Raw genomic sequence first — 71455 nt, forward strand, 5'->3', positions numbered from 1 at the left:
AAGGAAAAAATTAGAAGTGAAGTGAATTTGTGAGTACATAGGTGGAAGCACCAAGTCTAAGGTGCCCTACCCTAACATTGCCTAGGATGGAGTGGAATGGACAATAGAGCCTTGAGATAAGGCAAAGACTGAGTATGGACCTAAAGTCTGTGTATAAGTGAATGGACGAGTTGTAGTTTTGTCCAGTCATGTACAGAGATCCTAAATCCGATTAGACTAGACCTTAACACTATCTGGTTGGCGTTAGGTGGGGTGTAGGGGAGGCAGAGCCCCAGGGTTGAAGACACTGAGTAGAAGACAGCAAAGCACTGAAGGAGGTAGGAGAAAGATCTTCTTCCTCTTTCATAGATTTCATAGACATTAGGGCTGGAAGGGACCTTGGGAGATCATCGAGTCCAGTCCCCTACCCCAGGGACAGGAAGTCAGCTGGGGTCAAAGGATCCCAGCAAGATAAACATCCAAATGTCTCTTAAAGGAGTCAAGAGTAGGTGCTTGCACCACCTCTGGTGGCAGTCTGTTCCAGGCCTTGGGAGCTCGGACAGTAAAGAAGTTCCTCTTTATGTCCAGCCTGAAATGGTCTTGGAAGAGTTGGTGACCATTTGACCTTGTCATCCCATGGGACGCTTTGGTGATCAGGCATTCCTCCAGATCCTGATGTACACTTTAACTATTCATTCCAGCAAAGAAGGTCTATGCAGTGTGTCAAGGTGTCATCTCAGAAGGCAGCAGTAGCTCCAAGTCAGATTGAAAAGCCAAGGCGAGAGCGACATGGTAAATTACAGGCTGAGCTAGGCAGGAGCCACATGGCTACCAGAGGGGATCATGGCTGCCCCTGGAGCTCAAACCGGTCACATCTTTGTTTTCTTAAAACTTCAATTACTAATAAATAGTGTGAACAGAGAATATATTAATTAAGGATTTGGTGTTCTGTCCAACAGCTGAGCAGTGAAGCCCACAAAATACATATTTTGAGGCTTTAAAAGAAGTCTTCTAGGAAACCTAGGAGAGACCAAAGTGATATTTTTAAAGTTAAAAAGAACAAGAGAGGAGACTTTAAAACAAACAAACAAAAAAGCCCTTTAAAAAAATTTAACATTAGATGACAGGGATAAGAAAAGAACATGAGCAGCCTCAGGACAATGGAGTGAGCCCGATGAGATGAATTATTCTTATTTCAGATGAGTTACAACTCATTGAGTCAGGCTGTAGCATTTGAAAGAAACATATATGTCAAGGATTGAGACATTTGGTTAGGGCACCTTGAGGTTATTGAGGTTACTGCCTAAGGACTGACATACAAGAAAGCTCTGTAGATGGAGACACTAGGAGAGCCACTCTTGCAGGAGCTGAGGGAATAGTTCTCCTTCAGCGTGACAGGAAGTCAAGGGTTTCAATTGAAGGAGTCAGGTGCCTCTAAACTAATGCTAAGAGCATGGGAAACAAGCAGGAGGAGCTAGCCCTCCTACTCCCCAGCAGGTATTACAATCTAGTAGGGATCATGGAGACCTGGTGGAACTCCTGACATGATTGGAACGTAGCCATAGAGGGCTACGCCCTACACAGAAAGGCCCGAGTAGGGAAGAAAGGTGGAGGTGCATCTCTCTATGCGAAGGATCAGTACACCTCCTTGGAGGCCGACATCGGCTCCAAAGAAAAACAACTTGAAACCTTCTGGGTCAAACTGTGGGGAAGGCACAGCAAGAGACCTAACTGTAGGCACCAAATGGACCAGCACCACTACTGAAAGGGACCTAGGGGTAATAATAGACCACAGTATGAATATGAGCCGGGTGTGCGACTCTGTAGCCAGCAGGGCAAATAATTCTCTGGTATGAATTAATCAATGCATCTCAAGCAAAACCAAGGAAGATATTCTTCCATTTTACTCAGTATTAGTGGGACCACAGCTGGAGTACTGCATCCAGTTCTGGGCACCGCACTTCAGCAAGGCTGTGATAAACCTTGAGAGAGTACAGAGAAGGGCCACCTGTATGATCAGAGACTTGCACGGCAAGCCGTATGAGAAAAGGCTGAGGGACCTGGGACTCTTCAGCCTAAAAAAGAGAAGGCTGAGCGAGGATGTGGTAGCAGCTTACCACTACATCAGGGGCTTGGTGAACAACTGTTCACCAGGGCACCCTTGGGGAAAACCAGGAGTAATGGCCACAAACTACTTGAAGAGCGCTTCAGGCTTAACACTAGGAAAAACTTCTTTACAGTTAAGATGTTCAGACTGGAATAGGCTCCCTCCAGAAGTGGTGCAATTGCCTACCCTGGAAATCTTCAAGTGGAGACTGGACGGTCACCTTGCTGGGGTCAACTGACCCCCAGTTGTATTCCCTGCCTAGTGCAGGGGGCTGGGCCCGATGATCTTGCAAGGTCCTTTCCAGCCTTTACAATCTCTGAATCTATGAAATAGCAATCTGCGATATGTAGCCTGGAAAGGATAGTAAACTTGGTACTCCTGTGCTTATTTATGAGGAATAAAGATCTGAACAAAGGATAATTATTTATTTGTTTCCCAGTGGCATTTAGGAATTCCAGTCAGACACCAAGTCCTTATAATGCTAAGGACTGTATAAATGCCGAGCTTCCCTCCTATTCCGCCCCACAAAAAAACCCACCAGCTCTTGCCCCAAAGAGCTTTTAATTCAAGTAACACATCTTGCTTTCCCCCGCTAGAAACGTAAGGAAAATGGAGTCTGGATTTTTCTGTTTTGTGAGAGGTATCTTGTAGAGCTTAGATATGTAGACCATGGGCTCTCACAACCCATATCTGAATGGTAGAGGCATAGACTTCAATCAAGGGTCCTTTGTTCCCAAATATTTATTCAGGTGTTACTGAAATACATGTTAATAATAAATAAAGGGATATACAAAAACATAAAAAGCCCCAAAGAGCTTTAAACAGCCAAGAATAAAAAACAAACACTTCCTGTCTTAGTTAATGGGTTATTTGCATAATTTTTCAAATGTAAGAAATACACCTCCTAGTTCTCTGCCTGTCCATAGTACCTTCCAAGAAAAGCAAGATCTGAATTTCTAGTGTAAAACTCACTACAGGAAAAAACATCTCCCAACAGAACTTTTCACATACCACAAAGAAGATGAAAAGACCTTATTGCCTCAAGTTTGTTTTTCATTAGAGGTTGCCCTAAAGAACCCTTATGAAGTGTATTAAAAGTGGTTTTATTAAAGTTTCAGGGCTGCACCAGCATGATGGATGACAGGAAATCTTCTGAAAAAAACTAGGAAATAAAATGATGCTTCCTGAGGGATAGGGAGAATAAGCAGAGAAGGAAGAGTTCACAATAGTTTTGGCTTTCCTTGCATAATGTAAAACAGCAGAGAGAACAAATTTTAATGGAAGTCTTAAAGCATTCTGTGGTCAGGACACAGATCAGAAAGTTAGGAGACCAGGAATAAGGTCAGTGGGAGTTTTGTCACTGACTTCAACACAGTCTGGATTTCACTCTTCTGAAAAGATTTATGAAAGGTCAGGAAGCACTGAAGACTTGAATGTGTCATGCAAGAAGGAACAGGACACTGACCATGGTTTGTGGGCCTAGAGGTCCACATGCACTTATTATAAGAAGCTTTCTGGTTCCTTGTGGGCAGTGAAAGCAGCAAACCTCAAATCATTCATGACTGGCCTCCTGTCACAGGGGCATTGATCAGCCCTGAAGAAGAGGCTGAGGCAAGTGTAGAACCTCTAAAAACCTGGTCCTGTATGAAGTGCAGCAGCAGGATTTGGTCTTATAGACAGTAGCTAACAGTCAACCCCCATCATCAAGCCACTGTTATGTTCAACAATGTTTCCGAGACCCAGACCAGTGCATCAGAGAGGCTAGGACCCGTCTCAGAAGATAGCAGCAAGTGATGCCACAGGGGCAGTGCTGAAACACCTGTGCCAGTCCTTCAGCCCCCAAGAACTGGCACAAGAAGCAAAGGGGAGTTCCCACTTTTATACAGAAAATCATAGAGGTTAGGGTCACAAGTCAGTGGGCCAAAGGGAGGGAACAAGTAAAAGATTAAAAAATAACGACACTGATAACATATACTCAGTACCTAATTTCCACCCCACATCTCTGGAGGTGTCCCCAAACAAGCTTTTAATTCCTAGAGTACTCAAACAGCAACCTGTAGCTGCTCCCATGTCTGAGCCCAGCTGCTTCAGTTCCGAGTTCTGGCTGACCAAGCCTGGGAGATCTCCAGCTCCACTGTGCACTCCTCTGTGTAGGGCTGACCACATTCCACATGCACACTGCTCTTTCTCCCCCTTATTTCAGCCTCAAACTTCTTCCTTTTTTCCCTTGCTCCCCAGCCCCTGGGGTATTCTGGGAGTTGCAGTCAAATTTAAGTCAGCTCTGCAGACTGCCTGCTAGTTCTTCCTGCTGTTACACACATTCCATGCACATGACACAGGTGACTCTTGATTCTATGTAGAAAGAAATTTATACTGATTCTCCACTAGGAAATAATGTCAAGGACATAGTGTCACAGGTGCTCTTAGACCCCTCATCCTCATGGGAGCCCACAGATCAGTGCAGAAAAGCCTCTCTGAGCTTTGCAAAATGTCTTTGCAACCCCCAGGAGCTGTATAGACCCACTAACTTTTATTTTCCCCAGAACTTCCCAGAATGTCCTGGACATTGCTCGGCTGCACTGGCTTGTTATCCATTCCAGTCTGCTTGTCACCTTCCTACTGGCAGATCCCTAACATTGCCATAAGACATCTGGGAATGTGCAGCTCAGGAGTAGCATGGCAGACAGCATTGAGCTCCATCTTCCCTTCTGCAAACTGCACCTGTCTGGGCCAGATGGACCAGGGAGATGTTCTTCAGTGTGCAGACAGTCTTGGGAGTTGAGACAAGGCTAACTAGTGTCTGCTATCAGTCCGTTCTTGTACATATCACCATAGGAGTAATTGCTTTCAATGCAGTTAATAGCAGAAGAATCCACATTGACTCACCCCAATCCTCCCCAGTAAAGGTCTGCACATTGTGGCAAGCACCTGCCAGGATGGGTATAGGCTCTGGCAATGGCCAGATGGAAACACAGTCTAACAAAATCTGTGAGCTTGGGAGGCTGAAACAATGATCAGTGGTTTAACCCCCTAACAGACCAGATACCCATGCCAATCTAAGGATGGTCCCATGAGTTGAGTGACTCATCAGCCACCACAGGGAGAGGGAGAAGAAAGGCTACAGAAGAAGTGATGGGGGGCTGGTTGTTCTTCCCAGAAGGCAAGCCATGACAGCAAAAGAACTGTGCAATAATATAGATCAACACCAGCTGCCTGCCCCACTGACTGTCTCCATGACACATTGCTAACACAAGCCATACTGAGAATCATAGTTTCATAGAGCAAAAGCGGAGTTTGCTGATGAGGGTAGGGGAGAAATGACCCTGTTTTTTGCTACTTACTTCAGTCCTTCTTCCCTCCCTGCCCCTGGCATGGGCTTTGGTGGCAAAAAATGGGGCAAAAGTTTCCTGCCCAGCAGCAGTAAACTCTACTACTACTGTAGAAAACGACAACTCTGAACACTTTACACTCCATGAGATAGCCAGCTCTCTGCTTGCCACTGTCTCTGCACCTGCAAGTAAAAAGGTAGGTCGGGGAGGGAGAGAGATGGCTGCCCTGGGTGTATTTTTCCATGTTATACCTCTGTGACTCCCCCCTCACCCTTGCACATCAAGCACCCATCTATATTTCACTCAGGTAAACCACATTGCCCATTCCAGGGTCAGGGCTGCCACCCGCTGAACAAGGATTTCTAGAGCAGCTGCAAGCTCACAGCAGTACTGGCTGAGGCCAGGTATTTAAACGACTGGGGGAAATTAGTACTGACTGGGATCCCTCCTTCTTCCTCACTTCACATTGCCTACCAGTTTGCCTTTCACTGAATTGCACTATACCCATTAAGCCTGAGCTCAGAGGGTAGTGTCCCAGAAAGGAAGTAGTAGGCACTGGCAGTGCCTTCAACCCCACAGTTTAAGTTGCCGCTTTCTATTGCTTCCCCTATTCAGCATCCAGAGCCCCCCATGCCAGAACACTTAATTGTCCCTATTATCATCTTAATACAGTCTGTTGTTCGGGTAATAAAAACCTTGACTGTATGAACCACATAGGCTTGCAAGGCAAAATTGTCCCCCCTTGTACATGGCTGTCACTATGCCTATGCTTAGATCTGTCCACCCTGGCCCCCCATATACAATTCCCTAGTTGCTATGGTTCTTACATGAAGGTGTCTGATGCACCTTGCATCCCTTTGACTGCCACCCCACCATCAACATCCAACCTCCATCACAAAGCTCTGTGCTTCACAAGGCTTCCCTCCTCATCAAAGGCAGGGAGTTCTCCATGGCTGGAGGCCCAAGTCCTGCCACCTTCCCTCCAGTCTGCAAAAAGTGCATTTCACCATCAAGTGCTAATTACTGAGCTGGTGGTTCCCACCTGGAGTCCCAGGGTCCCTTGTAAGACTTCATCAGCTATGGGAGGCAAGGGTAGGCAGGGGTCATCCATAATCAGAGTGAGGATTCTGACTTCTTTTATTCTCATGGCAGTGGCACCACAGGCTGTAAAGCAATGCACATCAATGGGCAGATCTAGGTTTTTGAAAAGGGAGGTGCAGAAGGTGTGGTGCGTCTTTGCATATAACACATATTTTTCTCCAGGTAAGAAGAAACTAGAAACTTTACTAATCAGCTAGGGACCTAGAGCTATATTACTCAGTTTAAGATTGAAGCAAAATAAATATAAGCTTATTGGAATGTGCATTAATTTGCAAGATGTAATTTGCTATCTTATGTATTTAAAAACACAGTGAAGTAGGCAATAAATGCTCAAACGATGTTGCTTCATTAGTTCTGTAGTCATTAGAATGAAATGTACATCTTTCAGATTTATTCCTAAAACAAAACCAAGTGTCCTTGAACATCTTGGCAGTACATCCAATGCTTCACTAAAACTTATTTCTACACCTCAATTAATGTTCACCTGAGTTAATGTTTTTAGCTAGAGTTCAAAACAATCTGCACGGCTATGAACTAGGAGCTACATTACCAGGAGCAGCCAACAGCCAGCAGAAATGCAAAAGAAGTAATGTGTTATTTAATGCTATATTAAAACCATTAAAAAAGGAGAGAGGGTCATTTAGACCCAGGAAATGAAAAGTTTAGAAGGAATCAGACAGATTATAATGAGCCATGAAGCCAAGTGCCTCTCTCAGGTCTGCCTGAATAGAAATGCCGCTGCCATTGCCAGCAATTGATTTTAAACTTCAGGTGGAACGGGAATCAAAGGAGGTGCAACTGCACCACTGCATCTCCCCTGGATCTTCCCCTGTGCATACCTTCCAACAGCATTTGTCTGTTGCCTATATGAACCTCCCATAATGATTCAGGATATCCTGAAGGAAGTAGATAAACTGTCCTTCATGGTGATATATTTGGAAGTACGTGGGAATTGAAGGGTGAAAACTTGGCACATTTGTTCAGTTGACATAATCAGCCCACTTCAGAAGGTGGTATTAGCAACTTCTTTAGGGCTCTAGCTCTTGATTTACCCATGCCAAACTGGTTGGTAACAGGGTTTTCCAAGGTTCAGATGGCTATTGCCAGCTGCTTCTTCACAGCCAAAGGAATTTGCACGCCTATGCAGATTTCAAGGAAGGCCACCTTGCTCCACCTGATGTTCTCATTACTGCTAATCATCTCAGGTCTGCAGCACTATCCTCTCCCACCCATCCTTGCCACCCCGCTTTGATCAGTGGCAGCAGAGCACACACTCAATTGGGACCTAGATAATACCATCTGCACCATTTTCACCAATGGGCTTGTCTACCCCAAGCTCTGAATTATAAGGTCCTGGGAGGCCTGAGGCCTGCTTTAGGTCTTTGCATGAGTGAAGTTATCCTCTATATGAAAATCTTGTTTTCATTTGATAAGAGCAGAACTATTGTGCAAATTGTTTTTCATTTGATAAATGCATTGTGTTTTATTGCAGAAGTCAATGGGTCAACTAATTCCAAAATTATAAACAGCACTAACGATGATGCTATCACAAGCTGTTGCTATTTAAGAAAAATTGTATATTTTTTTCTGTCTGGAGCACCAGACATAACACCCCAGCCATGACACCATCAAGTCACAAATTTTAGAAAAGATAACGGCAGCCGTCTTTGCAGACCCTTTTTTTGCACCCACTTGTTTCTCCTTATGAGGCAAAAGGCCTCTTAGAAGCAACATTAAGCAATCACAAAGTAAATATCAAATTAGGAAGGACAAGGAGCCATATTATAAAAATGAAGTGCCTCGCTGGGCAGTTGGGGGTGGGTTGACTGTCATGGTCCAGAGTTGTTTACACCTTCTCTTCGCAGGTAGTGTATATTCTCCATTCTTATTCTTAGGCATTTCTCTGTACTCATGCCACCTTGATTGAATGCTGTCTAGCTCTCAAACTTTGCTTTCCAATAAAGAAATAATTTCCTTGGCTGAAAAGGCAGGTATGCCTTAGCCTTTACTGTGGAAAAGCTGACATAGAACAAAATAGCAGAAGTCTCATCCAAATCACTTTCCCAGCACCAGGTACTGCAAAGAGGAAACCTCACACTTCCAAGATGCACCTTTTGTGTAGCCCTATCACCTCCATCTCTGCTGGCCAAAGAAAACCACCTTACACAGAAGGCTGAGCATGTAGAGGAGATAGATCAGGTACCAGCAGAGTGACATCTTCTATGCTGGGACTACCTGGCACTCAGCAGCCTGGAAAAAGACTGATCTGGCTGTTCTCAATGCTACAGCTTCCTGATATGCAATTTGGCATAAGGCCTCTGGTCACTGTCTTCTTCCTGGAAATGACCAGTAGAAGTCAATGCCTTGGAGCACTACACAACTTGGTCTCAAACTCCCAGTTTGCACTGCAACATCTATTCCAGAAACTGTGAACTGTGGAAGGTGAGTCACAACCCTGGGATAGATAGTGGTAAGTAATGTTTCAGCCAACATTTAGCAGCAGAACATAAACAGTGTGTAGTCTACCCCAGTATACTTGGATATCATCTAATCATGTGTCCCTCCAACACCAGTGCAATTTTACATCAGAGTAAATTTCAGTGTAAATTGCACTAGTGGAAGAGTCGTATTACCTGGGTTGCAAAAAAAGTGAAGACTGACCCATTTTCATTCTCTCATGAAGAATGACATGTCAAAATAAATATATCAACATTAATAAAGAGTGCAATTAATTTTTAAAATGTAATTTTAATGCTCAGAGGAGTTTCTCAAAACAGTAAAGGTAAAAGACTGTATTTACATGCATTCCTTTCCATCTGTAATAATTGAGAATAAGACAGTAGACTAGCCTTCTGAAAAAAGTATTCCTGAAGAATATGCTGTGATGCCCAACGTCAGCTATGCTAGACATGGTCTGGTGCAATTAATAGCTTTAACGTTTATGATCTTTAGTAGAAGTTCCCTTTCCACATCATGCGTCTATCCTCAGAGAATCCCTGGATAGCCAATATGAAGAGCACACAGAAAAAAGCTTCTACTTTTAAAGAATTCTAATATAATAAAGGGCTTAATCTGTTTGTCTGTCTGTAATGCTTTTGCTGAACTGTGCATGCACGGACTTGTTGTGGGCCAGGTGGGCAGGGGTGGGATCAGCTGAGTTAAAGCAGGAGCTCTTGAGCTGGTGCCACCTCATCCTGCATCTTCCTGTGTGGGGGCTCCCCCCACCTCACCTCCACACATTAGAAATAAATAATTAGAAATAAATCAATTGGGAATCACTGAGGAAAAGCAGGGGCTCCTTGGCTGGTGCTGCTGCCTCCTCCAGCCTCCCCACTGCAGCTCCCGCTAAATGGTGCAGCTTTTACCACACATAGAAAATCAATAAATTGGTATTTGTAATTCATTAGTGGTGGGGCCAGCTGAGGAAAAGCAGAAGAGGGCAGTGGCAATTGGCTTCCCACCCTGGCTGCAGGGGCCCAAGTTTGCTCAGCTGCCAGGGAAGTTTGGTGGCGGGGAACGCACCCCGGACACCCAAGCAGTGGAGCTACCCCAAGCCTCCTTGCCTGAGAGCAAGGGGATGGATCAGGGTGGGGGTGCCTCCTCCTGCCCGGCCCACCTCCCACGACAGCTGGCAGGGAGGGAGGGAGGGGAGGGGAGGTGAAACAGGCAGACTAGGGCCAGGTGGATGCAGAGCTGTGGTGGGGGAGGGACATGGAGTGGGGCTGCACGTGTCTCTGTGGCTGCCCCTTCCCCGCTGGGTCATTCCCTGGTGTCAGCAGCTCCCACGAAACTGCTGACTCCCAGCCCTGCACTGGCACCAGCCCCAGCCTCAGCCCCGGCCCTGCACTGCCCATGGGGACCCAGAGCCACAGGCCAGAGCAGGGCCAGCCTCGACTGCACTGCCAGCACAGTGGGGACGGAGCCCCTGGCACCCCTGCACCCTCCCTGCCAACCCTGAATCATCCCGAGGAAGAACTCAGCACAGCCTGTTGGCTCCTCCAGTGGTAGCACCAGGGAGCCAAGGGGGGGCACACGGTCCCCAATGTTTTCACAGGGCAGGGCAGGTGCAGCTGGGGTCAGGCTCTGCCTGCTACCTGCCTGCATGCCTCACTCCCACCTTTGACAGAGGCCTGGCGTGATGTGCATCCTCACTGGGCTGCCTGGGCAGTGTGGCAAATAGGGCCATCCCATTTCTCTGTCAAAGGCGGGAGTGAGGCACACAGGCCAGAAGCAGGCAGAGCCCAGCCCCAGCTACACCCACCCTTCCCCTTGCACAGATCAGGGGCCGCATGGCTCCCTGGCACCCCCCTGGGTGGTGCAGGGCTGGGGCTGGGAGGCAGCGGTTTCGCGGGGGCCACCAGCGCTGCGCAACAACCCTGGGCACAGGGGAAGGGGCAGCCACACAGGCGCAGCAGGCCTGGCCCAGAGCCCAGCTCTGCTCCACTCCCTCCCGATCCCAGCCTGCTCCCAGCCCCACTCCGTCTACCCTTTACCCCCCCCACTGCAGACTTTCCCACCTGGGGGGGCACGGGGGCATATACACGCACTCTCAGCCTGTCCCCCCCAATTCTTTTTCTCCTTCTGTGTGTGTGCATGCGTATGTCTGTTCATGGCAGAAGGGAGAGTGTGTTTGTGTCTGTGTCCATGTGCAGAGTGAGTAGAGTGCACGCTTGTCTGCATGTATGCATGCGTGTGTGTCTGTGCGTGCGTTCATCGGTACGTGTATCTGCGTTCAGAAGGTGGGTGGTGGCAGCTGCTGCTGTGTGCAAGCTTCTCCCCCCCTTTCCTGGGAAGCAGCAGTGGCGCAGAGTGGTGGGTGGCAGTGCTCCATCCCCGCCTGCCCTCCCCTGTCATTTTGATGGGCAATTGGCTAGTTCCCAAGATAATTCTATAAGCAAATGAGGAGTCTGCACCCTACAAGACAGTTTTTGGGTCAATCCTGGTGAATTTTAGTTGTGTGTATATGTGTGTGTGTGTGTGTTTCTATTTTTTTTACATACAGTTCTTAATGATCAGAACCTCTAAACAGATACAGTTTCAGACTGCTGTTAAAAAAAATGGTAACATCTTTAACTTCCAATATGCTTGCCATTTCTGAAATGTGCTGTGTATTTCCTTGCTTTGCTCTCAAACATTGCACGAATACCTGACATTCGTTTACACAGTACAATATAACAAAAAAGAACAGGAGCAAAATTCCATTATCAGGTTCACAAAATGAATCTAAAGCCAGTAATGAGAGAACAGCAATGGTTTGATGGTCAGAGGGACACTGAAACTCAGATGCTTACCCTGACCCAATGAGTTTTCCACAAGACTCTGTGCCTGTTGCCTATTTTATTATACCCTCCCCTTAAATAAGCCTTCTCCTTCTCCTAATCTGTTATCTCTACCTGGTGTATAAGATCTCTTATATGAATAAAAGATTATTTTTTGTTAGCAGATATACATTCATCAAGTGTTTCATCCCTGCCATCTGGAAGCAGGGGCCAGTGATTCTCTTCTCCTCTGCCTCCCCATCTGCTCTCAGGGAAACAGACCTGGGATCTCCTGTCCCTAGTCTTTCTCGTGTGTGGTGTCCATAGTCACATGTGAGGCTCCCCTCAGAGCCACTGCTGAATGTAGCCTATTAATTTTGCAAAGCTTTCGGCTTGGTGGCCCTTGAAGGGCTAGGCAGAGAGCAGAGAACATTAGGGGAAGGGCCTGCTATACCTTCTACCCTCCTGCTATATGGGTCAAAATTTCCTTCTAACAGGAGAAGCTGGGGAGCAAACAGAGGCAAGGGAACTGGAAAGATGTTGGGAAGGGAAGGAACGGGTTAGACCAGGATGTCTTTACATAAGCCCAAACAAGATGCCCATCCCCAGTGGGTGCACACTCCAAGACCTCCAGTTTCCACTGCTCGGTCAGTCTCTCTCCCCCTCCTTGGCCAAGTAGATTACCAGAGGTGGCACTTGGAGGCTGGGTTCATTTGCGATCTGCTGGGGCAGTGGAAGTGCCTGGCAAAGTCCTGGGCATTGCTGAGAGTGCCACGGACTCGCAGTGGCAGGGGGCTGTGTTGATCCCTGTTCAGGAAATCTTGCAGGTTCTCAGGGCTCTGGTAGCCACACATTGCCTGGAGGACAACAGAAGAGTCATGTCAGACTAACACAAGACCCAAAGAGGTGAGACTGCCAAGGGTCCCTACGTAAACTGTTGTCTAAATTTCTGGTTTGTCCCCTGTCGTTTAGGGGTAGCATAACTATGGGTGAGAGAGAAGGGCATCCACTCCAGGTGCCAAGTTATGAGGTGCCTGACAGCAAGAGTAGCCTCATGACTTACCTGGTCCTTGGGTGCTGCTGCTGCTTTAAGACCAACACCTGGGGTGGGCAGAGTGCACAGCAGTGGTGGCAGCAGCAGCTCAGCCAGGGACTGTTTAGGAGTTCCCAGCAGGGGTAAGACTGCTGCCTCCCCCAAGGCCCCTGTTCTCATAACCTGAGCACCCCTCCCCTGCTGCTTATCTGAGAACTGCCCCACACCCCACTCTCTCACTGGGTGTGCCCAGGGCACCACCTCAGTTTGTTACACCTGTCTAGGGGACACAGTGACACAGTTGTGAAGGTGGCACTGAGATCTATGCCATCTTCCTTTCACCTGGACAGCACCACATTCCAATGCAGGACAACAGGCAAGATGTATCCATCTATCACGATGACAGTGTAGATCTATTTCATCCTAAGTGAGATGGAAATGGTGTGGGTGGGCAGGGCAAACTCCTTCAGAAGAGGCAATGGCTCTGTACACACCCATCCTCTGGCTAGGCAGAAGTGCACCTTATAGACTAACTGATTCCAAGGTGCCTAAGGTTTCATGCACACCACCTCACTTTGTCAGAAGCTATGAAAGGACATGTAGAGAGCAGGCTATCAAACAGAAAGAGCAGCAAGTGTATGGTTTGCAATTTTTGTCTCCTATTGGCTCCACTGCCATTGCTCGAGGCCCAGGTGGTCATGCTATGGAAACCTACCTTCATCTGTAGGAAGCTGGCAGCTGTGCTACATTCCCTCTGTAGTGAGGACCTTATTTCAGTGACCCAGTGCCTGGGGCCCTGGGATTGGATCGTGTCTGCACTCTGCCCAGGGCTGTTCTCAATAACTTCACAAATGCTCTGGCTGGCACAGAATTGCAAAGGTTGATCTGTTGGGTACATAAAACCTGTGACCTGCCCTGGCTCCCTATTTACTTGCCACTTGGGTTCCATTTGAATAAGCCTTAAACAGGTACCTAAGGAAACTCCATCCACCATCCATATAACTACAGTCCCCCTTCAAAAATATCTGATTAGCTGTTTCCTGAAAGCCCATCTTTCAGGCTGAATTGTGTTTTTGATCCCTCTTCTTGTTTGGCCCCCCTGCAAATCTAAAGTTCTGCTCACTCCTAGGTGACTGGTTATCTTTTGATGGCAAAGTTTTTTCATTATCATCAGTCATCATCATAGCACTTGGCAGACAAACAGATATTGTAATCCCTGGCCTGGTAATTTTTCAATTCATTTTTCCATGACTGCATGAAAATACTGTCGGGCTTGAACAAGGTGTTTCCAGCAGGACCCCTGCCTCTGAAACTTGATTCTGTTGCTAGGTTGGTGAGCTTCACCATACAGCATAGGATCCTGATCCTATGTCTTCTGTCAGGTCTGAATACTGATGTATTCAGATCATTTAAGGATCTGAGGCTCCTCTTACTTCATAGTCCATCCTTGGGAAGCACAGCAATTGGCAGCAGGGCTATTCCAAACCTCTGAACAATCTAAATCTCTGAAAAATTAGCCAAAACCAATGCTGTGAAGCAGGAAAAGAGATGCATATAGAGAAAAAGAGAAGTATTGATGATCAGACACCAAAAACAAGAGAAAGAGAGACAGAAAGAGAGGAAGTTAGCTGGACTGAGATACATGACCAAAAACAAATTGATTACACGGGCAAAGCTGAGGTAGAAGAGCTGATGGTGCGAAAGTCCAGTGTGGTGGAAATTCCTTTCTTTTTTGTGATTTTTCAGCCAGTTCTTATAGGCCTGCAGGCAGAGAGAGAGAGAAAAAAATACAATAAAAATGGCAGACTTAAACATTTAAAGTTTAACTCAAAAGGAGAAGTTAAATTAAGATAATCTCTTCTTCCAATACAAGGGCTCTTTGGAATCCTTCAAGCTGGGATGGTGACACCTACTTGTCTAGGAAGTCTAGTGTCCATTTCTAAGACATCAAATTCCCTAGCTCTGGGATGGCTTATAACTGCCAGTCCACTATTTCTGTCATTATTTTTGCTTCTCTTTCCAGACTTTACCATACAGTGGCAGCAGAGAGCCACAAGATGAGACAAGAATGACTCTATCCTGAAGGTATGAAAAGATTCAAATTGAGTCACCTATGCTTGAATAACAGTTGAAATACCTAGCATATTACTAGTGTTTTCCATCTAAGGATCAAAAAGTACATGAGAGGCCATAATGTTAAGTAAGCCTCACACTTTTCCTCTTATGGGAAAGCTGAAGGAGAATTTTTCTATTCTACTTTACAGAACATGCAGTGAAAATTTTTACCCTCCAAAGACTAGAGTGCTCCTGTTCATCCAGGCCAGGAGACATTTAAAATTGAAGGGAAGCAGCTTAGTTCCTGGAGACTTTTTCAGCATGAAACAGTAACCCTTTATTGTATGCACAAATGGCTCTAGTGCAGAGGTTCCCAAATTTTTTCTTATTGCATGCCCCTTCCAGATTTACCAGCTGCCCACATACCCCTACCAGCATACAATTTATATTGTAATCCTTTACATGCCAATTATTATTATTATTATAATGCAAGCTAAATCAATCATTACACAGCTTCTCTTGCATAGTCCATAGAGATGTTTTGCGTACCCACAGGGATACACATACCACAGTTTGGGAACCCCTCTCTAGTGGAACAAAAATGCCTAGGACTGGGATAGCAGGGGGCTGCAGGGCAGGAGTGAGGGGAACTGGTAGAGTATAAAACTAGAACAGAAGGTGGACTGTGGTACCTGGTAGGCAATGGTGAGTCCCCCAGTGTCAGCTGCATTCTCCAACAGCGTGAAAGTGCCATTGACCCGCAGACCCTGCAGAGAGTAGCTCTCATATTGTTTCACGAGGCAGTCTATTTCTTGCACCAGTACCCTCCTATTGCATCTGGAACAGCTGTCTGGTAGCACTGTGGAGAAGAGGGAAAACCTGGAAGGTCAATGCAATACCAGCGTCCACTAGGAAGTCCCTCTACCACTCAGCTCATTGTCCTGAATAGTGAACATGGTCTGGGATTGATTCTCTTTAGATTCACCAAGCTTGCCTTTGCTCTATACCTCTTATAGGGAGCAGAGCCTGGAGGAGACTGTTTCAGCACTCTAGAGGGGAACCCCCCTGCAATCTCTGGCAGTGAGCAAGGAGAACAGACTATGCTAAATACTCCCCACAGTCCATACACACCATAGTCGTAGAATGTGTGAAGCAGCTCATGTGCCATGAAGACCCCCATGGCTCCAAAGTTTACAGCGCTGAGAAAGACAAAAAAAAATATGGGAAGGGTTATCTGCAGCCAAGCCAGGCTTGTGGCAAGGGAAGAGATAGACTCTGCACTGCCACTGAACATGTCTACCAGCTCTTTGGCTCTATGAAGTACCTACTACTCTCACAAATGACTCTTTGCAGGAAGATTCCATGTTTTTTTTCCTCTCAGTGCCCTCAGATCAAATGGGCAGAACAAAAATGCAAGTAAGAGTCTGATTCTTCAAGCTGTCAGCACAGCAACCCCTCCCACCCAGGCTCTGAGAGTCAACCTGATTTTTTTCTTATTTGTTTTTTCCTGATAGGGAAAAAGTCTGCAAGAGAAATTCTGCCTTTATGCATTTCTGCTGTCCTCAAGATATGTCCTTAGAGGTATAACTTAAAGACAGAAATGTTGCACAAGCAATTCTACAAGACATCCTTAGTTCACAATCATGTAAATGTTGTGCCGGACACCAGAGGGATGACTAGAAATAGAAGTAGCAGTACTCCTACAAACAGAGTTTCACCCGTTTGTCCAATCAAAGCCAGACTCAGCCAGCAGTAGATTTCTACTATATTTTCATCTCTTCCATTTCTTACATACATTGATCAGTAATGAAACAGCAAATAACACTGATGTATATGCAGTCACCATTAAACTTCAGAGTGAACACAGCATTGACATGATTGTGGCAGATCGAAACTCCCTCAGAGCCTTTGCTTTCAGAGAGACTATTATTGCAATGGCACCATTTTGTTCTCATCCTTAAAGATTATGGTTATTTTGGCACCATTTGAATTAAGACTATTTTTTTAAAGAAAGCTTAGATGGCGGGGCGATAAGGAGACAACACCAGTTTGTTAGATCACTCAAAAAAAAGGCCCCGTTTAATAACTCCTGAACTCCAAATGGATAGGCTCAGCTGGGCTGACACTGGTAAACTAAATAATCATTTCAGTCTCATGTTATTCAGTAGATGTGACTCTGAATATGGTGGGGAACTCTACTGAATTAGAAGATACCATTTTTCAGATATTACTGATGCATCCCTTGTAAGCACATAGCGCTGGGAAATATATTTCTTTAGCCATTATTCTTTTGAGCTCTATTTCATTCTTGACATCCTAATGAGTTGTATGAGTCACTGAGTGTGCTGAGGTGGGTTATACAGTGGGTGATGGGAAATCACCATAGACCAAGAAGAATTATATTAATCAGACTACCTGTTTTATTTCAACTTGAACTCCTTCACTTAATGACAGCCTTTTTATATAATGAAAATTTAATAAGTCTGGGGTTCCCTCTGAGCATTCATTTCCCCTGGAAAAAGAAACTTGACATAAAGCAATGCCTTGCAGTGATCTTTGCCTTATTTGATCATTCAGTGTCACAGTGGTTGCTTGGCAGAAATCTTCTCATTAGAACCAGGGAACAAAATTATACTCTGTATATTTGGACAGTGCCAAAGAGTTGATGGTTCACGCGGAGGCACACTTGCCTCATAATGCAAAAAGAGGTTGCTTAAAAGAAGTGTCTTTTTTTATAAAGGGGGAGCTGAATTCTGTTGTGTCCATGTGTAAATATGCTGGGTGGGATGCTATGTAACAAGGGTGCTGTATTTCAGTCTGGGAATCCAGGCAGTAGTATGTCCTTATTTTACAATAAGCTGAGAAAACAATGGGCTCAGAAACTGAGACAAACCTTCTTCTACCCACTGGGTGCCTAAGTGCTATTTTATTTCACCTGCTTGAGTCTGAAAAAAAATAATGCAAAAGGTAGGTAGGTCTGCCCTCCTCCTCGCTGCTTTTTGTGATTCAGTTTGAAGTGTCAAATGCTAGTGCATCACATTAATAGACACATGAATGGATTTTCTGGACTTGAGTAGGATGGAATAGAATTAACTGAGGTGTCCTAAGCCTACTTAGATCCCCAGCAGGTCCTCACAGTCTTTCTGTTGAGACTTATTTTTCCCTTTCTATCATATTCTGAGCCATGACGGCATGAGAACCCAATTAGATAGTATTCACTTGACTTTAGTAAAAGCAACATTGTTTTTGTTTTCCTCTTTCAAGTTTTTTGAGGTTGTTTTTTTTTTAAAGGCAAAAGCATGAAGGTCTTTTCTGGTCTGTTGCAGTAAATGACCATTTTTGTAGTGTATGTGCAAAAGAGATGGCACAGCACAAGGCTAACAGGCCTGCTGTGGGCTTTGCAGCTTCTCCATACCTGGGGAACCTGGTGTGGAAGAACGGGCTACGGAACATCCCCGCTGGGAAGACCACAGCATGGTTCCTCAGTGAATAGTAGGAACGGACTGACCAGGGGACCACCTGCCAGCTAGATTCAGAAAAAGAGAAGAGGAAAGGTATGCAATGTTAATTCCCAGTGTCCAAGCTCTCTCTCTGTCCCAGCCCCTTTCCTCCCCAGACCAAGCCTTTGTGGTAGTGGAGAAGGACTCCTCTGCACGATCTCTTATAGAAAGTAGGTGGTAAAACAGGAATATGAACCCAGAACATCTAGTACTCATGCACGTGCTTTCCCAACAAAACCATGCTTTCTCCCCATTGCCTTAACTCATTCCTATCTGATAGCTCAAATTTTCTTAACTATATAGTACCTTCTATATTGCACCTACCACCAACAGTCATCCTATAATCTATCCCTCACACACATGAAGCCCTCCCCTGCTTCTCTCCCAAATGACTAACACGCACCTATCCTGTGAGAGTGGATAAAGGAGCTTTTGGGAGAAACTTTCCCTCTGGGCCTTCAGGGAGGCTACCACATTGAGGAAAAAAGTGTCTTCATTGATCTTCAGCTAAGGAGAGAGAAGGAGACAAAAGAAAGTGTTAAATATCAGGGAAGAGCGAGAGAGAGAGAAAAAAATAAATTAGGGAAAGGTGGCAGGGAAAGAAACAGCCTAAAGAAAAGGCTGTCTGTGAAGTTTATTCAAAGGGCAAATCAGGAAAATGTTGTCTCTGCTGCACACACCTCAAAGATCTCCTGCCTAGTATGTGCTAAAGGATCCCAAGGGATGTTACCAGAGCACAACCAGAGCACACAGGGTAATGAACAGGCTCACACCCAGTTTCCCCACAGCTGATCTCTTTCAGAAAGAGGAGGGAGGAAGGATGAGGAGTGCCATGTAAGCTATGTCTGCACCCACTGGCCCCAGCCTCTGTCAGCAGCAGATGCTGTAGGGCCTGGTACCAGTATGCTCTCCGTAATAATAAAGGCACATTTGTAGTATACATCTCACATTCTTATACTCCTTGTCCACTTCAGCAGTTTGGAGGATGTAGTCTGGATAGCCAATCTCCACCCGCACCTTTGAAACCTTAAATCATAACAAGACAAGCATTATCAGCAAGGTCTTCTCTGTGTTGCTTTCCCCCTTAATGCTGAATTTCAGTGGAGGGTAAACAAGCCTTCTCCATTAGCTTCATCGCATTCAGAGCTATTCTGTTGGCTGCTCTCTATGACTTTTTCCTTTCACTTTTCTCCTTTTCAATCCTGGTGGCTCTACGCCAAGTGCTGCCCTGGTAAAAGTCTCTGACACTCTTCTGATGCAAATTCTTCCTTTGGTAGCTTTGTACTTTTCTCTCCACACATGTGGAAGCTGGTATGTACATACGTATTTTGTGATATGTAAGAGGCGATGCTTGTGAACAAGCATTGAGCATCTCCAAATACACATGTGTGAACAGTGTTTTGTTTTGACTTTTGTTTCGAGTTGAAATGGCTGTTCTGTTCCGTTGAAACGTTTTGCCATTTTGACACTGTTTTGACGTTTCGCCCATAGGATATAATGGGGAAGGTCAAAACAGCCTATAACTTTGTCATTTCTGGCCTGATTTGGATAAAACATGCAGAAATGGTAGCCCCTTTGAGGGCATAAAGTATGCCAAGTTTCAAGAAGATAGGTGCCGGAAGTTTGGAGAAACTGCACCCCAAAATCCTGAACGCAAAACTCATGTCACATGCATGTGTTAAGCCAGAGCAGGGTCAAAACTACAGGGGTGGTAGCTCCTGCTGAGGGCACAAAGCCTGCCAAGTTTCAAGGCAACAGGTCCAGGGGTTTGGGGAAACTGCACCTCAAGATGCGGAGAAGCAAAACTCATGACATTGGTGACACTGTGTGTGTTAAGGCGCAGCAGGATGAAAACTGCAGGGATGGTAGCCCCTGTTGAGGCCACAAAGCCTGCCAGCTGTCAAGGAGATAGATACAGGGCTTCTGGGTTCTGAGGCCCTGCACCTCTGGCTGCAGGCAGGCAAAACTCATGTCATGGGTGCTTGTGCAACTGTGTCTGTCTTGGGGAGGGGTGGGAGGGGGGAACCACTGCAGGCCTGGCTGCTAGGCCCTGCTGCAGCCACAAATCCTGCCAGCTGTCAAGGAGCTAGGTGCAGGGAAGTCTGGGTTCTGGGGCCCTGCACCACTAGCTGCTGACAGGCAAAACTCATGACATGGTTGCTTGTGCAACTGCTGCCTTTCATCAGGCAGCAGGACTGAAGATCCCCCATCACTTGTTACCAAGACCTGGGGGTAATAATTGACCACAGTATGAACATGAGCCGGCAGTGCGATGCTGTAGCCAGCAGGGCCAACAATACACTGGCATGCATCAATTGATGCATCTCCAGCAAAACCACTGCGAAGAAGTAATTCTCCTCCTCCGCTTGGCTCTTCAGCACTGGTGAGACCGCAGCTGGAGTACTGCATCCAGTTCTGGGTTCTGCACCTTAACAAGGCCATGGTAAAGCTTGAAAGAGTCCAGAAAAGGGCTACCCATATGATCACAGACTTGCACAGCAAGCCATATGAGGAAAGGCTGAGAGGCCTGGGACTCTTCAGGTTGAAAAAGGGAAGGCTGAGAGGGGACTTGGTAGTAGCTCACCGCTACATCACAAGCGTACATCTAGGGCTCAGTAAACAACTGTTCACCAGGCCACCCTTGGGGAAAACTAGGAGTAATGGTCACAAACTCCTGGAAGATCGTTTCAGGCTCATTTCAGGCTCAACATTAGGAAAAACTACTTCACAACTAGGGTGTCCAGACTATGACCATTACCCCTAGTTTTCCCCAAGGATGCCCTATCTGCACCTATCTCCTTAAAACGTGGCAGACTTCATGCCCGTAGAAAGGGCTACCATTCCTGCAAGTTTCATCTAAATCTGGCCAGAGATGACAATTATAGGCTGTTTTAACCTGCCCCATTATAGCCTATGGGCAAAACATGAAAACAGCGTAAAAATGGCAAAACGTTTCGACTTGCCTAGTTTTGTTTTGAGGCTGTTTCGACCATATCTGTTCCATTTGGATTGTGCTGTTTTGACCTCGAAATGGGTCAGAACAGCGTCGAAACAAAACTGGTGGCAAAATTTCACACAGCCCTACATGCCAGGGGTGTGGTCATGTGTATATGACAGCCTCCATGTGCCTAACTAGAAGGTCAAGCATGTAAGTGTAAGAGCATCTATATAGGCAGAAATACCAATGCACATATGTCAGAGTATATGTACATACAGGCCCCTATCTCTTTTGCAGATTGAAGGCCTCATTAGTTTGTGACTTCCACACACACCTTGCTTCTGGCCTCTTGTCGAGTTTGCTCATCCATCCATCCCACATGATCCAGCCGGCTCAGGAGGGCATTTTGGACCTCAGAGAAAATTTTTTCAGCCTGCCAAAGGGAGACAAAAGCCCAATCAGGCCTATGGAAAACAGATGCTCTGGAGACAATGCCTCACTTGGCTTGAGAGATTAGGCCTTGTGGTCATTCAGTACTGGGCAACCACCTTGCCCCATTGCCCCAGGCCCACTACAGCCCAGACCGAGGAAGGACACTTCTTCTGAAGCTTGAAGATAATTCATTCCACCAATCCATTTAACCATGTACTTCTTCTCTTCATACTACCCCCTTGCTGTGCCCCAGGTATGCACAGGACATCTCCTTTCTTCACTGCCTGTCCTTAGGTGGGAGGGGAACCCAACCATATGTCCATTCCTTCCTGAACTTCAGCTCTCCTATCATGAAAGAGGACCTGGAGACCTCCCTACTGCTTGAGTAAGAGGGCAATGGGACACCGGACATAGCAGACAGGAGGTTGCTTCCCTCAAAATGACTCCAAACCCAACCCCAACCTGGATAAAGTCCAACAGACTTGCTTCAAGGCTGCCCCCAGAATGACAAGAACTATACCTTCATGTACAACACATACAGTACTCTGTGTCTTTCCTTCCCCTTCTATATTCCTTCATTTCTTTCCCTGCCCCCCCCCCCCCATGGTCTCAGTCTCTTGCTGTTCTGCTTCCTCTTGTTAATGGCATTTTTCACATATTGGAAAACCTGCATCCATTCATTGCATATGTTAACCTACCTGGGAACAGAAATTTGATATCTTAACAAAAGCATTTCTCTTCCCCTCTGCCTACAGATTTGTATTTGGTTGTAGGACCACTCTGAAGCCCTGGCACATAAGTCTGTTACTGTTACTCATGAGTCCTGCTCAGACTATACTGCTCAGCCTCCAAGTGCCTCAAAAAATGTCATGTCAGCATCTTGGGCCAAGATGATTGACAAGTACAGGGGCTGCCATTCTGGTTTCCATGCTAGGGTTGGTCATAAGTGCTCTTCCTGTGGGCTGTAATTGGAGGGCCATGCATGAGTACCAAGCTGTACACACAGAGATCCTTAGACTGATTATTCTAGCTCTAAGTCCATCCAAGACTCAAAGAATGATGGGAAGTATGTAACTAAAGAGAGGGAATAAGGGGGTGACCTGACCTTGAGAGTGTCACCTCATCAGGGTACGAGGGAAGCTGCATTCATGTTTGGGGTGGGGGAAGAAAATACCTACGAGTTCCTTGGCCTCTGGAGGAAAAATTTCTTGCACCATCATCTCTCCAAGGACAGGCTCAAAAAAGATGCTGGTCTCACTCAGGCATTTCTGCCAGCGACCGTCTTGTACCTGAGAGGCAGAGAGAGAGTGATACACACACAGGGAAGGGCAACAGCAAAGAGATGTGGAGAGGGAAGGCAAAAAAACACAGAGACAGAAGAGGCACTGGTTGCATGCATGTTGTTTTGTAGTAGGGATGGCAATGAATAATCCAGCATTCGGTTTATTTTTTGTCTATATTTTCATTAAATGCAAAAGCCTCCGAGCGCCTCAAAAAATGTCACGTCAACATCATAGCCCCGGGAGTAAGGGCTGGTAAGGGAAGGGATTTGTTATCCCGGTTAAGAAGAGCAATGGGGAAGCTGCCCACCAGTATATTGTCCCCCAGCCTCTGCTCTTGTGGAAGCTTCAAAGAGTGGACTGGATACTGGGAATGGAGTAGATAGGGGGCTCTGCAGGATGGCCACAATCCACAGTACCAATTCTAAGGGAACAGCTACTGGAAATGTTGCTGCTGGCATGGCCAGCTCCTCCTTCTTCATTCCCCTTTTCCCCAATGCCCAACCTGAGAAACCCCACCTTGAGAGGTTGCAGAAAGTGAGAATGGTTCATGACAGCTGCCAAGGAGTCTGACAGGAAGATGACTCACCATCCCCAACTCTTTTCTTGGTCCAAGAAGCTTCTTCATCAGTTCCTGACGTGCATCTTGGAACCGGCTGTCCAGGGCTGGAGAGAGATTCACCACCATGTGAAGGATCATATAGATATGCAGGGTGCTAAGCAAAGAAAAAAAACATATAGTATAGTAGGACGTTCATATGTACACTTAATAGATAAGGACCAATTTGCCCAGAACTAAAATGTAGCTGCAGCTTTGTTGGGCTAGGGTCACTGTTTAAACAACAATACTTCTGAACACCTGCAGTTTAGAACTGGACAACAATGGACCAGATTCTACCCTATCTGTTGGGCATCTAAATGGGCATGGGCTCCTAAGTGCAATTCTATTCCACCCTGCTCAATTCCACATAGGTTCATGAATGAAGCTACTCTTGTACCATACCATGATCTTACCGCTATGCACAAAAGGCAGTGAGGAATAGGTGGAGGACCCTCCCACCTTTTGCTTTAACAGTTTTTCAGGGATCCAACCGGGGTGGAATAGGATCACTCACGGGCACAAAAAGACACCTCATTTGACCCAGGAGTTATTGTTGCAGGTTGTGTCCCAGATCAAAACAGGAGTCCTGTGAGGATGCACAATGGGAAAAAGTGCTAGTGCATTTTATCTAGCACACTTCAGAGGGACATTGAATGTATACATCTGTACAATCCCAGAACAAAAAGCTTTCTCCCAGGACAATTATGACATCTGTTTACAGCTGTAGGTGCCTCTGTCTACTTATGTGCCTAGAAAGTAGAACAAGACCTGGCTCTATGTCTGCCTACTACCTCATGACTGCCTGTGGAAGAAGTCCCTGCTGCATCACCCTCCAAACCTTTCTTTAGGAGTTCCCCTTCTGAATACTGGTCAAGTGAATCATGCTGCATTCACCACATCTGAAGCTATCACAGCATCCCGGTCTGGAGGCATAATGGAGATGGTAACGAGCATGAACTCCTACCTCCTGTCCTGCCACTGTGTGATCAGCCGTGACATGTTCTTCAAGTAGTCCATGTCATGAACCACAATGGGCTGGGAGAGATTCAGCTGCACAGGATAGAAGGCTGCCTCTAGGCATGACAGCCAGTCAATGGCTGGGGCCTTTTCCTAAAGGCAAAACAATGGATGGGCTGACAGGTCAACTCCCTGTACACCCCCAGGACTGTGTATGGCAGCATATGGGACTGGCTTCCTTGTGGTCAGCATAGGGCACCCTCCCAGGCTGAGCTCAGTAGGCAGGGATAACACAGGGAGAGAAATTTCAGGGCCGAATGTGAGGATGGAAGCATCACCACGGGACCAGGGATAACCAGCCCCAGCAGACTGCTGTGGCAGCTCAGTGGGAAAGGAGACTCCAGGAGTGAGAGAAAGAGAATGGCAATTTCTGGCTGGCCCCTGCAAAAAGCACCTCCCGTCCCCTCCCCAATGAGTCTTGGAGAAGTGGAAAGTATATGTGCAGCCTTCTTCATGCTGCTGGGCATGCCTACCTGCAACTCCTCAATGGTGGTTTTATAGAATAGCATCCTCCTCTCCTGTCGCTTCTGCAGTGGGGTGACCACCCTCTGCAGGTTGGAGATGAAGGCCAAGGTGAAGGAGATGTAGGTGGCGGTAATGTCCTCGGGTACTCCCAGCAGTCTCCCCAGATTCAGCAGATACGACAGATACAGACGGACATCCTGCAATACAAAGCACATCCCCAGGAGAGCTACAAGGCTGAGATTGGAGCTGTTCCATCCAAGCCTTGCACTTTCAATGCTGTCCCTGCCAACCCTGTTTTCTTCTGTAACTCTTTACAAGAAACGTGATTTGCTGAATATAGTTTCTGGCTCAGTAAGTATTACTGAATTCTCCATGGGAAATAAGGTCTTCTATTTTCTTCATACTTTGCACAAGTCTTTAATACAGGGAAAAGTCATTACTGGGCACATCTATACATGCAACTAATGTGAATAAATAAACTTTGGCACAGATTGTCCCAGAGTTTATTGTTCCCAGGTGCCGCATTTTCACATGCATTTGGAACTGCAGCACCTTGAGCTGGCTCAATATGATGCAGAGGGGTTGGCTGGGACATGAGGGTGCTCCAGTTAAGGGCTATCCAGCAGGCAGCTGCCACACAGAAGCACCCTTGTGCACAAACCAACCCCATCAGCATCTACATGTGTGTTGCAGCAGAGTAAATAATTATCATTATTGTACTTGTGTCTGGCAGTACTATCCTACAGTGGAGTTAATAGTTAATGAGTCAACTTCACAGAACATGCCTCAAGTAGATGTGCCCACTGAAATGCAACCAGGTCTAGGGTGGGAGTAGGCTTCAGGGAATACCTGTGACATTTTGGATGGAAATGGCAGGGCAGACTCCTGTTACAAGGGTCTTAAATGGTAAGGAGGCAGAACTTTTTTTTTAAGCTCTGATCTGAAAGACTTGCACTGTAAACTGCAGCTATACGCGATTATCCAGTTGAGAAAGGCAAAGGGGCTGGGATAATCATGAAATTAGATTATCATGAAATTACATAATTATGGAATTAGATTCCCTAGGTTTGCTGCAAAAGTCCAAGGTCTTTTATATATGTAGAATAAAACACATTTTTAAAACATGTTAAAGAGTATGTTATAAGTAACACATTGTAAAGCCTTAGTGTAGATGGGGTGAGTTTTATTACAATGCTTTTGGTCAAAATAGGGATGATCTTGCCTCAGGGTTGGACTACATGACCTCTCAAGGTCCCCTCCAGCCCTACTTTTGAACGACTCTGTGACTCTAAGATAGAATCAATGGAGACCCCAGTGTTCTCCCTTATCACACGTTTAAAACCACAGAATGATATTACTGCACCAGGATTTTCAAAGCTATTAGGTAAAAATAGGCTACATACCTATATTTTTCCTAACAGGGAAACTCATAACATACGTCTTCTGAAGAAATGTTCAAGAAAGCATCAGACATAAGCATAAGTGATGAATCATCTATAAAAAATTGCCTCTGTAAAGCAAGGGACATTTCAAAGGAGTTCTTTGAAACTTGTGGGCCTTTTTTGCTTTTGCTTTTAATTTTTGCCTTGCCCCAGCTTCTGATAGGTTACCTTGGGATAATCAGATTTTTTTTTGTAGTCACTCTCTGCTGGCATCTCAATCGCAGGGTGGTCAATCTGAGAAGGGTGTGAAGGAAAAATATTGGATTAATACCAAAGCACTAGTGGTGGGAAAAGAGGTTCCTTGAGGTTGTATTTCTTTTTTCTGTTCATGAATTGGTCTGACAGTAGCTCTAGATTGTTTTAATTAGGAACCCATCCTGAGAGGCACGCATGCCAAAAAGAAGAACCCATCTCTCTTAGGACAGCTTAGGATTTAAATGAGAAAGGGAGACAACAGGCAGAAGAAAGGGAAGAAGTTTGCCCTTGGTTCTCATTGTCATGTCCCCTCCAACTCTTTAAGTCCCAAAAACAAATGATAATTTTTAATATAATTTAATAATAAGTAATAATTTAAGAAAAAATAAATACATGAAAATTCAGGAACACACAAACTAACGTGTTGGAACTGTTATTAAAGAACATGTTTCCAATAGTGGCCAAGACTTCGCTTCAGAAGAAGTCTTCAAAATTTTGTGAATATACTTCATTATACAAAGTTATACAATGTGGGTGGGGAGGACACCCTGGCCTCCCAAACTACGGTGAGCTAGTGCCTTGAAACATGATAAATAGCAGCTTATATGATTTGCCCTATAAGAAGTGCTACTGTGGTCATCCTTTTGTTATGAAAACATTTAAGGTGAAATTCTATAATTTCCTGCTTACTGAAGTGGCAATTTCTGGCACTTAGGCATACAGAGGATTTCTATCCTCTGGACATGTGGTCCTGCACATATGGATGACAATGCAACTATGCAGCCACATAGACTGGCAACCAAATCAGACACATGATATCTTTTCCTCCAGTAACTGTGTGGGTAGTGTGTTCACCTGGGAAGCTGGGTTCTAGCTCCCCTCCCCATGGATAGGGTTTAAACATGGGTCTCTGTGCTATGTCTCATGGTATGCTTAGGATGTCTTTATTAGACTCAAAATGCAAGCATCTGCACATTCAAATAGTAAAACACATGCTAAGTTTGATACTATTGTAATAAAGTTGTGACTTTGAGGGAGGAGTATCTCCAGATCAAATTAAATAGCACATGTTCAGCTATCGTCGGTGTGGAGCGATCACATTCCTGGTCCTCCACACCCATTAGACATGCTGTACTAGAGGGACTATAATAAAGGTTGGACCGACCCTGAAGGGAAGCCATATTACAACCCTCACTATGGCTGCATGTGTCTGCCTCCTTCATACAACAGTCAGACTGCTGCATGGCAGTAATATGAGTTTAAGACTCTGGTGTGGGGACTGGCACTCGGCATAGTCCCAGCCTCGGCACTACACCAGAGACAGGTCAAGACTGTCAGGAGGGCTGCCAACTCTGACTGAAGCTATTCCAGGAGATATTTTTTGTTCCAACATGATGTAATGTCATTAATATGGGTGCCCCGATAGAGATTTTTTGGGCCAATGCCATATTGGCTGAAACTGATCCAATTGCCAATATGCAGCCAGGCAGCTTGGAAAGCACCATCCAGCTGGAAAGTCTGCTGTGGGGGAAGGGGCAAGAGGGGAGGGAAGGAGCATGGCGGGGCACAGATCGAGGCCCCTGCAGTGAGGGAGGGAGTGGGGCTAGGGCAGGGCCAGGGGCAGGTGCTGCACAACTGGGACCGAGCACAGGATGGAGCCACAAGTGGCTCATCCAGGGTGCAGGGGGTGGCTTCTACTGCTGCACACATCCTGGGAGGGCATGGGGGGCATGTGCCTCCAGATCTGTGTGTGGGGTGAGGGTGAGCTGCCACTGTGGACTGGGGCTAGGGCAGTGCTGAGCTCTTCCCAGCAGAGGGCTGGGCTGGGCTGTGCTCAGGGTAGGCAGCAGTGGCACTGGGAGGGGAGCTATGGGTCAGGGGAGGGCGCTGCAGCCACCCCAAAATTCACCATAGTCCCCTTCCCAGTGCCGCTGCCACCCGCCCCGAGTGCAGGCCAGCCCAGCCCAGCCCATTGCTAGGAAAAGCCCGGTGCAGCCTGCCCTCTCCTCATGCATCGATCCAGGGGCACACACACCCCCATGCCCTCCCAGGAAGGAGCTGCCCCCACCCCGTGCCCCCTGGATATGCTGCTCATAGCTCCATCCCGTGCCCCACCTTACCTGTGCAGAGCCTGTCACAGCCCCAGCCCCACTCCCTTCTTCACTGTGGGGGCTTCAATCTACTCCTCCATACCTCTTCTTTCACAGCGGACTTACCAACTGGACCTGGCTGCTCTCCATGCTGCTGGACCACGATCCTCACTGCCTGCATGCTGCGCTGGGGCTGCACGCATGCATGGGGCATTTATCATCAACATTATCGGCCACATCAGCCAAACAAAGCCGATTGCCGATACCGTTAAATTTTCCTTATATCAGTGCCAATCCAATATGGGACCAATGTACCGGTGCACCTCTAATAATTAATTGTACTGTTCAACCTGTTCAATCTCCCAAATTGCTTTCAATAGTCACTGGGAGATAGATGCTGATTCCAGTAGACTCCTGGCCAATCCAGGAGGGTTGGCAACCCTAACTACCAGCAGCAAAGACCAGGCTTGCCTTGCGAATCTAATGGCAAGTGTGGATCCAGGAGCAGGAGTGGTACTCTCTCAACTCCCCATACCACTGCTCTACCCACTGCTAGTGGCAGAGACCCACCCTCTACCTACTGCTAGTGGCAGAGATGTGGCTCCCCCCAGCATGCCAGGACAAGCATGCCTGGGCTAGGCACATGGCAGGGCAGCTGCAGGGTCCAGGCAAGAAGGTTACATGCCCTCACATGTGGACATGCTCTGCTGCCCCACACAGGGAGAGGCACATCCAGCTCCAACCCTATCAGGAGTGAGATCATGACTGCTTACTGTTCAGAACAAGTTAAAATTTTTCATAAAGCACAGTAATGCTTATAACAGTTTTACATAAAATACATATTAAGTGTGCCGTGCGACAAGGCCCTCTGATTTTCTAGCATGGCACTCTATCATACCACAGGTGAGGCATTTTTCAGTCCTTCTTTGTCACTTATATGACAATGCAATTCCTCTTGGTTTCAGTTCCATAGATTTGGATCATTAGAAATGACTGGGCCCTGCCAGACCATGGCTGATTCACTTTCTTTGCTATTTCTGACAACTTACTCCTTTTAATCCTCTTACCTGGATGATACTGATACTGGGGTCAGATAAACTAGGTCCCACAAAGGCTTTGAAGAAGGGGAATGTACTATAGTTGCCCATGAGTGTTCGCAGAGTTTGGTTAAAATCTATCTCTTCCTCTGGTCTCGTGAAATTCCATCCACCGAGCTGCAGAAAGAGAGTGATAGAGAGCATCAAATGGGAGTGGAAGCAAATAGGTGCTGGCGGAGGAGGGTAGAGACAAAAAGAGAAAGAGAAAGACAAATTGGTTACTAGTTAAGACTGGTAAAAAAAGGTGCAGGAACAGCTGTTCCATATCTGATTCTGAGTTCTCCCACAGTTTAAGAACATTCAAATATCATAATTATGTGCATACCAGATGACCTTAAGTAAAACACACACCTTGTTTTGGGAAGGCAGAATGAAGAAAAAATATATATTTTTCCGGAGTCTTATTTGCTATGCTACCAGCTTAGCCAGGGCCTAACCCACCCCCTGCTACTTAGTCAGCAGCTACTGCTGATTTGGCAGCAGATGTGGAAGGGTTAAATCTGTAGCTGATGGCTTTGCAGCAGGAGGAGGGGAGAGTGACATTGATAAAAAAATAAGCCCCTACTCCCTGGGCCCAGAAGGGTCCAGTTTATCTCAGCTGATGTTGAACGCGGCCCCTTGCTGCATTCCAGTGTCCCCCTGCCTCCATTCTGGAATGGAAAGCAGCTCCCCTGTGTAGCAGGACACTGGAGCTTGCCTGCTCCTTTAAGGGAAGCTGACTGCAGGTGGCAAAGGGGGCTAATGAGAGCCTCACTTGATTGGAAGAGGGCTTAGGCTTGAGCTATATAAGCCTAGAGCCTAGTTTAGTCATTGCTTTAATAGCTATGAAGGAAGGAGCTCCTAAGGGTATAACAGTAGGCCTTCTGAACATATAGTAGAGCTGAATGAGAAACTTGTAGACTGGGAAACAAGGAACCTGGGGCAGAGAAGGGCTCCTATCTATAGGCAGGTGGTCTTGGTTTTAGGTTAAGCCCAAAGAGGGTTTGAGTGCCTTCTAGAGGACATGGGTGCTTTGATTTAGTTATACCAGGGTTTAGCCTTAAGGCCTGCTGGGGCAGGCTCAATGTCCATTTAGAGATCTGGACCAGGGTGTCCACAAGCCTGGAGAAGGTTGAGTTGGATCAAAGGATCCACAGGCCCAGAGGGGGTTGAACTGGACCAGAAGATCCCCAAGCTCAGAGGGGGCTGAGAGCTGGACTGAGGGGTCTGAAGGCTCAGAGAGGGGCTGTATGTGGGACCAGGTGCTTGGGGAAAGGCTGAGTAAGGGACTAGGAGGTCCAAGAGCCTAAAGGGGTCAGGAATATAAACAGGTGATGTCAGTGAGTAAACACCCATGAGGCTTGGGGTATGTGTAGGACAGGAATGGAGCCACACAATTTGTCCTTAAGGCTACAGGTGCCTGCGGGCGTGTAGGCAGGCTGAGAAGGACTTATTAGGCTTGATGGCTGAGCTGAGATGAAGGGGGTCCAGGGCAGGCCCACTGGAGGTTTGTATAGTCCCAGACTCTTTCTAAAGCCCACAGGCAGCCTTCCCTACACTGGGTGGGCAAGTGCACAATGGAGGGCTACACTAGAGCCTGAGCCAGGCAGGGAATGTATGGCTTCCCCTGTGGCTGCAAGTTTCCATACCTCACTTAAGAGATGCACCCCCATTTTGGAAGGCTAATTTTTGCGAGGGGAATGTATGTAGCATGCACATAAATATGGTATCACAGCTGAGAATCAAGATCAGCATAAATAATAGGGAACAAAATGATTGATACAAACAAGGAAGAAAAAAAACAATGAGAGACCCGAATGAAAATCTTCACATACCCCATGCAAGCCTAAAATAACCCTGTCCCTTAACCTTAACACTGTGATTAAAAATGAACAAACAACGCAGCAGCAGAGAGGGTGAGAATGAGCCATCTGAAAGAGCTGTGGGTGATAAGACATAGTAGAGAGAATTCAAAAGTAGCAACACATGGTAGCCATCATACTAGATGGTCAGGGCTTATAAGAATAAGCAACTTAGATGCTTCCCTCAGATCCTGCAGTCCGTGGGCACAAAAATTGCACCTTCCTCTTTTCTTTTTCCAAGGATTTTTCTATTTCCTAGAATGTTTCCTATTAAATTACAATGTGCTCCTGCTCAGAAAAATACTCCCTTTCCACAGGAGGGGCTAGTGTGGGGAAATGAGGAGGAGTTTTAGACTTTGTTCCTAAACTGGCAAGTGGGGTCATACATACATATTCAGACATACATGATGTCAGACATACTGTCATACATACATGATGCCATACAGCCAGAACTGAAAACTGTGCTCATCCTGCCCATTAGGGCAGGGAGGTCTGTGATATGAATGCATATTATCTAGGAGCTAGGCTCTCTTATCCTGGGCATCAGCTCATTCCATGGATTGGGGCATTAAACTGCCATCCCTAGGAGTTAGTAAGGGATAGATTCTGTTCCAGATTGGGCATCTAATTTGACTTGAGCGTGGTGGAACAGAATCACACTTAGGTGCTTACGTCCCTGAAACCTTTAATGCAACTACTTTCATAACAAGTCATCATCTGACCTTCAGTATTGAATCGCAAAAAGGTAGCAAGGAGGAAGAGGACCCACTTACCTTTTGTATTACTGGTAACTGTGGGAGTGGGATCCCTGCAAGGGGAAGGCTGACCACTGTGAAATGGGAACATGGGGATATGGAGGGTATGGAGCGCTGCAGAGGAGGATAGTCCTATTTTAAGCCCCTGTCCTAGGCATCCTTCTGAAAACAGGACAAAAATGTTCATTTCTCCAAAAGGAGACAGGACATTCAGAACTGTCCCAAAGACAATGGGAGTTATGTTCGCCATATCTTTCTCTTGATAGGAACTTGTTTCTTAAGTGGAATTGCATTCCCCAGCCTAGAAGCAGCTGGTGTGATCACCTCATTGATGATATCCTTCAAGGGCTCAGCTCCTTGTGCTTCAATCTGTTGGGTATCCATGCAGGACTTGTAGAACTGGTGGGCTTTCTCCTTCGCTGAGCCTTTTGCCCCAGGCTTTGGAGCCTCTAAGAAAAGGATAGCAAATGGGAGACTGAAAACGCTGAGGATAAAGCAAAAGAACAAGCAGTGGCCTTAGATGAGGAGGTAGCTACTGTAGCCTGGTTAATAACTCATGGTAGATTGTGGCCTCACTACGACAGAATAAACCCAGACAGGCTGGTCACCAACATGGCCTCTTCAGTTCTAAAGACACAGCCGAAAGTGACTGTAGCATATGGTATGACTTTAATGGTGTGAAAGGAGGAAAAGGCCTTACTATAGTTTCTAGAGGCTCAACTGGTGGTAAGAAATATAATCACATTCTGCCTCTGAGACCTCAGCCAGATATGCAGGTAAAAGCATGATAGGATCTGATGCATGACCCTCACAATCATGCTTTCTGCCATGCCATACATGCATAGCAGGAGGCATGATTGTGGGACAGAGCATCAGATCACATCATGCCTTGGTGCCAGTGTAGGGGGAGCCTGGGATCAGGATCCTGAGCTCTCTCTGCACTAGCAAGTAGCAAGCTGCCACGGCTGGGTTGATGGAGCTCCCAGCTGCAGAGTACACCTGGCAAGATGCTCAATGGTGTGATAGGATCCAGCTACAAAGTTGTTGAACACTTTTTATAGAATCACTTTGTGGTTTATTCCTTGTTTTATGACACCATTAATTGCTTTAATGTGTGGCTGGGTTATAATTTAAGACAGGGTTAACTAATGAATCATGTCTTCATTTGTAACATGTGGCAGAGGCCCAAGGGGCAGGGGGCACTTCAGTCACAAGGCAACACTTGCAATTCTAAAACAGCTTTATATTCCTATCTGAGATGGCTGAGCCAAGGAGAGATGGAGTGAAGGTACTTTTGTGTCTGTCTGGCTGTATCACTGCCTAGTTGAGGGGGCTAGGGTGAAGGTGTGAATTTTTGTCAGAAGTCAAATTTTCTGATTGTCACTCAGTCTTTAGTGACTGTGGTTTGTAGGGAGAGGTTGCAAAGAAGGGAGCGGGGGATGGGGTTGTGGCTGTGGTTGCACTTACTGAGAAGTGAAAGGGAAAAGGTTTGGTCCCTGTTGGGGATGTGATATATATATGGGCAGTCACAGTTCTGTCCTTGGAGGATCCTAGCAGTGCACCTCCCACTCTTACCTAAAAGCTTCCTCAGGATCAGCTGGTTTTCTTCCAATAGTACATCAAATACATTTAGTGACTTCTTAGTCATTGTGCTTGGGTTCTTGTCTTCCCAGTTGCCACAGGTATAGCCATAGAAGTCCTTGCAGGGGTCTATGGTGGCATTCCTGGTGTCCAGGAGTTTGGCCACAAGGCACTCCTCATTATCACAAGACTCTAGGCAGAGGGAAAACACAGGAAGAATGATTAGTAGGAAAATTAAGGTCATCAAGCTAAAACATATAAGAAAGAAAATAGTGAGAAGGGACACTTCCCTGGAAAATTTGATGTGTGATACAAATTCATTTGCCTACAAAAACTATTGCTCAATGCAGGGCAAAGTGTAGCCTATGTCTGATTGTATGGGATGGGAAGATGCTTAAAATAAAGGATGGATAGTCACTCCAGGAGTGACATCAGCCCAAAGCTGATTAGCAACAAACTTCTCTTCCTGTTTCTGTTTGCTTAATACATTTGCTGTGATTCAGTGTTTGTTGTTTGGCCAAAAGTTATACCAGAAGGGAAATGATAACCACTTACCAAGAAATGATGTGTGTAAATATGAGCAGGAAGGGAAGGAAATAACACCAGTAAAGGAGATAAACCCAAACAATGCAATCATGCGTGTGCTGGGAAGTCTTGAGAAGCCTTTCTGTTAGGCCTTATCTACAGAGGAAAACTGTTTCAGGTTCACTTATATTAGTTTAAACAATGGTTTTAGTTAAACCAGTATTAAACCCCTATAGGTGCATTCCAAACTCAGTTTAAGAATGGCTTATGGTGGTTCCAGGTTTAGTCAATTCATTACTGAAATAAGGCACTTGCACATCAAAATAAGAGAGCCTGCTCTTGTGTTTGCAGCAGTTTAACTAAAGGTGAATTTTTAAACCAGTTTAGTTAAAGTCACCCAAGTGTGTGCATTTGTGAGGCCTCATTCTCATGACCTGCTATCCCATGGGGATGGGTAGAAGGTCCATAGTGTGAAACACTGAAACCTGGCTGGACAAGGCCATGTGGAATGGATAAGCATGGGACGAAAGTCCAATGACTGGCAAAGGCTTTGTTGCCTGGAAATGGACAGGATCGCGAGTCATCATACTTCCTAACCTTGAATACCTCAGGCTGTGTTTTGAAGGGATTCCCATTCCTCGGATACCAGTGAGAAGGGCAGAAGATACGCTCAGAAAAAATGCCAGAAGAAGAGACTTTATAATTAAATTGGAGCAAGGTATCTGTTGCCCTGAGATTGGGCTCTCCATGTTTGTGCAGTGATCTGCTTCATGTTTAGAGAGACAGACAAGCTTCCTGGACTCTCTGATCTCAGCTTTGTCATTTAATGAGAATCCCTGATCTTCCTGTCAGCACCAGGACTGCATGTGTTGGACCCGTGAGGACTAGGACTGGACTGGGAATTTAGGGAGAGAAAGCCAGCTCTTTCCCAGTCCCAGATACCAGGCACAACTCCACTTTGCACTGGGGTGTCTTCAGGGAGAGCAGTGCTGCACAGTCCTGCAGAAACTGTCAGTGAGCAGAAGGTACAGCAGGAACAGCGTTCTTGAGGGGTATCCCAGGGGTATGCTGCTACTCCCCTAGGAAGTGGGGCTGGCAAAGGACTTGGGAGTGTACAGTTCTCCAAGTGACAGGTAGGGTTCAGGGTGGTAGGGCAAGGCAGTATCTCTCAATTGTAGTTTTCTTTATTTAGAGGTTTTATGTTTGCTTGTGATCTGTAAGGTGGTCAGAGCCTGGGTCTTGCACAAATGGACCACTGATGAAAGAGGAGAGAGAGAAAGTGGGGCAGAGAGAAGGATGTCTTAGCTCTTGTACCCAGGCAGCAGGTCAGGATGATGTAGGTTATCAGCAGGGCAAAGCTGAAGACTGTGCTGACCACAAGCACACCCAGGAGCAGGTTCTTCTTGCGGAAACATTTCCCCTTCCCTGCAGCCGCTCTTGGCTCCTCATCGCAGGCCTGAGCGAAAAAGAGGGAGAGAGGAATGTTCCTGTGGTAGTTAACAATCTAGCTAGCCAGTGCCGACTTGCAGGGATTTTAGCAGTTGTACCAGTTCCCGTTACTTCTATCCCCTTCACAGGCTGCTGGCCCCTTGATGGACGGTCCTGCCAGGCTTCTACCTTCCATTGCTTTCCAGCTGCAGCCATTGTATGATATTAGAGGAGGGGGGAATGTATCAAAAACAGAAATGTCCCAATTTTGAATGTCCCGTCTTCCTTATAGTCTTGCCCAGGTTTGTATCTTCTTGCAGGAGGCCTGAAGGACCTGTTGGCTTGTTGGGACCACGAAGCTGACAACAGTCAGGTTAAATAGGGTCTTTTGGGGATTTATTTCTACACCCTCCCTCTTGTCCACCATCTGTGGAAGATGTCCTGCACCCCTCATGCTGTCTTCTAGAGCAATGGTTCTCACAATTTTTTGTACCAGGCCCAATTTGTAAACATTGACCAGTCCTAACCCAGTGTCCCTCACTCCTGACCTGCTGCCCCCCACCCCCAGCCCCTCTGTGTGGGGTAGGGGGGTGAGAGTGTGGGATGAGGGGCAGGGGTAGCCCAAGCAGCTCCTTGCAGGCTGCAATTCTGCCTGTTTGTAAGGGAGAAGTCATGGCTTCTTATGTTTTTCTCCTTTAAAGGAGAATCCATTCTTAAAGTTTGTTGGCAACCTTTCATATATTCTTGAGACCCATTTTTTGGGTTGCGACCCACAGCTTGAAAAACACTGTTCTAAAGGGCTCCTGTCCCCATATCTGCAACCCTAGATCCATGTCCACATGGAATCAGAGGCATGCTTTGATGTACGTGGCATGCTTACAGACTGCCACCCATGGGTGACTGGTGCCACCTTAGTCAGGGGGGGCACATACCCACCCCACCGCGGTCCCCACTTGGCCAATCTTGCTGGCTGGGGGAGGAGGTCCCGCGGCCGATCATAAGATAGCCAATAGCTGCAGCCATTTCCAGAAGTGGCTGTGGTCACTTCTGGGAGTACCATAGCACTCCACTTCCTGACCGGTGCATGCAGGGGAGTCACTGGCACTCCTGCCTGCCCCCCCCCCCCCCTCCCTCACCTAAGCAGCAAGCACAGCTTGTCAGGGGGTGCATGTGCACCCCCTACATGTCACCACTGCCTATTCACAGTTTCATAGTTGGTAGGGTCGGAAGGGACCTGAGCATATCATTAAATCCGACCCCCTGCCATGGGCAGGAAAGATCGCTGGGGTCAAACGACCCCGGCTACGTGATTATCTAGCCTCCTTTTGAAGACCCCCAAGGTAGGAGCCAGCACCACTTCCCTTGGAAGTTGGTTCAGATCCTAGCCGCCCTGACTGTGAAGTAGTGCCTCCTGATATCTAGCCTGAATCTACTATCTGTCAACTACAATTCTGATAGTGCGCGGGGGAACAGGGTCTCTCCCATTCCCCGCTGGTCCCCCTTGGTAAGTTTATAGAAGACCACCAGATCCCCTCTCAACCTTCTCTTGTGGAGGCTAAACAGGTTCAGGTCCCGTAGTCTCTCTTCATAGGGCCTGCCCTGCTGCCCCCGATCATGTGAGTGGCCCTCCTTTGGACCCTCTCGATGCTGTCCACATCCCTCCTGAAGTGCGGCGCCCAGAACTGGACGCAGTACTCCAACTGCGGCCTGACCAATGTCGCATAGAGGGGGAGGATCACCTCCTTGGACCTGCTTGAGATGCATCTGTGGATGCATGACAAGGTGCAGTTGGCCTTACTGACCGCATCCTCACATTGGCGGCCAGTGTTCATCTTGGAATTGATAATGACTCCAAGATCCTTTTCTGCCTCTGTGCTGACTAGAATGGAGTTCCCCAGCCTGTAGGTATGCTGTTGGTTCTTCCTCCCCAGGTGCAGTACCTTGCACTTGTCATTATTGAAATCTATCCTATTCTCATCTGCCCACCCTTGTAACTTGTCCAGGTCTAGCTGTAGCCTGTCCCTCCCTTCTAACGTTCCCACTTCTCTCCACGTCTTAGTGTCATCCACAAACTTGAACAAGGTGCTTTTCACCCCCTTGTCCAAGTTGCTGATGAAGATGTTGAACAGTGCGGGCCCGAGGACTGAACCCTGGGGAACCACACTGCCCACATCCCTCCAGGTCGAAAATGACCCATTCACCACCACTCTCTGGGTGCGGCCCTCCAGCCAATTTGCGACCCATCTGACTGTGTAGGCATCGACGCCACAGTCACCTAATTAATTATGAGAATGGGGTGAGAGACAGTGTCGAAGGCCTTCCTAAAGTCCAGAAAGACTATGTCCACCGCAACACCTGCATCCAAGGATTTTGTGACCAGGTAGTAGAAGGCAACCAGGTTGGTCTGACAGGACCTGCCTCTAATGAACCCATGTTGAAGCATGGTGGATCCAGGGAGAATGTAGTGGTGCAGTTGCACGCCCCCACCCCACCCCCAGTTTCATTCTTGGTCCACCCAAAGTTTAAAACCAACTGCTGGCAGTGGCAGCAGCACTTCTATTCAGGCAGCAGGGAAAAAAATAATTGGCTTCATGGCTCATTAAAATCTGCCTGATTTCTTCTAAAGTCTTCATTTCACAGGTGTTAATAACTCTCTCTACTTTTTAATGGCCTTTAATGGTTCCACTAATAAATCTATCCTTTCTTCTGCAATTCTGCTAGCTGCTCCTGTAAGGTAGCTCCCATTTCAGAGCCCTTCAGACTGTTTTTAACTTTTCTAGAAATATTTAACTTGGGTGTCAAAATAACTTTTAGTGAAGCATTACATGCGCTGCAAGATCCTCAAGAAGCCTAGATTTTATTATGAATCTGAAAAGAGATGTGCATTTAATTTTAATGATAACTGGACTAATGAAACAACACTGGGTTAGGGTGCACTGATAGAGATTTTTGGGGTTGATACCAACGGTCGATTTTTTTTTTTTTTTTTTTTTTTTTTTTAACAAGCCATATCAGCTGATACCAATCTGATTGCCGATATGCAGGTCCGTCTAGTAAATCTTTTGTGGGGGAAGAGGTGAGGGGGAGTGAAGGGGTGTGAGGAGGAGCAGATTGAGGCCCCCATGGTGACAGAGGTAGTGGGTCTAGGGCAGGGGCTGCACAGCTGGGACAGAGCATGGGATGAAGCTGTGAGTGGCTCGGCTGAAGGGTGTTGGTGGGGGGGTGGCTGCACACACCCCAGGAAGGCATGGGGGGCGTGTGCCCCCAGGTCTGTGCATGGAGTGAAGGCAGGCTGCCACTGTGGCCTGGGTTAGGGGCAGCGCCGAGCTCTTTCCGGTTGGAGCTGGGCCAGGCTGTGCTTGGGGAAGGTAACTGCAGTGCTGGGAGAGAGGCTACAGGATGGGGGCGGGGCTGCAGCCCCCCAGAGCTTGCCATAGGCCCCTTCCAGCACCACCACTGCCTGCCCCAAGCGCAGCCCTGGCCCAACCCCCCACCAGGAAGAGCCTGGTGCCACCCCCCGCCCCAGCCCACAGCAGCAGCCTGCCCTTGCCCCACACACAGACCTGAGGGCACCCCCCCTGCCTTCCTGGGGTGTGTGCAGCAGCAGGAATCCCCCAACCCCATCCCGCACCCCCTGGACAAGCTACTCGTGGCTCTGTCCCAAGCCCTGCATCAGCTATGGAGCCCCTGCCCCACCCCCACTCCTTTCCTCACCGCTGGGGCCTCTATCTACCCCCCCCCCCCCCCGTGTGCCCTTTCCCCCCACAACAGAATTACCAGTGTGGAAGAACAAGGAAGGGGTGAAGTGGGGCCCAGGAGAGAAAGAAGACAAGAAAAGGAAGGATAACAGAAAACCCAGACAGAGGAGGAAGAGTAAGTAGAGAATACAGTGGGAAAAGGGCAAAGCTGGCTTGCGTGGTAGGCTGAGCTTTCTCTGGGATCCATCCCAGATTGTGCAGTAATGTCCACTAGGGTGAAGGACCAGCACATATCATCACCATCATCATCAGTAGTGCAGGACAATTTCTTCAACCTGTCTTTGCTTATGAAAATAGACTTGCAGCTACAAGAGCAAGTTACAAAATGGGCAATTAAAAAAACCTCCCAACTGTGTATGCAAACCAAACACACCCCTGGGGAGAGGCTGAGAGAAAGTCAGACACAGCAGATGTTGGGCATGGGGAAAGGCTCCCACCCACTGGGGTGATGAATGCTGTAAAGGAAACTCTCTGAAACAGAGCAGAAATCACAGAAGGAGAAGATCAAAGCTAGAGCCATGATGCTGATCAGCAAGGACATTTTACATACTCCAAGTGCAACACACTTGTTACTGGAGAAAATACAAAAGTTCAGTGAAAGATGCCTTGCTCTCACTGGCTGTCCCATCTTCCCACACCTAATGAAGGCAGGACACACAATAACAGATGGGAAATCAAACATATTGGAGCTGGACCTTCAGACAGATGATAAAGCATGTAGGTTTTCAAACTCTGTTCCACCAGAACCATGGGGCTCCACGATAGGTCAGCAGGGGCTCTGCAAAGAGACTAAGAGTAATGGTGGAGTGGGGCCAGGAAGCAGTGCACTGCCATTGTCAGGCCGGGTCACTTGGCTGTTTCAGTCATTAGGATAGAGGTAGGGGTCCTGCAGCAGAAAGGATAGGAAAGGGTTCCATGATTTTAAAAAAGTTTTAAAACTATTGTGGTAGAAAACATAAAAAGCTCCCTGCCAAGCATCTTGGAATAAAGGGAATGCAAAGGGACAAATATAGTTTTCTCTTTTGCCTCCTTGCACCGTAATAGATCCTAAATTTAATTCCAAAATAGGGAAGTATGTTAGTGAAACATATGGAGGGAGGGCTTGCTTGTCTGGAAAAGAGAGAGCACAGATTGTCTTCTCCTGTGTGCAGGTCCTTGACTCCAACCCAAATCATATGGGTCCCTTCTGTCCCCCTGCATGTTGAAAACCTTGTCCATTCTACATTATTGCTTCCAAATTCCTGGTCACTTTATGAGCCCTGCAGGCCAGATGGCACAGGTCCAAGAGCTGGATCTGGCCCTCAGGCCATAAATTTGATATCCAAATCTAGAACAATTGGAGGGAACTGGGAATGGGGTACAACATGTTTTTTGACTTTGTTCCAAAGCTGGATCAGATTTTAAGCTGCAAGGAATTCAGATGGTTTACAGGAGATTGTGGCATATGATACAAAGCCTTTAACACCCAGGCTGCCCCACCTGGTTTAAGTCCAGGGAAGAGAGAAGTGAACTGATATCCTAGATGGAAAGGACGAGATAGAGGAAGGGGAATAAGAGCCCTTCATCTCTAAGCCATCAGCAATTCCAGTACAGGAGCAGTAGGGTGTTTGGATGGTTCAGAGGAAGAGTAGAGACAAGTCACCATTTCCAATTTAGCTTCATGTTGTAGGGCTTTGATGGTGCAGGGTTGGGACTGGACTATGGGATCTGGCGCCTGTCATCTATGCGAGACATGCGCTATGACAGACCCAACAACCCAAGCCTGTGACTTTCTAAAGACTGTTGAGTGCCCCTGGCTCTACCTCTAGGTCTCATTTCTAGTAGTGGAATAAGTGCCTGCATTATAATCATGGTGTCAGTCCATGCAGAAATTATGAGGGTCAAATGGACATCCTGAGGGCCAGTTGAGATTGAACCTACATAAGGTCTGATGTACTTTATAAAGGTGCTGGATGAGAGGCCTGCCTGAGGCATGCAAAGAACTCTCCCCCAGGGATTCTCTAGCCAGCACCTTTTAAATAAGACTAAAATTTGCAGTCAAAATAGATTTGCAGCTTTGGAAATTGTCTTCCTGTTTTCCCAGTTGGTTGTGCAGGAATGATGAAAGTGTCCGTCTGGAATGTTACCCTTGGGAATAGGGAAAACCCAGATGTCCTAGCCTTGGACTACAGAACTTACTTCCATGATGGAGAAAATTAGTGTAGAACCCACTGGTCTTATAGCAAAGTTTACAACTGGTTTCTTCAACTTACTTTTCCTTCAGTCACAAGGAAAACAAAAAAACAGCAACAAAAGGAGGAAAAGTAAATTATAAAGAAAAAGAAGAAATAGTTGAAAAATAGTATTCAGAATGTCTATTTCACTTATGGTGACACTGGTTTTGTTAGATGCTCAGGCATGTGTAGCACCGCATATAGTATACATTCTTGGTGGAGAACAGAGGTTGGAAAGGAAGAGGGAGAGAGAATAGGTATCTTATTTAGTCCAAGAGATATACTGAGAAGTGGAAACCGAGGAAAGAATTCCCTATGAATTTTATTATGAGGTGGAAGATGAACTTCATCTGGACTGGATGTCATATGCAGAGAATGTAGAAATTCAGTTATTCCCAGAACACTAAGGATTAGTTAAGAAAGTTATGCTATACTTTGGAAAACCTATTACCTGTTCCAAGATTAAATTTGAAATGAAGAAACATATTGTGGGGGGGGGGGAGAATCACATCTTACAGAAATGCAAAATGATATGCAAAGAACCAGGACTACTTCAAATCAATTAATGAATGATCAGGATGACATATTGGCAATTCCCTTCTGGTTAGAGTTTGGTCTTAGAGGATGGATAATTTTCAAAGTAATTATTTTATTAATCTTAATTGTTGTGATTATGATTTTTGTGTAATAAGGTTAATGATTTAGCTAAAACTATTTGACACTTTACTAGGCATAGGCAACAACTTTCCCAAAATCCAGAACCAACCTATGCTACTATAGAGGCTTGTAGTAGAGTTTTCCTTTTGAGCTACAAACCCTACTAAGGGAGTTCAGGGAGAAGTCTGTAGACATTTAGGTTAAGTTTGAATTATTAAGTGCATAATATAATAACATAGGCGGTGTTAAGTTTAAGCTAGGCCAAGTTAGCATTGGCCTGCTGAAGTAGTAGAAGAGCCAGAGAACATTTGAGGAAAGACTAGCTCAGATTTTGATTAATGAAAGTCAATAGCAGTGGAGTAACTAGGGTGGGGCAACCAGGGCAGATGCCCAGCCACCAACGTGGACGGGGCAGAAAAAAGGCTGCCGCTAAAGCTATACAATCATGCCAACAGCAGGGCAGCAACCAGAAGTTGCTGCTGCCCGAGTATGGCAGCTGTTCCAGATGCCCAGCCACACCACTATGCGCCCAGTTACTATATTCCAGTCTGATCACAGAATAATGTAAGAACATCACCCCCTTCTGACCATATTTGCCTCATTTTGATCAAGTAATATTGTACGCTTCTTTTTGAGGAGGGGGGGTTGAAAGGAGCTCAGTACTTTGAGATTTGTTTCTCTGGCATCCTTTGCTGAGGTTCCTGTCTACAGATGTAATAAAAATCTGAGGCCTCTTTAGGAGAACTATTTGATGCAAATAAATTTCTCTGCCTTTGTGTCTGCAGACGTGTTCCCTGGGGTTGATTCTGTCCTGCCTGGGCCCCTGTCATCAGCTTTAGTATAAAAGGAGTGCAAAGCAGGTTTAAAATGCTACCAGAGAAGAATGGTAACACTTAACATCCAGCTTGCACTTACTTTGAAAAGATATAAATGATAAGGCAATGGAAAACTGGGGATATTAATCATAAGAATTCACCAGATCACTTGGGAAAACAATTTTCAGTCAGTAGGTTGTTCACAGACTGTTCCTCTTGATTGTTTCCAATTTGTTGTTAAAATTATGGGATTGCTTATGCTCTCTGGAGACCCAACCCGTCAAAACAATTTAGCACTTGCTTACATCCCTCCATATTCAACAGAGAACTTGAACTTGTGCCTTAAAGCCAATAGGATTTAAGCCTGTGTTCGAAGTGCAATGTTCTTTCCTGAATAGAGGTGGTTTGATGACTCCTGTCCTGCATCACAGAACATTTTGAAGCATGAGCATGTAAATAAGAGATTTTAACTGTGAATAAGGGATATTCTTTATCATGTGGCAATATTAGTATTTGTATATAAAACAGTTTCCCCCGCCCTCCTCCCCCCATTATATTTGTGCTGACAAAATCTCTTTGGCTGAATATTCATGATAAAAATATAAAGCTAGTTATTAACATGAAGAATGGATTATATAAAAATGTTTGCACACACTGGTTTAATTACAGCAGAGTAGGCCATTTGCGTTTCATAAGTTACATAACATACAATATTGTTTCTGTTCTGCTTGGATGTCTTTTGTATTTAACTGACCTTGAACGAATAGTTGAACGTGCATGTTCTGACTAATTATATAAGACAGCCAATCAAGAAAGATAAGCAATGCTATGGGTATGTAATTAGCCAAGTCAACCTGCTTTTCAAATTGCAAAGTTGCAGCTCAAGAATAATCACATAAGAATTTGTTGAAGAATTTTTGCAAATAGTTTTGACTAACGAGTACACCTGGAAGTAATTTATATGTAGAAAAAATGTGAAAACTAGAAATGAAATTTGTCAGATGCATTATTGTTGCAAATTGTTCCCTTAGCTCCAAACACAACCTCAGAATGACTGCCAGGGTGATTAACAGGGACAGTTAGGGGTTATTAGGTCAGTAAGGCAAGTTCAAGAAGTTGGAACTCAAATTCCAAAGATACTTGGTGCTATAGATTGAACTCTTATGCTGGGACCTGTGAAAGTCCTTTTTGTACACAGCAACTTCTTAGACTTCTATAGGACACAGAGCAATATAGCAGCAAAGGAAAAGAAACTGAGCACAACTTGAGTCCGACGATACGAATAAAGGGAATAGAGGGGTCTTCTCCTACCTGCTGATGTGTACTCATGTCTTTCTCTATGCCTCCCCCTGCTCCCTGTGGGGCCTCTGCTGCTGTTCGTGCTGCTAGGCTGTTTATGCCTATTTCTTCTCCCAGAGGGCTGGTGAAGTACACAGGCTGGATCACAGACACCTTCTCCTTTTGACCCTGGCTGACAGCTCTGGAGAGGAAAACAGGGAGAAAGGTCTATGAATAATATTTCAAGGAATCCAGGAAGGAAGGGAGGGTGGGGAAAGAGAGAGGGATGGATTGATGGATGGATACATTTCTGCAGCCCTCCATCCTCCCTCCCCTCATACACCAGCACTTCCCTTGACACAATGTATTTTTTTGTCCTGCCTCTTACCATGTCTGTCTGTCTGTCTGTCTGTCTGTCTGAGTTACCCTGTTCACCTTCCCCCATCCTGCCATGACAGGAACTCTTTTTGGTCATAAGCATGCAGCTCTCTCCCTTTGCAAACTCACCGCTTTTGCTTCCTCCCCAACTGCTGGGCCGTTCTCCCCACCCCACATGCCTGCATAAGACTGATATTCTCACTGCAAGCAGCCTGTTTCAACCTGTTGTTCTGGGGCCCTGAGGCTTAATCCAAGATAATGTAGGTTCTGGATTCCACTGCTCCTCCTCCCCCAAGAGGTGCAGCTAGACATGCCTCCTGTCTTGCTGCTCCCTCCTATGTTCTTGGAAATCACCCCAGGCAGGCCCAGAAACCAGTTGTGGTTCTCTTCCTTTGTCCCCCAAAGTCCTAGGATCTCAGAGAAGACATGTGCCAGGAACTCTGGAGCTGAATCTTGGGTGCAATAAAAGACATCACCCTTAGAAATCCTTGCCTCTCCCATGATTTATGGACCATTGTGTCTACAAGATAACTTTTATACTAGTGTAACCTCACCAGAGACACTTGCCTGGAGGATTTCAGAGGGATGGTGCAGGGCCCTGTGCACAACTCTGCTTCTAATCCTCTTCCATCCTGCCTTGCAAAACCCTTTCCCATTCCCACCTGCTTCCACATTTTCCCTCTACATTGAATCCCGCTCCATTCTTCCACAATTTGTACCTCATTTAATCCCATATTGGGGACCACCTCTTTGAGCAAGCAATCCTGGTCTGTTCCAAAACATCTCCACATGCCAAATTTATTTTCAGCCCAACCCCTGCCACAACCAAATTTATTGTTCCTGCTCCTGTTAGTATGCTGGCAGGTCCTGTGGGTCATAGTTGTATCCTGGCCCAAAGGCAGGGCTCTGGGGTTGTTTCTCCACTTGGAGAAGCCAGTGGGTGGACCACCGAAGGTCAAATGGGTGGAGGACAGATCAACACCAATTCCCCAATGGACCTAGAGTGAAGCAGGGTGAAAGTGGAGCTGTTAGGAAGGGTTGTTGCAGGGACCCATTTAAGGATGATTGCTTACAGCAGTAGTCTCCAACCTTTTTAAGTAGGAGATCACCTTGGCGTTCAAAAGCAACCCAAGATCTACTATGAGCTGCCGCCACCCTCCTTCCCCCGCACCCAGTAGGTAAGTAAGTCTGTGGGGAGGCAAGGGGGGGAAGATCGAGGAAAAAAATATTTGGGGGTGCACCTCCCCAGCAGGTAAGTCCCACCCAGCCAGGGCCCCACTCATCTTACCCCTACTCCTGCCTCTGCGGCACTGTCCCTCACCACGGGGGCCTCTATCTAGCCCCCACCCCTTCCCTCTCCCACGGACTAACCTGCTGGGCTGGGGTGTGCGCATGCATGTACACAGGAACTCAGCCTCCCACCCCAGCGTCAGATTGACTCTAAGAGGCTCCGAGATCTATCGCAAGAGGCTGCAACATCTACTGGTGGAATGAGATCCACTAGTTGGTGATCACTGGCTTACAGAATGCTTGACTTTACTGGAGATCCAGGGGGAAAGCCTGTGCTCCCCACTCCACACCAGCAGGCTCTCCAGGGGAAGGCACTGACCTTGGGATAAGCATATAGGTCTGGATTTCTGTTCAGGTGTTCACATATTTTCCAAATATTAGGCCTGCCCAGTGCCCACCAGCCCCTTCCAATCACTTTCATCTGCTTTTCCTTAAAGTGCTTGTGCAGATGTGTAGCTTCATAATGAGGAGTGACCCTGCATGAGGCTAAAGTTGGTTATTCCCAGATCCTTATATGGCTAGGGTCATCCCATGACAGCCTCCATGACTGTTAGACAGTTCTCAATATCCTGGGGCACAGCCCTCACTGATCTGTCCCTGGGCTGCCCAGCCTCCCTTTTGTAAGTGCTACTTCAATGAGCAGTCAGGTTTTGGCTAAGTTAAGACAGGAGGGTGACCCCTCCCATGGATCACCCCAAGACATGTATTTCTGAGAGTGGCAGCATCACATGTCAGGACGCTCAGAACTGTCTGATAGACAGAGACTCTTGGCTTGAGGTGGCCAGAAGGTAGTTTAGTCATTGTTGGATAGACTCCAATTACTTATTCAAATTAAATGGAGTGAGAAGCTGGGATTCTGACTGGGGGACTGGGAACATATAGCTAGCCTTCAGCAGAGCCTCCTCTTTCTCTGAGCAGCACAACCTGCTCCCAACTAGCATTGGAAGAGCGGCTGTGAAATGATTGTGTAGCATAGTTGACATCCAGGAGACCTTACGTCTAGCTGCAGACTAGTTGGTATGGCTGTCCTGAGGCCTAGCCTGAAACTACATCAGGTCTTGTGTGTATATTCAATTGCCTGGGCTTCGCCCTCATGGACTTGCACTTTTAAATGCCTCCTCCTATTCTCCTCATGTCATCTTTCACCCTCACTCATTTCCTTGGCTCCGCACCCAAACTCTTTATCTTACTGATCCTTTCATATCATTTCTCTGTTTGCCTCTGTGCCTTCACCAAGGGGCCCTATACAGAATCCCCTTCATCCATGGGCTACGTAAAACCACCCTCCTAAGTCCCACTTGAAAACATACTTCTTACCTGTAAACTGCAATTCTTCCTCAGAAGTGATTGCACTTAGTTGCTTAGATAAGGGAACAGACATGGCAGAGGACTTTGGGTGGATAGGTAGATAGTTTAGATTAGATTAGGGTTGATCATAAAATGAAGAAGCATTTGTAAATAAATCATCCAGCTTTGCTCATTGTGGTGCATGGAGCTCTCTCTCTCTATATATATATTTACATCTTCTTAAATGATGTTTTTTAACTATGGCATCTTAAATCCTCCCAAAACTAAGAAATGCACTCAAAGTTGTATTTAATTCTCTGCAATCAGCAGGGACAAGGATTTATAAGCTATTTGAGGCAGGGGCATTATTTCATCCTTTGTTTGTAAGATAAGAATGCTCTGAGCATGGTATGATTTAAAACAAAGAGCAGTAATATTACTGCAACTGTTGACTTGCCAAATACAGCTAATTCTCCTGCTATTCAGAAAACCTAATTCAACTCTCCTGACCTAAAAACCTGGACATTTTCGTACACTCAAAACATCTCTGAAAAAAAGATCCTCTCTTCCCTTGGCAGTAACTGAAAGCAAAGGTCTGCTAGAGCAGATCAAAGAACAGCTGCTGACAAAAACCATCCTCCAGCTCATGCAGAATAAGTGAACCTGGGTCTAGCTTTCAGAGACGCCAAGTAGAAATAGTTTAATTGCACTTAGTGTGAGCTGCCTGAGAACATGAAGTCCCAGATGCATGCTCTTTTAAAAGGATTGTGAAGCTGGAATCAGCCCAGGAGTGACTTTTAGATAACATACAAAACACTGGTGAGGTTTGCGTTAGTTCATTTGCAGCAATGCACACTCTCTTAATCCAATCCCATAGATCCTTTGGGTTTCTCCCATATGTAACCTACTAAAGGAGAAAAGGTTACACTAGTATCACAACACTGCTATAGATCCCATTTGCTTCCATTTTGGGGGGATGAGAGGTCCCCTGCCCCCACCCCTCCATCCCATACCTTGCAAGATAAGCAGGACAGATCCTGAGCTACACTTGCATGGGGGACCTCTAGAAGGATTAATTAGGTAGGATGCCTCAGGAAGTGGCGCCATTTTTTCCAGACATAATACTTATCTTTAAGTCAGGACATGTTCCAATGAGTCAGGAGTACGCTGTGGTGTTGGTGATGCTGGAGAGGAGAGTTCTCTCCTGTGAATTAGTACAGACCCAAATTGCCCTGTGTGTTGCTAATCAGCACAGCCGGGATGGCTTAGTTGGAGTGTGTGCCCTAGCTTAGTCCTTTGCTGCAGGGAATGTGATTCCCAGTGCAGTAGGAAGGAGGTGCTCATTCACAGAATCATAGGACATAGGGCTGGAAGGGATTTTTGAAGGTCATCTGGTCTAGCCCCCTGCCTGAGACAGGTTCATCCCTCTTTCCAAACCATCCCTTACAAGCCCTTGTCTTACCTATTCCTAAAACTATAGAATCAACCCTGCTGCACAACTACAAAAGGCTGAGTGCCCAAAGATGCCAAAAGCTCCCTAACCTGCCACAGGTTCAGCAAGGGATGAGGGCTGTCAGAAACTTGTCTTGTTGCTGCCAGGTTGTTAAAATGAACTGGAGAGAGCCAAAGAAGAGAGCCGTGCCCCACTACAGAGACAAGCAAAAATCCCGCTCTGTATCAATCCAACCACGGAAGACAATTCCTTCCTGATCCCAAATGTAGCGACCAGCCTGACCCTGAGTGGATTAGGGCGAAAAGACCCACTAGGCAGGAACATCCAGATTTAAATCCAGCAGGAACATTGGCACACCCCAGTCAAAATCCGCAGCCCTGGGTGCAGCCAACCCCCAATGCTTCTGGGGGAACGGTGGGGGAGGGGAAAAAAAAGCCTGATACATATAGCAGCAGGAAAGGGAAAAAATACTTCTTGGGCTCCGTATGGCAACCAGCAAAGCCCAGAAACAAGTGACTCAGATTTGTTGAACCCTCAGTCCTTGTCAGATGCTGGGCATTGCTCAAATTTGCCCATGTTCTTCACTGGATTTGAAACTCTCCTAAACAGCAGCTGAGATCCACTTCAGAGGAGACCATATGTCAGTGTGTAATGCTGATAATGTATATGCAGGCTGTGACACTCTAAGGGCCCTTTGGGTTGAAAGGTGTGGCACACACAAAGTTGTTTTTGCTGCTAACTCATGGGTTTCTTCGAAGAGAGCCCTTATCAGCCTCTAAAAGGACAGACAAAAATGTTTTTCCCTGGAAACTTGCTTGGCCACTGCTGGAGGCAGAAGTGTTGGAGGGGGAGACATCACAGGCACCTTTATCAGCTAACTCCCTCATCTCCAAGCTGCAGATGATGGGCTGTGCTCCCTGGAGGCCAGGAGTTGTGAACAGAGCTCTGGCTGCTAGATTCGCCGTGGCTTTCTCCTCCGTATAACATGCGTTATCCCCTCTCAGCGAGAAACTGATCCACACAAAGTACTGGGGATGGGTGTATATGTGTTTTTCAACTTTGACCAGTGGCACCAGGGCAGTGACTGCCCAGGTACCAACTGGGTGGGGTGGGAGAGGCACAAAAATTAACACTATGCTGTTGGCCCACCCACTGCCACTGCTACTGCCACTGCCCAGGGCATAGGATTCCCTGTTATGCCTCTGGCTGTCAGAGATCCTCTTCAATATTTGTGATTGTTCTGGTGTTAGGTACTGACACAAGTTGTTAAGTGAGTTTTGCTTTCCCTACTTGAACCCCTACCCCGTGATGCAGATCAGGCCTGTCCTGTAAGCAAAGTAAACCGTAGCCACATGCTGCACACTGTAAGATACCACAAGTGTGTCTACACGAGACATTTATTGTGGAGCTGACTACTTAGCTCCACAGTAAATGTCTCAGCATCTATTTATGCAGCCCTATTAGGTCTCAGGAAACTAATAAACCCGATAGCAGGGTAGGACTTGTAAATACAAGTCCTATCCTGCTGCAGAGTTTTTTTGTCCTTAGTAACACATGTGTAGATACGGACCCAGTTGGCTGGGGCATGAAGATGCTTCAGTGTGGGGGCTGCCTGCTGGCAGCAATGCAGCATGTTGAGCTGGATTGGAGTGGCTGGGGTTTATTGCGTCGTATTAATATACCCAGGTAGATGCACCCCACATGTCCTAGCTTGACTCAGCTCTTCTAGGATGTTTTAACCCATCCATGTTGGGGAAAGGTACCACCTCCCCTACAAAGGGCAGGGTGAGAGAGATACAACAGTGGTACTGCTAACCACCATAATTGTGAGTTTGGCTTAGAAACCAGGAGGATATTAAAAAAATGTTGGGTTCCTCCCCCCCACCCTTTCCCTTTGTCCTGGCTTCTGAGCTGTAAACGGATGTCTCATTAGACCCAGAATTGACTGTCCTGGCATTTGGCCTGAGTCAAACCGAGAGGGGCAGAGAAGTTGACACACATCCTCTTCCAGGCTGCATTAATGCTGCTTCACCAGCAGGTGGTCAGTGAGAGCACACAGTCTGGCATGCTTGTCTTGGAAGAAACCACAATAATGAGATAGCTGTAGGATGAGGATATCCTGTGGAAAAAAAGTGTTAAAACATTTTATCTGGCTTACAACAGATGGACTTGAAGCGGGTCAGTGAACATTTACATCCGTACGATCCTGGGACAAAAGGCTTGCTCCCAGGACAAATGCAACGTTTGTTCGTAGCCTCAGATTACACTAAAGTCATGTTTTCGAACTTTTCTTCCGCAAGCCCAGGGCCCAGAAGCCCAGAGGGGTGAAACATGGTGGCAGGACAGGGTTGTAGAGAAGGGGAGTCCATCACCATTTGCATTTGCAAGGAGTGATGCCACCACTCGAGTTCTGTCAGTACCACCTACCTAGTCCATGGGTGATAGGGACTGATCCTGCCAGGGTCAGCAGGCGCTGGTGGAGATGCACAGGTGGCATGGGGCTCCTTCCCTGAGCCATGCCTCGTCTCCCTCTGACTGCTCAATCCTTCGCCTGCTTCCACTTCTCCAGTTGCTTCTTATCAACACCCAGGACAGAGAAGACGGTGGTGCTGCCAGCTGGCTGAGGGACTGCAGGCCAAGGAGAAAGAAAGGGAAGGGAGCTCTATCAGATCTATGCCAAGGAGCCCCAGAGGAAGGCTCAGACTGATACATAGCAGAGGAGGTCACCCAGGTTCTAAGAGTTCTGGGATACAGAGGATGGGATAGTGCCACCTCCAGGGGGGTTTCAGAAGGAAAAAAATGGCCTATCCATGCTGGAGCCAGAGCAGACTTAGGCCAGGAAGCTGAGCATGTACAGAAGAGGAAAGTCAGGGATGCTGCAACCAGAAGGGCAACTGGAGGCCAGGGTGAAAGCAGGAATGGGCAGGGAAAACTGGTGAGCCCCAGGGTGATGGGGATGTGGGGGAGGAGGAAAGAGGAAGGGAGGGGAAAGAAAGAGGAAAGGGAGGCAGAAGGGATATGCAGATTGTAGCATGCCACAGGCTCTCTAGATTGCTCTTGGCTGTGCTAGGATGCAGCAGCCTGTTTGAAGCTAAGAAAAAAAAAAAATCTGAGAGCCACAGGGTTAATTGTGGTGAGAGAGAAGTATATGAGAGAGAGAGGCAGGAACCCGGGGTGAAGTAGACTATGGAGGGTCTTCTATGTCTATGGGAGGTAGACACCGAGAGACAGGGAACGATTCAAAGGCATGACTGTGAGATGGAACATCAAGGCAGAAATTGTAAGCACCTACCTCCCATTCCTACCCTTTTTGGGGGGCATAAGTGCCTTCAATCATCTTTCATGTAGCCTGGTGCCTGCCTTGGCAAGGATTAACTAAGATTTAATGGGGTCTCCCTATAAATCCACATGAGGCTAGATCTGGCGAGTTTTGTTTTGCATGTTGCAGCAGATGGTCCTGTGAGCCAAAAAGGATTTTTCCACATGCTGTGATATAGACTCAAGTTCATCACAATTCTTAGTACTTTTATGGTGTTTAATACATTTGGATATTAACTACGAACTCTGCCCACACTCCTAGGCAATTTTGTTTTCTCTTTTACAAAGAAAATCTTACCTTTCAATCTGAATAGATTTCATTTTACATTAAGGAATAATAAGATCAAGTTTTTGAAAGGTTCCCATAGGAGAGAACACAGAGCCTGTCTCTCCTCCAGAAGAGGCTCTAATCACTCTGAGAAATATGTAAAGGGATGCTGCCTCTGCAGAGTTTTTAAAAATGTAATGGTGCAGTAGAAAAAATTAAAGGCATTTAGCCATTTCAGGCTACCCACATGTGCTTGTGAAGTATTTAAGTATGAATAGTTATCCTGATTTTACAAACAGAGAAATGAAGTCACATGTCCAAGGCTTGCAAATCAGTCTCAAACCCTAATTAGTATTCAGAAGTCTCGTCTTCCAATCCCCTGCTGATTCTCCAGGGAACACCACTTCCTCCAATGCAACCTAGAAATCCAGCAACCCACAGCACAGAAAGGGAGTGCTGCTGTTTTGCCTTTTCTGCAAACAAAATCAGATAGAAGCAGAATTTCAACATTTGACCAATAATGAAACTCTGTTCTGAAAAGTCATTAAGAAAAAATGTCTCCCTAACCTCTCCTCTTCGGGGTACTCGGAGCCAAAGACAACTGTTTATTACAATTCACTCCAGCCAGCCCTACAAATCCAGTAAGGCTCAGAAAGAGGAGCAGCTGGAGTTTATTCCTTCTTGTACATGATCATAGGATAATGTGCTAAATGCCACCTGTGCACACCCAGGTAAAAGGGCTGTGCAGGTAACAGTCAGGGCAGAACATAGCCTGCAGACCCTCATTTCTGGTGCTGTTATATGAGATATAAAGAGCTTAGGCTGATACTGTAGGGCTGACAGATTTCACTTGTAAATTAAATCTATTTTACATGGAATCTATGAACATGGAGCGAGGCAATGAACTTGGAGCTGTAGCACACAATCTGTACAGCAGAGTAACTTTGAAAAGCCAAAATACAATTTTAATTTATTTGCATGAATCATTTGTTCCCTTATAATGATTTCTTTTTAAAAGAAAATGTAGATGCAACTGAAAATCAAGGAGGAAGAGGCATGAATACTATATTTATGGAACTGGATCAAGACAGTCTATGAAACAATGCCCTTTGAAATAAAGTAGATGCAATCAAGCTTCCAAAACACAGATCAGGCCTAATTCACATCTTGCTTAAATGGGGGTAAGCCAGGAATAAGTCTGCAGAAGCCAAAACACTTGCATTGATCCAAAATCATTGTTAGTGAGAGCCTGGGGATTCTATCCTTTGTAAAGTGGAAACAATCAAAGATGCATCCAGTTTAGATGTGTAGGTTCAATTACTGGAGCTGGATTTCTCCCATTTTCCTGCTTGTAGTAATATTATACAGAAAATGCACTTTGTTGTTGTTTGAGGCCCAGGGCTGTGAGCTGCCATCTGCTGTCAGCAGCTTCAGTAGCCAGACTCAGCTGTTAGGGAATTGTGAGTGCTCAGCTGGTCTCCAAGGCTAAGGCAAATCTCAACTGTCCTCTAGGACAGGGATCAGAAACCAATTGGTTTATGAGCAAAGCAGCTTAGGGCCTGCCAAGCCCATGACCACTCTGCCACCAGGGGCCACCACTCTTGAGTATGCTCAGCCCATCTATTCCAGTTTGCATGTGCTAGACCTAGAAATGCAGTTGTGAAGCCACTTCTGGGGCATCAGCAGCAGATGCTGTCAGACTCAGGAGACCAAGGTTTCAGGACCAGCAGCAGGAGGTCACCCCCAGGATGGCTTCACTGACCCATTTCCAGTTTGCTGCTTGTACATGGGAGTGGGTGGCAGGATGAGCTTGAGAACTAGTCCCCTGGTGATGCCAAGGCATAGTGTAGATGTACCCATCAACTTTCAAAGGCGTCCAAGGACTAGATCCTCAGATGACTTGTAAAACCCTTCTGTATCTAGGACTGTCTCCTCACAGTACCTAGAACTATAGAATATTATAGTAGTCTAGAACTGTCACCTAGAACTACTGGAATTAGGGGGTACCCACTGAAATGAGGAGACAAGTTTAAAACTAACAAGAGAAAATACTTTTTACACAGTGTGTAGTTAGCTTGTAGAATTCACTGCGACAGGAGGTTGTAGAAGCTGGTAGTATAGTCAGGTTGAACATGGGTCTAGACTAATTTATGGATGATAGGTCCACTAATAGTTATTAAATAGAATAGTCAGGGATGTATCCTCTGGTATCTCTAAACCAGTGATGGTGCTAGGGATGGTGATGAACAGGGGGCAGATCACTCTAGGTATGCTGAGCTCAATGCTATCCCTCTGAAGCATCCATTCTTGGAACTTGTAATATATTCATGCCCAAGCTGAATGAAGTACAGCCCCTCCTGCAACAGCACCAATCCAGGCCTTCAAGGGACAAATCCACATAGTTCTCATAGGTGCCCCCATTTAGTCTGCTGCACACCTAATACTAGCTGCTTTGCCTAAGAGAGGGATCAAATTGGACAGAAATCATGGTTATCACCCAACTTTATTGAGAAACTCGCAAATCCAGGAGATTTAGTTTATTCATTCCCTACTCCCCACCCTTGCTGAGCTCACCAGTCTTCCTGACTCAGGCCTATACTGAAGTAGGTAACCAAGGGGTTAGAGACTCCATATCCAATCCTTTTCCCACTCTGAGACAAGCAGTCTGTTCCCCCAGGAGCCTTTACTATAACCGTACTTCAGTTTCTGGGGAACAAAGTGTAGGTGGATCCCAAAATGAATGGACACAAGCACGGCTGTGGTGATGAGTAGGGGGGAAATTCAGGAGCTCCAAAAAGAGAAGACAGGGCTTGTGAATGGACTGACAGCTATCCTCCCCCTCTCCCTCCTGGGGAAAGGAAAAGGCTTGATAGACATTGTTCGGCCACATAACACTTCATGCAAACTATGCAGGCTAAAGAATTTCACTTGGCATGCACTGAGGCAGCAGAGACAAGGAGAAACAATGGGCTTGACTAAGCTAATCGTATCCCAGGTCCTCACCCTGAATCCCAAAGCCTTGGACCTTTCTTGCAGATTTTGACTGCATCAGGAATTGTCCTGAAAATCTTCTCTTTCAGAAGTCTCCCCAATTCCCAGCTCTTTGCACCAAGACCCCTCCCTCACCACAAGGCTGGAAGGAGCCAGAGAAGATCCCTTGAACCACACTAACCTCCCACTTTGCCTTAAGATGCCATCCCCAAGGAGTCCCCTCACTGGGCCCAGTTCTCCACCCAGGACCACCCCTCCCCACATATGTGCTACCACTGGTGAAGAGGAGGAGGAAGAGAGATGCATCCTCCCAAGGTTTTGTTATCCTGGCTGTTGCCCTTCTTGTGGAAAGAAGAGAGAAGAGGGGGAAGGAAAATGCCACTGAGCATGGAGAAGAAGGAATGGGGTAGAGAAGATTCTTATCTGCTTAGGGCCTTAAAAAAAAGTCCCCCATTGCCACACCTGCAGTAGAGTCTGCCTGCCTTGGGAGCCTCTGTGCATCTACCCCTGGAGCACAGATCATTGCCCTCATACTCCCCTTTCCAAAATCCCAGATCCTCCCATGTAACCAGTAGCCTGGGAAAGTAGAATAAGCAGCTGATCATCAAGGCTACTAATATTAGGCTAGGCTAAGTGCAAATAACTGCTTTTTGGAAAAGTGCTTAATAGAAGCTAAAAGTAATAACTGATGTTTTGCCTTTTAATAAGAATTAAGTCATATGTAGTCAGTAGAATCCTGTTGAAATAATCATGTCTTTGTTACCCTGTTGTCAGCTGTGGCCTTTTTTAAACAGATTCATGCTAAGCTGTAGTAGTGCTGTTAAAGCAGAAGGCCCCAGAGCCTTTTTCAGAGTAAACCTTTGCAGACATTACATCTAGCCTGGTCAGCACAGTAAAAGAAATATAGCAAGTAACCTTCCCAGATGGCAAAGGATAAGATAAGATGTCTACCAGAATTGTAATTTTCACAAGGACACAGACCGCAGATAATTGGCATCCTCCAAGTCAGTAGAAAAACTGGTTCAGTTCAGTTCCAAAGTCTCAGTGAAACAAAGGCAGACAAGGTTCCTTGGGTGAATTTGATATCTTTTATTAGACCAACTCAAATGGTTGGAGAATAGTTATTAAGCAAGCTTTCAGGTCCCAAAACCCTTCATCAGGCTAAGGAAGTTTCAGCAGTTGGTGTGTGCTCTTCCTGGATGGAATGAAAAGTAAAGAAGCCAGGGGCTGGGCTGGGCTGGGGAGTCAGTTGCCAGGCAGATTGTAATGTATCGAAAATCCAATGTCTCTGTTTAGTCCCTGATCTCTAGTATCCAGGAGGTTGATGAAATGGAGCTCATAGGCCCGTCTCTGGGATGTGTTGTGTAAGTTTCCCTTGAGGATCAGGACTGAGAGATTGGAGAGAGAGTGGCCCTCCTGTGAGAAATGGGCCCCCACCGGTAATTGGGTGTTTCTGTCTTTGATGGATTTCCGGTGTGCGTTCATTCTGGTGCGCAGTTGTTGTCTGGTCTCTCCTACATATCTTCCATCAGGGCATTTGGTGCATTGGATGAGGTATACTACATTCCTGGAGGTGCAGCTGTAAGATCCTGGGATGCTGATGGCTCTGTTGTGGGGTGTAGTAATAGTGGGGGTGGTGGAGATGTGTTGGCAGGTTTTGCATTTCTTGTCATGTCATGGTCTGGATCCTTTTGGTGTGTTCTGGGGCTGAGGAAGTTTGCTTCTGGTGATGTGGTTGGCAAGGTTTGTTGCTTGTTTGAAGGCTAGGATGGGTGGCTCTAGGAAGATCTTTTTAAGAATAGGGTCTTTTTCTAGTATGGGTTGCAATTTTTTGAGGATTTTCCGTACAGGTTCAAGGGAGGGGTGATAGGTCATAACCAGCGGTGTGCGATTTGTGGGTGTTTTTCTTCTGTACTGCAGCAGTTCTTCACATGGTATCCAGGTGGCTCTTTCAAACGTGCGATCTACCTCTCTGGAGGAGTGTCCTTGCTGGGTGAAAGCCTTTTTAAGATTGGTGAGGTGGCAATCCCGGGTGCTCTCTTCAGTACAGATGCGGTGGTATCTGAGGGCTTGGCTGTATATCACAGCTTTTTTGGTGTGTTTCGGGTGATTGCTGGTTCTGTGCAGATATGTATGTTGGTCTGTGGGTTTCTTGTATATTGTGGTCTGTATTTTACCCTTCTGGATACTGGTCCTTGTGTCTAAAAAGGAGATGTTGGTGCTGGAGTATTCTAAAGAAAGTCGGATGGAGGGATGGTGACTGTTGAATTTCTGGTGGAACTCAATCAGAGATTGCAGGTTCTCACTCCAAATGATGAAGATGTCATCGATATATCGTAAGTACAGCAAGGGTTTGATGGTGCAGTTCTTGAGGAAGTCTTCTTCCAGGTGGCTCATAAAAAGGTTGGCATACTGTGGGGCCATTTTAGTGCCCATAGCTGTTCCCATCATCTGGAGGAAGTGTTGATTATTAAAAGTGAAATTGTTGTGTGTGAGGATGAAGTGTATAAGCTCAGTGATATCTTTGGGTCTGTATTCTGGGTTGTAATCTTGTTCCTGTAGATATGTAAGGCAGGCATGGATGCCATCCTGGTGTGGGATGTTGGTGTATAGGCTGGTAACGTCCATGGTGGCTAGGAATGTGTTGCTGGGAAGGTGGTCTATGTTTTTAAGTTTCCGTAGAAAGTCTGTTGTGTCTTGGACAAAACTTGCTCTGTGGGTGACAAGCGGTTTTAGGATGGATTTAACAAAACCTGATATTTCCTCAGTTAGGGTCCCATGGTTGGATATGATAGGTCTGCCAGTGTTCCCTTGTTTGTGGATTTTAGGGAGCATGTAAAAAGTCCCTGGGTTAGGTAGCGGGGGGATCAAGGTCTGTAGTGAAACAAAAACATTTGAATAGCAGCAATTGGAGAATATTTATTAAAATAAGCCACATAAAACTATTGTATGTAAATGGGGCAGTGGGGGTGGGGATGGGGATTGGGAGACCTCACCAAAGGCAACCTGCTGCCAGTGTATGTCACCTTTCTTTTCCCTCCTGTTGTTTCCCCAGCCAGTATAGGTCAGAATCTGTATTGTGCTATTGTAGGTGGTTAGGTAGGCATTAAAACAAATGTTTATTCTTCTGCTTTGGGGTGTAATCAATAAAAGGCTGGGCGATGGACGTGTCTCGTGCCTCTTTGCCTGACTTTGGTGATAGTAATACCTTACCTACTAAGAAAAAAATGGAAGATCACTGGGAAGTGCACTCACAGAATCATAGAAAATGAGGGTTAGAAGGGACCTCAGGAAGTCATCTAGTCCAATCCCCTGCTTAAAGCAGGACCATCCCCAGCTAGATCATCTCAGCCTAGTGAACCCAGCCTGAGGGGAAATGGTGCCCTGAGAGTACTTGGGTTTTGCCCCCCTTCTCCTCTCCACAAAGTCAGAAGCACTGCTGCAGTCAGAGGCAGGTAGGCAGGGGCATAGCCCATCAGGGAGGTGGAGTGGCATGGTGCGCCAGGCAGGTGAGTGGGTAGGCACTGCTGCTGCTGTGTGGGAGCAAGTCAGGCAGAATGGAGCAGGTGCTACTCCACTTATATGTGCCCAGGCTGGCTCCTCCTGAGCAGCAGCTGGAGGTGGGGGGCACAGTGGACTGGGCACTGGTCTTCCTGCTTAGGGTGGGAATAGGCTGGGGCAAGACAGAGAATGAGGAGAGCACTGCTGTGGGTGTAGGCTATTCACACATCTGTGTGCATGTGTGTGTTTGGTGCCCCCCTGACCATGGTGCCCTGGGCACATCTTCTTCATTTGGTATCCCAAGGTCTTGTAGTCCTCCATTATGTTATCCAGCTTGCCCTTGGATGCACCATTTGTACCCACACCCTTAGGGCCAGCTCTGCAGCAAAGGCTTTGTCTAGCCGGGTCTTAAAACCCCTAAGGAAAAGAGATTCCACAACCTCTCTATGTAGCCTGTTCCAATGCTTTACTACCCTCCTAGAGAGAAAGTTATTCCTAATATCTAAATTGAAACGGTGGGTTTTATTTTTTCTGTCACTGTTTACACGTCATCGGTCTTAAATCTCATTAAATGCCATGGGGCACAGTTTGTAGCTGTATTAGTGTACAGGCAGAAGGAATCAGAACTCATGGTAGAGGCGATATCATTTATTAGACCAACGAGATATTTGGAAAATAAATTGAAATGCAAAAAAAAAAAAAAAAAAAAGAAAGAAATGCTCAGTGTACTATTCACAGTAAATTACTGCAGGGGGTGCCACATAACAATCCACCCCACTGATCTCTTCATGCTAAATTACAGCAGGGGGTGCTGCACACCGCTAATCCCCACTATAGACTGGTGATGTCTGTAGCTCACAGCTCGTTGATATGTACAGATTACCAAAAGTGGGGTGATTTCACTGCTTAATTTAATTGTCATTCCATTAATTTAATTATTTTTACACATACTTAAAGATGATTTTTACATCAATGGTTAAAAAAAATGTTTTATTCTTATTTTATTCTGATTCTTTTCATTCCTATCTTTATTTTTATTCTGATCTTATTTTTATTTTCCTATTTCTATGTCATCAAGTAAACTTTATTCCGGGTGTAAATCCACTTTTTTTTTTAACTTTACTCAAACAATCACCCCTACAAGCAAGGCACTGAAATTCTCAGAGTGCTTATAATATGGGCCCAGATCTGCACCCCAGGAATTTCTTATATATATCTTTGCACACATACTGGAGTGTTGTGGTGCACTAATTGGAACTCCGATAATGCGCTCCTTGCATTATCTCACGGGTCCCAATCCCGGAAGATGCCTGGAACTCCCTCCCCACTCCTTCTGCACCCACATTCCTACATTCACATTCCTGCACTGTTGCGGGGGGCATTGTTCGTTCAATGTTTTCCTTCCATCCCCAAGACTTTGCTCATCATGTCTCTATTCAGGTCTCTGTTCCCATAGCTCCCCAAGTCCCAGTTTCCTCAGGCTGTTCCCCAGGGAAACTGGGCTGTGGCACTCTGCACTAACTCAGAGGATTGAAATGAAGGGAACTGGTTACCTAATCCTGGGTAGGATGCTCCAACCTTTTGAGTGTGACTGCAGGTGTCTTGCACTACTGCATAGCTCAGACACTGCCTAAACCGCGTTTAAACCATTCTAAGTGTTAAGTGTATCCATGCCCGGGGAAAGCCTCTAGGTGCAGACACACGTAACAATTGAACTACTCCAGAATGTCACTGACTGGGAACCAGATCACAATTGTGGGAAGCACTGAGGCTCTGACACCAGCAGTTTTGGAGTGAGCATCCAGACCAGCCTGCTTTGCAGTAGGTGAATGGGAGGTTAATACTTGCCCCTATGCTTTGGTGTCCCAGTGGGTGGGTGACCTGACATTTTCACTTTTCTGCTTTCCCTTCTCTCCTAAACATGAGTTCAATAAACTTCAATAGCCTGCAAATTGCAAATGACTAGAGTCTTCAGAGTGCTTTCTCGATTTGGGTAGGAAGTGGTGCGGAATTGCTTGGACCCAGGTTCTTTGGTTCTCAGGGGCTAGGGGAGAGGGGTGTACATGATGAACAGGGAGTGAGGACATGGCTGGTTGTTAGAAAGATAACTTTTATTGAACAAACAGTGCAAGGAAGCTCCTTGATTTAAAAAAAAATATCAGGCAAAGGAAAGTAAAAAAGGTAGCAGTAGAGTTCTGGGCAGTACCAGAGCAGCCAGTTGCAGCAGTTGTGCATGGGAAGAGGCGAGCAGTGCAGTGTGGCATGGCTGCAGGACCAACCGAATGCTCTGGTGTCATGGAGCATTTGGCATCCACACGTAACACTGAGCTGGTTCACAGTGACCCAATTCAAAATAACATGCGATTTTCCCAGGACACTTCTGAACTGTTCCAGATGCGTCGTTAAACTGGTTTAACAGGCTTGTATATCTGCCCCCTTCAGGTTTAAACCAAATTTAAACCATTCTGAGTGTTGTGCGTCCACGCCCTTTGCTTTTTGCTGTAGCAAAGCAAGCCCTGTAGACACACATGGCTAGAGCCAGGTCCTTGTGAGTCCTCAGCTTTCCTCTTCAGAGTTCTGCTTTGCATACCCCACCCGGTCATGAGTATCTTACTGCTCAGCCTTCACAAAACACCTCCAGCTGCCCAGATTCAGGAATGACTCCAGCCACTAGTAACATGCTCCAAATACCTATGGGAAAGGAAGCAACTGGCTTGTCAGAACAAATCCCTGTGCATTGTCCTCCAACACTCCACTTTCCACATGGTAAAAAGCATCAATTTAAGCATGCTGGGCCTTAGCAGATCCTAGAGACAAATGCCACCTTTCTCCTTTTTTCTTACCCTCTGCTGCCATCCCGTGGTCATTTCACACCTTGTGCTCCCACTTTTAAGGCTACTGAAGCTATGAACCCACATTTCTTTAGCTAAGGGAAAAAAACAGGGATTCCAGAGATGCTGGTTCTATTTCCACCTCTCCCACTGACTCACAGGGGGATTTTGAATTAGTTTTTTTTCTGTGCATCTGTAAAATAGAACAAGTGATGTGTATATGTCAACATGAAGTGTTTGGACCTTGACTAAAAATTTTTCTGTGTAATCGCAAACCATCATTAATTTCACTGTGCCTGGCAAGCAAGGTTGAAAGCAAGACTGAGCAGCCTGAAATATGGAGAAAATGTTCTTGTTCACCACTGAGATGAAATTAAAATAGTTTTCGTTAATCTGGGCTCTTGGATGTTGAATCTGTATTTCCAATCTTTGACATTTTCTCCTCTCTTCCACTTTATTGACATTTGTCTTGTTTTGTATTAAGAAGTTCCAGCAAGATGTAAATCTTTTTTCCCAGCAATGATTTTTGATACCATTGCAGATAGTCAAAAAGCACATTTCCTGTTTAAAGCTTTTGTATTAAAAAAGGAGATAATTACAGCACTTGTTAAACCAGAGATTCTTTGACTGTTGGCTGTTTAAAATGGTCTTACTATTTCCCTCCTTTTCATGTGTATTTAATTTATGTAAAAGGCATTAGTGTAACTAGCACTGCGTGACCCCAGGTACCAATGTCAAGGAGGTCAAAGAAGGGGCTCTAAGGGAAACTTGCCCTACTGGGCTGCCAAGTCCAGGGCTGGACTTGCATTGGTGACTGGAACCGGCAACACTTGGGGGTCAGGGCCTGCCCTGCCAGAGGGACAGCTGGTGGTTCATTTATCTGGTCCCCTCATCAACCCCAGTTCCTGCATCATCCTCATGCTGTTTGAGAGGTACTGCAGCTGCAGGGGAAGGTATCAGCGCAGCTGGTAGTCAGAAGGTTAATACAGACACTCTACTGCAGCTGCTGCCTTTGTCACTGGGGCAAGGCTGGGGGAGCAAAAGCCTTGTTTTTAAGCTATGAAAACTTTTCAGGAAACTTTTTTGCTATATTTTTTCCCTCTAATTTATTTCCTGTGATCACAGATTTTTCAGTAGAAATCCGTGGAACCTGAGATGCTCTGAATGAAATATTTCAGGCTCAGCAAACTGGAGTTTTCAGTGAAACTTTGTTCTACTGGAAAATTTCCAACCAGTTGTAGTTGCCACATCCATGCTGTTGCTTTAAGTGGATAAATGGCACTTAAGGCAACTAAAGACAGACTAGGAGTTGGATCAATAGGGACTAGAACCAAGAGCTGTTACTATTAGGTAGGAACTCATAGACTAGAGGCACTGAGGACAAAGAATTGGCTGACATACTTCTTTGGGGGTCTGTGCTAAGATGGGGTATATAACGATATATGTTTTACATAATGTAAAAGTAAAGCTTCTGCCAGCTCCTGCTCTGCTGCCAGGCCCCAGTTCAAAGGACTGGGTTCAAATTTAGGGGCTTAACATCAACCAAAGTAAGAAAGTTTAGTTGTCAGTAACATGTTTTCATTTAAAAAAAATCTTGGGTTGGTAACCTTACTTGACTGCAGCCATATCCCCCCCAGGGGTCCCCTACTCACTTTCCCATTCTGATGTCCCTAACTGCACCCTGCATCATGCTATCCCTTTAGTCTACCCCACAGCCCTACCCCTACTGGCCCCACTCCCCCCATCTTGGCACAGAGCCCCAAAGAAGCTGCCCTGTGATCCAACAGTTTTACAAGCAACAGATGGGACTCAGCAGCAGCATCACAAGGCTGAGGGGAAGGGGTCTACGAAGCCATAAGAGAAGGCTCCCTGCGGGATGCAGAACTCACATTCAGACACCAAGTGCAACTACAGTGCTCTGTCTATCCATCAGCTTGCTTCTAGTTTCTTTCTGACCACAACGCTTCAACCAAGCTCTGATTGTTTAATGTTTTTATTGATAACTCAAATTTTGTTGTTTTTGTTTGTTGTTTACAGATTTTACCAACAGGCATTTTAGCCTCGATTTTTACTGACTGTAAATTTACAGACAGTTGGCAACCCTAGCAGCTTGAAGCTCTTCTGCTCCAAGTGATGGCTCTGATTTGGAGGTCATCAGTTATCATCTCCCAGTAGCAACTTCTAGCCAGAGGCAGAATAATAGCAGTACTCTAGAGCTACAAGCTGGGCAGTATCCTTTTGACAGATACCTTAGAAACCCTATAGATGAAAAGATATATAATGGAAGGTTTTTCTTAGTAAGACAGAAACCCAAACCTTCCCCCCCCTCTTGCTCTGGTTCAAGAAGTCGGATGGGCAGCAGAATTATCATGGCAATACTGGGCAAGGGAAATGCCAGAGGAGGGGAGCCCCAGTAGGAGTTAAGACCATGCTTCCCAGAACACCTGGACATCACGCTTGCCAAGTCATGATTTGACTGCTGGGAAGAGGCAAGGTGTTCATAGCACCAGCCGCTCCAGAACAGACTATGTCATGATGTAGGTTCCATGCATACGGACCCTCTCAAGGCCCACTTCCCCTGTGTGTGCCCTGGATGCTCGGGATGTGGCACATTTTTGACCCAAGTACAATACAGGAAATGTTTCACATCTTATTTAGCAATAACTCCAAATTTCCACTGAAATCACTTGAAGTTAAGAGGACTGCCCGTTTTGGTATGGCTCCACTTACCACCTCCCTGGTATGGTAATAACAATGACCTTATAGATTTCATAGACATTAGGGCTGGAAGGGACCTCGGAAGATCATCGAGGCCAGCCCCTGCCCCAGGGGCAGGAAGTCAGCTGGGGTCATAGGATCCCAGCAAGAAAAACATCCAGGTTTCTCTTGAAGGCGTTCAAAGTAGGTGCTTGAACCACCTCTGGCAGAAGGCCATTCCAGACCTTGGGGGCTCGGACAGTAAAGAAATTCTTCCTTATGTCCAGTCTGAAACAGTCTTGCAGGAGTTTATAACTGCTATAATCTTAACAGCTTTCATGCCTCTTTCCTTCATCCTTACTCTCTTTCTGCATCCTCATCCCCCTTTTTATCTCCTTTTTATTGCCTTTTTGTTCAAACTCTTGCCATAGTGTTTGATATTTGATCATAATTATCATTAGAAGTGTGTAATCCTCATGTTTGAATAATTAATGTGCACCCTGATGTGAGGGAGTAGAAGCAGACTCTCTTTAGGAGGTGAACTTAAAAACCTATGGCTTACCTAAATAATCTTTCCATGTAAAATGATATATGCACCACTTCTTTTTCCAACACAAATATATGGGGAGATGAGAGACCAGCACTCTTCTGCTAGCAGTAAGTTACAAACTTGGTCCCTTGTATACTTCTTTCTTGCTATCAAATAACTCCCCTTTATTTTCTGTTCTGGGTGGTCCAAAGGAATGCTTAAGGCAATGGTTCTCAACCTTTTTATTCTTAAGGTACCTCTCCATAGCTTTTCTGAATTTGGTGGCACCCCATTTCAAAACCAAATTTATTTATTATATAATGCTTACATCCTCACACAGGGGTTGAGCAGTAAGGATGTACAAAGCTTCAGTCCCTGATTCAATTCACCAGAGATTCGGCTTGATTCGGTGGCCGAATCTCCAAATCCGAATCAAATCAGAGGACCCTTTAATCTCTCTGAATCAAATTGGAACCCTCAGATATTTGTCTAACATGCTCCTAAAGATTTCCAAGGATGAAGATGCCACAGCCTCTTAGCGTAGCCTGTCTCAATGCTTTAGCACCTCATAGTGAGTAAATTCTTCCTAATGTCCACTCTCAGTTTTCTGTGCTGGAATTTGAGACCATTGCTCCTTGTCCTGTCCCCATAACCACAAAGAATAACCTATATTTCATTCCTCTTAAAATCTTCCCTTGAATTTACAACACACGGAGGTCAGGAGCACACACCTTAATCTTTGCTTGGACAAGGGTACTGTGGGCAGGGCCTGGCTTTTCGGCTGGAGTGGATGTGACCTGTTGCCTGTGCTCTCAAGGGACTGACTACCTTGATTACCTCATTTGGACCAGCTGGGACCTGGGCATTGATCTGGGCTTGCTGGTGGTGGTGCCTGTTTACCTGCTGCCTCAGGGGATGGATGATTTCCCCTGATCTTCTGATTGGAGCCAGCTGGGTCCCTGATTCTGCTCTTGCCTCATTACAGTACAATTTTACTACTCCTGCACTGTGGATGTGTAAGTGTTCACACGCAGACTGACCATGTGTAATAGGATATGTACTGGTTGGGTAGATGCATGGCTATGTGCACATATCCATTGTACATGCATAAGTCACAAACTTGCAGTTGAATCAAAAGAAACACAAGAACACAAGTAATGGGTGGTAGATACTTAAGAGGGAAAGGGCCATCCAATGCCTTAGCCCCAAGAGTTGAGTGGTTGAAAGCACTTTCCCACAGAGCAAGAAGGTCAGCTGTTTGCCTAGAGGAAACTTGAACCTACATCTCTCCAAATTCCCAGCACAGCGTTGTACTGTTCACACCACAATTCAGGCTTGCTAGTGGCTTTTTGTAATGATTTTTTTAAGCTGGCTCCTTGGGAAGCCATGCAAAGCAGATGTATGGGTCCAGGAGGAAGCAAACAAATCAGAGGATATTTGGCTCTATAAAATGGACCCCCCCTCTAGAAAGGAACTGGTCTTAGCTTTTAACCTAGACCAAGGGTAGGCAATGTTTTTTGGCTGGAGTGCTGGAAAAACCACAAAGTCTACCTTGGAAGGTGCCTGAGTGCCAGTATGTCAGAAAAACAAAACAAGGGTCAGGGGGGTACATGGCAGGACGCACTGCATATGAATGTTATAAGGTCTCTCTCCCTTTATAGAATTAAACTATTGTTGTATGTAAAGTAAATAAGGTATTTAAAATGCTTAAGAAGCTTCATTTAAAATTAAATTTAAATGAAGATCCTACCAGTTAAGTGTGATCCTTGCCCTTGCTTTTCCTTGCTGAGTTTTCCAATGCCCGGTTTGTATTTGCAGGGGTTTAGGTTGTAGCCATGTTGGTCTAAGGACATAGGCAGACAAGATTCCTTGGGTAAATTTGATATCTTTTATTAGACCAACCCAAATAGTTGGAGAAAAGTTATTAAGCAAGCTTTCGGGTTCAAAAACCCTTCGTTAGGCTAAGGAAGTTTCAGCAGCTGGTGTGCGCTCTTCCTGGATGGAATGAAAAGTAAACAAACAGGTTTGTATTTGGATACTTTAACCTGCACACAGGTTTCTGAGAGATCAGTTGTTAACTGGCTCCAAGAGGGACAGAGGACTCAATACCCATCCACTGAAAAACAGACAAATCCAAGTTGCTTTCCTTGAAGTTTTCTGGTTTAATTAGAAAAGAAAACATTGGGCCAAATCGCTGGAAATCTTGCAGTCTGTCAGAAAATTCTGATTCCAGTTCTTGCACGTACATTCCAATCTCATCACCACTGACAGTGCAACGTGTTGATAGCTCTTTTATATGTTGGAAGTAGCATAAGTCAAAGTTCAGATATCCAGAGAAAAAACTGCTAGTTTTGCAACAAATGCTTTCCAGATTTAATAAAGATCCAGGACCGTTTGCCCTGCACCCTGGAGACAGAGGTTGAATTCGTTTAGGTGAGTGGTGATGTCAGTTAGGAACATGAGCTTACACAGCCATTTTTCATCATCCAGTTCGGGGTAGCTTTGTCCTTTTTCCAACAAAAAGGCCTCGATTGCATCAAAACAGTTTACAAAGTACATCAAAACCTTGCCACAACTTAGCCACCGGACGTTGCTGTGAAGTGGGATGTCGTTATATGCACTGTCCATCTCTTCTAACAGTGCTTGAAACTGTCTGTGAGTCGAAGCAGATCGAGCAACAAGGAAATTCACAATTCACACCACTGTATTCATCACATTACTAAACTCTGAATTAGAAACTTTAGCGCACAGGTTTTCTTGATGGATGACACAGTGAAATTTGGCTGTCGGGTGGCCGATTTCATCTTCAAGTAACTTTACAAATCCCTTCTCCTTTTCCAACCATGGCAGGAGCACCATCTGTTGTCACACAAAATTATTTTTCTGATGTCGATGACTCATTCTTCAAAATGGTTTACAAAATTTTCTGCAATATCTTCCCGCTTTGTTGTGCAATGCAGGGGTTTTAGGCAACAAAGTTCCTCTTGGATTTCATCAGAAGCACAATATCTTGCAACAACTCCCAAACATGGAACGTCATTTATATCCACAGTCTCATCAAGTGCAAAGCTAAACACTGCTGTGTCTTATAATTCAGTTGTCTGCTTTTCACTAATGTTTTCTGTCATTTCATTTACATATCTCTCAACTGTTCTGGCAGAGACAGGCAGTTCTTTTATTCTAGAAAGCATCATGTCTTTGCCAAATCATTGAACAAAGCCTCCGAACTGCTGAGGAAAGCTTCTTTTATATATTCCCCATCTGCAAATGGCTTTCTGTTTTTTGCAACGCACTGTGCAATTTTGCAACTTCCTTCTGTGGCTTGATTTTTACTTACACCTAAGTGTTTAAAAACACTGATTTGCTTCTTGTATTCTGCTACTGCCTTTTTGATCAATTCAATTGTGTCTGCTTTGTCAAGAAAGGTTTGCTCGTGCTTCATTTGAAAATGTCGTCAAACACTTGATGCGCGACAAACAACACTTTCACAACATAAAGCACAAACAGCATGGGCCTTCTTCTGAATAAATCCAAATTCATCTGTCCAAGAAGGCTGAAATGAACGGACATCTAACTTTGCTTTTTTAGGAGCTGACATTTTGTCAAATGTACCCTTCAACTTTAGGGGGGAAAAATCGCAACCGACAGCAGCACTGGACTCTTCCTGGGCTAGGGCCGTTGGCGGCACTTGGCTGGGATCAGGAAGGAATATTATCTCATGGTCAGAATGGTATGGACTGCTGTGGTATTTTACTTTTTTTGTAGCAGGGGACTTGGCCCTCTTCCTTGAATCTCTCTGTGTTTCAATAATCCTTGTAGTGGCAGGACAGTGGGATCCGGGCTGGGGTCACTGGCAGTGCCCAGCTGGGCCTAGGGATGGCAGGGGCACTAGGATGGGGCTGGGGCCCGAGCAGGGCTGGCGCCATCAGCAGCACCCAGCTGGGGTTGCAGCATCAGGCTAGGGCTGGAGCCAGGGTTGGGGCCCATGCAGGGCTGAGGCCAGCAGTGGTGCCCAGCTGTGGCTGAGAACATTGTCAGCGCTGGTCTGGGGCTCACGCAGGCCTGGAGCTGTCAGTGGTGCTGGGATGGGGCTGGGCCTGGTGGCAATACCAGGATGGGACTGGGGCCAGGGCCCACACAGGGCTGAGGCCAGCAGTGGCACTGGGCTGAGGCTGGGGCTGACCGGAGCCCATGCAGGGCTCAGGCCATCATCAGTGCCAGGATGGGGCTGGGGCCAGCGACGGTGCTGGGATGGGGCTGGGGCCGGTGGTAGTGCCCAGCTGGGGCCAGTGGCAGTGCCTGGCTGCAGCTAGGGCCAGCAAAGGTACCAGGATGGGGCTGTGGCCTGAGCAGGGCTAAAGCTGACAGCAATGCCCAGCTGGGGCTGGGGCTGGGCCTGGAGCCGTTGGTAGCACTAGGATGAGGCTAGGGCCGATGCAGGCCTGAGGCTGGCAGCGGCACCTGGCTGGGGCTAGGGCCAACGGTGGTGCCGGGATGGGGATGCGCCTGGTAGCAGTGCCCAGCTGAGGCTGAGGCCATCGGCAGCACTGGGAGGGGGCTGGGACTGGAGCCCACTGAGGGCGGAGGCTGGCAGCAGCACCCGATTGCAGCTGGGGCCATCAGTGGTACTGGGATGGGGATGGGGCTGGCAGTGATACCAGGCTGGGGCTGGGGCTGAGGCCCAAGCAGGGCTGGGACTGGTGGCAGCGCCTGACTGTGGCTGGGGCCAGCAGCAGTGCTGGGATGGGGCTCACGCAGGGATGGGGCCAGCGGCAGTACCAGGCTCTTATTGGGCTGGGGTCAGTGCCAAGCTGGGGTTGGCGGCAGTGCAAGACTCTTCCCGGGTTGGGGCCAGCTGTGTGCTCCCGGATCCAGGAATCTGCACACAGCTTTTCCTACCCCTCAGGTTGGGAGGCAGTCTGTGTGCCAATCAAAATCATGTTACATGCCATGTTCGGCACACATGCCATAGATTGCCAACCCCTGCCCTAGACCCGTGCTCCCAATGGAGTGGAAGATTTCCCACTGCACTCCATTCTTTTTTATTAAATGGCAGGGCAATGACTCGGCTTCAGAATAAGCATTGGTGATGGTACTGACTGCTGCCTAGCCTGTATCATGGTGGTTACAGCACTATGCTTAGGAAGCCAAAGAAAAGCTGGATCAAACTCCCTATGAATGAGAGAGGTCTGGGTCCTCTGTAACCTGTGGAGGATGCTCCTCCTCTTTGCCCTGTTTTCTGGGACCTACACTCAGGTGTCTGTTGACCTAGCTGCGGATGTGCACAGTCTATGCATGTATGCTTAAGCATCTACACCACAGAGGTAATAGTATTGAAACCTGTGTGTTTAATTGCCAAAAGGTTACATATGCAACCGGGAAACTGACATTTAGGCTCACAAAGGGAAACTGGATTCTACCCTGTGTTATATGTCCACACCTGTAGATGCTTAAAACAAATTTAAGTGCAATTTAGGCACCCAGCAGGTGAAATGAAGCCTGAGCCTTATGGTGGTCTGTCTTTTTGTCTGTCTGTCTTTTCTTTTTTTTTCTTTTTTTTTTTGAAGATGCTGCAATAATTAATACGACCTTCTTTTGCCAAATATAGGGTGTAGAATAACTGAAGAAAGTACAACAAATATATACCCACATAAAAGGCCATTAAATGAGGAATTATGGACTTTTGCATAAAAACGTTATTACCTGTTAGGCTCATGCTTTTGATTAGTGACATGTGAAAACTCACCTTACATATTCTTACAAGAATCTTAATTCTGACCCATAGGATGCACTTCATAAGTTTAAGAGAGTCTTAAAATCAAGTCGCTGTCATGTGTACAAGCCCCATGAAACAGCTACCCTGGAGGGTGGAGGAATTCAGAGGTGAAAGCCACTCTAGGCCTGACTCAGAACAGTTCCAATAGCAAGCATAAGCATTAAAAATTAAATAAAATTAAATAACAACTAGATTAGAAATAACAAAAAGCAAAATGCTCAATGCTCCTCTAGTTTAGTCTACTGAAACATCACATAGGATCTCAGTCACGTTCCTGGGAAGCCTCTCAACTTCCACAGCCTGTCTCTGAAAACCTCCTTGACCTTCTTATTCCTCAGAGTGAAGATGAAGGGGTTCAGGAGCGGG

The 71455-nt window shown here is 46.2% G+C and overlaps 2 protein-coding genes across 4 annotated transcripts in view; both read right to left on the reverse strand.

Moving 5' to 3' along the window:
• Positions 1–11564: 11564 nt before the first annotated feature.
• Positions 11565–45364, reverse strand: LOC102569714 (Kell metallo-endopeptidase (Kell blood group)). 3 transcript variants are annotated; one of them, XM_019488524.2, is made up of 19 exons: positions 45278–45364; positions 44804–44972; positions 35936–36077; positions 34091–34288; positions 32840–32964; positions 29890–30036; positions 26706–26771; positions 25104–25292; positions 24578–24723; positions 23602–23728; positions 22911–23021; positions 21635–21733; positions 19311–19388; positions 18766–18869; positions 18278–18388; positions 15994–16061; positions 15555–15721; positions 14473–14568; positions 11565–12631 (listed from the first exon to the last, which is right to left on the reverse strand). In XM_019488524.2, exons 1-19 carry the CDS (start codon positions 45331–45333, stop codon positions 12455–12457), a joined length of 2376 nt encoding a protein of 791 aa, XP_019344069.1. In that variant the 5' UTR covers positions 45334–45364; the 3' UTR covers positions 11565–12454. The 3 variants fall into 3 exon arrangements, with proteins under 3 accessions (XP_019344069.1, XP_019344070.1, XP_059582773.1); XM_019488525.2 differs by lacking the exon at positions 35936–36077; XM_059726790.1 differs by lacking the exons at positions 35936–36077; positions 45278–45364 and adding an exon at positions 45159–45255.
• Positions 45365–71355: 25991 nt separating this feature from the next.
• The window catches only part of LOC102569483 (olfactory receptor 6V1), a 951-nt gene continuing 851 nt past the window's right edge, over positions 71356–71455 (reverse strand). The window contains exon 1 of the mRNA XM_006271795.3: positions 71356–71455. This exon is cut by the window's right edge and continues 851 nt beyond it. Coding sequence (XP_006271857.1) covers positions 71356–71455 — 100 coding nt within the window.

Source organism: Alligator mississippiensis, chromosome 4 (genome assembly GCF_030867095.1).
Source record: "Alligator mississippiensis isolate rAllMis1 chromosome 4, rAllMis1, whole genome shotgun sequence".
Lineage (NCBI taxonomy): Eukaryota > Metazoa > Chordata > Crocodylia > Alligatoridae > Alligator > Alligator mississippiensis.

Coding starts and splice junctions, on each gene's coding strand:
- LOC102569714 (XM_019488524.2), bottom strand. CDS start 45,333: ATGCAGGCATGTGGGGTGGGGAGAACGGCCCAGCAGTTGGGGAGGAAG. Junction 26,772..29,889: donor CCAGTATCAGTATCATCCAG/GTAAGAGGATTA, acceptor CACCCTTCTCAG/ATTGACCACCCTGCGATTGA. Junction 16,062..18,277: donor TTCCACACCAGGTTCCCCAG/GTATGGAGAAGC, acceptor TGTCTTTCTCAG/CGCTGTAAACTTTGGAGCCA.